The sequence below is a fragment of the Phyllobates terribilis genome, unplaced genomic scaffold (genome assembly GCF_046119375.1).
Source record: "Phyllobates terribilis strain yellow unplaced genomic scaffold, ASM4611937v1 Scaffold_2__4_contigs__length_985480577, whole genome shotgun sequence".
Classification (NCBI taxonomy): domain Eukaryota; kingdom Metazoa; phylum Chordata; class Amphibia; order Anura; family Dendrobatidae; genus Phyllobates; species Phyllobates terribilis.
This window is the reverse complement of record NW_027362762.1, coordinates 193,502,203-193,574,291: the sequence shown is the minus strand read 5'-3', so window position 1 is coordinate 193,574,291 and position 72,089 is coordinate 193,502,203. Positions and strand designations below refer to the sequence as shown.

The 72,089-nt window shown below is 46.9% G+C and overlaps 1 protein-coding gene across 1 annotated transcript; it reads left to right on the top strand.

Annotated features, from left to right (window-relative positions):
• The first annotated feature begins 43,701 nt into the window (after positions 1–43,701).
• UQCC3 (ubiquinol-cytochrome c reductase complex assembly factor 3) lies at positions 43,702–48,581 on the top strand. Its single transcript, XM_073663749.1, has 2 exons — positions 43,702–43,916; positions 48,024–48,581. Exons 1-2 carry the CDS (start codon positions 43,797–43,799, stop codon positions 48,153–48,155), a joined length of 252 nt encoding a protein of 83 aa, XP_073519850.1. The 5' UTR covers positions 43,702–43,796; the 3' UTR covers positions 48,156–48,581.
• Positions 48,582–72,089: the final 23,508 nt, after the last annotated feature.

The following is a 72,089-nucleotide window of genomic DNA, read 5'->3' as shown; positions in this document are numbered from 1 at the left end:
GTCACAACAGTCAGGAGACACTACTGTTTTTCTTTACGGAAAAAACTACCAAAAGCTGAATAATAGAGATTTTTTACCGTGCGATGGCAAAACCACAGTTATTGTTTACTGGGGTATACCACACTTTTTTAAATAGAGATATTTGGGGCTGAACAGTGAGCGACACACTCAAACTGCTTTTTTTTTAGATACCAAAGGCCCAAAACTGGGTAGTACAGCGATTTGACCCGTGGAACTGCGAAACCACACTGGGATGTCGGGCCTACACAAGACTATTTTCAACAGATATATTTTTGTGTCACAACAGTCAGGAGACACTACTGTTTTTCTTTACGGAAAATATACCAAAACCTGAATAATAGAGATTTTTTACCGTGGGATGGCAAAACCACAGTTATTGTTTACTGGGGTATACCACACTTTTTTAAATAGAGATATTTGCGGCTGAACAGTGAGCGACACACTCAAACTGCTTTTTTTTTAGATACCAAAGGCCCAAAACTGGATAGTACAGCGATTTGACCCGTGGAACTGCGAAACCACACTGGGATGTCGGGCCTACACAAGACTATTTTCAACAGATATATTTTTGTGTCACAACAGTCAGGAGACACTACTGTTTTTCTTTACGGAAAAAACTACCAAAAGCTGAATAATAGAGATTTTTTACCGTGGGATGGCAAAACCACAGTTATTGTTTACTGGGGTATACCACACTTTTTTAAATAGAGATATTTGCGGCTGAACAGTGAGCGACACACTCAAACTGCTTTTTTTTTAGATACCAAAGGCCCAACACTGGATAGCACAGTGATTTGACCCGTGGAACTGCGAAACCACACTGGGATGTCGGGCCTACACAAGACTATTTTCAACAGATATATTTTTGTGTCACAACAGTCAGGAGACACTACTGTTTTTCTTTACGGAAAAAACTACCAAAAGCTGAATAATAGAGATTTTTTACCGTGGGATGGCAAAACCACAGTTATTGTTTACTGGGGTATACCACACTTTTTTAAATAGAGATATTTGCGGCTGAACAGTGAGCGACACACTCAAACTGCTTTTTTTTTTAGATACCAAAGGCCCAAAACTGGATAGTACAGCGATTTGACCCGTGGAACTGCGAAACCACACTGGGATGTCGGGCCTACACAAGACTATTTTCAACAGATATATTTTTGTGTTACAACAGTCAGGAGACACTACTGTTTTTCTTTACGGAAAATATACCAAAACCTGAATAATAGAGATTTTTTACCGTGGGATGGCAAAACCACAGTTATTGTTTACTGGGGTATACCACACTTTTTTAAATAGAGATATTTGCGGCTGAACAGTGAGCGACACACTCAAACTGCTTTTTTTTTAGATACCAAAGGCCCAAAACTGGGTAGTACAGCGATTTGACCCGTGGAACTGCGAAACCACACTGGGATGTCGGGCCTACACAAGACTATTTTCAACAGATATACTTTTGTGTCACAACAGTCAGGAGACACTACTGTTTTTCTTTACGGAAAATATACCAAAACCTGAATAATAGAGATTTTTTACCGTGGGATGGTAAAACCACAGTTATTGTTTACTGGGGTATACCACACTTTTTTAAATAGAGATATTTGCGGCTGAACAGTGAGCGACACACTCAAACTGTTTTTTTGTTTTTTTTTTATACAAATGGCCCAAAATGGATAATACAGAGGTTTGAGCCGTGGAAGTGCAAAACAACACTTCGGTTTCTCTAGCCTACACCAGACTATTTTCAACAGTTATATTTGTGTCTGAAAAATCAGAGACACGCTTTTTTTGTGTGCGGGGGACACACCAAAAGGTTAATAAGATGGGTATTTGTACAGTGTGAAGGAGGAAAAAAAAAGGAGGATTTAGATGAAAAAAAAAGGATTTTTCCTGGCCCCCGACACCTGGTGCTAAGTCCAGCAATTTCAGCAACAGGAGCACACAGGACTGTAATGCAGCGTTTGCTGGTATAACCACTGTGTCTCCTATACAGCCTGCCTGCCTGGTATCTGGGATGGATATTAGTCCTGAAAAGGACTGTTTGTTTGTTCTGGCAGCCTTTACAGACCCTACACTAACTATTTTGCAGTTTATATCTCTCCCTAAATCAGCAGCGCTGTACCTACACTGTCTAATCCGGTGCGACTGTGTCCAAGATGGTGGCGCCCGGTTTTAAATACTCGAGGTGACGCTGTGCGGCCAGCCAATCACTGTAATGCCCACAACCAACATGGCTGCAGCATTACAGTGACTGGCTGGCAATCCCTGTATGTTCATTGGCTCTGTAAAGAGCGCCAAACATGCAGGGCGGAGACCCGAGCTCCCGCCTGAGTAACCCGGAAATGCTCGGTGCTCGCCGAACATCCCGAGTAGCGTGATGCTCGGGCGAGTACCGAGCAGTGTCGAGCATGTTCGCTCAACACTAGTAATCACGGATCATAAGAATCTGGTTTACTTGGAGTCGGCGAAACGTCTAACACCTCGTCAGGCAAGGTGGGCATTGTTCTTTATCAGGTTTAACTTTTTTTGTCACATATAGGGCGGGGAACAAAAATATTAAGGCAGATGCCTTATCCCGTTGCTTTCCTGGGGGAGGAGATAAGTGTGAACCGGTACCTATTCTTCAAAAGGGGGTGGTTATGGCGTCTATATGCTCCAATCTAGAAAGAGAGGTTGTTGACGCTCAGGGGGACGCCCCTGCAGTCTGTCCACTTGGTAAACTGTTTGTTCCTGTAAATCTCCGTCTTAGAGTCCTCAGCTAAAATCACGATTCGGTGTTGGCCGAACATCCTGGTAATAAAGCCGCGGATCGGCTTACTCTGCGTTTTTGGTTGCCAGGGGCTCATAAGGATGTCCGAGAGTATGTAGCCGCCTGCAGTGTCTGTGCGCTTTCCAAGGAGCCCTCATACTCGTCTGTCGGGGGCTCTCCAACCATTGGAGATTCCCAGTAGACCCTGGATTCACTTATTGGTCGATTTTATCACGGATCTAAACGTGTCCGTGGGGAATACTGTAAACCTTGTGGTGGTTGATAGGTTCAGTAAAATGTCACTTTTTGTCGCGTTACCAGTAGTGTTGAGCGATACCTTCCGATATCGGGAAATATCGGATCGGATTGGATCGGACCGATACCGAAAAAGTATCGGATATCGCCGATTCCGATACCGGAAACCAATGCAAGTCAATGGGACATAAATATCGGAATTAAAATAAACCCTTTCTTTCCTTGTAGGTTATTTCTACATGAAGGAAAACAACTGAGAATAATGTAGAATGTATTGGGGGAGGTGGGGGAGACAATAAAGGCATAGAGGTTTAGCCCAGTCAAATGGAATAGCAGGAATTACTATTTTTTTATTATGTTCTGAGTTACGGAAATATTAACTATGTTAAGTATTTTTATATTTTGTCAGATATTTATGTTTCACTACTTCCATGCTCTTCACCTTCTTTTTTACTTCTCCCACACTTTCTCCTTCATCATCCTCAGCATCTTTTTCATCCACTTCTTCTTCACCTTCTTCTTCTTCACCTTCTTCGTATTATTCTTTTTTTTACATTCTTCATATTCTACTTCTTCATCTTCTTCATATTCTTCTTCTTCATCATATTCTTATTTGTGACAGGCATTCCTGTAGTTGTTATCTATAAAAGGTTGGACATTACACCTTTCGTTCTGCCCGTCACAAAAGATTTACAACAGGATTTGTCCGCGTTCAGTTTGGCCTGCAGCAGCAGGTCTTTTCCAGGGGCACCACGAGGAGGAACGGACTCACCCCCATACACTGCTTAGTCATCTTCTGCTTATAATTTAGATATTATCTTTTGCTCTGATTTTTAGTCTTATGCTTAATGTTCTTCCGCTTTTTGTTCTGCAGCTTCTTGTATTTCTGCTTCTTGGTTTTCTGTCTCTTGTTCTTCTGTATCTTGGTGCTTGTCTTCTCTTCTTTGTCTTCTTGGTCAACTTCTTCAGGGTCATCTTCTTGGTCTTCTTCGGGGTGGTCTTCAGGGTCGTCGTCTTCGGGGGTCCTCGTCTTCGGGGTCCTCGTCTTCTTCGGGTTGGTCTTCTGGGTCCTCGTCTTCGGGGTCCTCGTCTTCTTCGGGGTGGTCTTCAGGGTCCTCGTCTTCTTCGGGGTGGTCTTCAGGGTCCTCGTCTTCTTCGGGGTGGTCTTCAGGGTCCTCGTCTTCAGGGTCATTGTCTTCGGGGTCCTCGTCTTCTTAGGGTTGGTCTTCAGGGTCCTCGTCTTCAGGGTCCTCGTCAGGGAGATCCAGGGTGATTACCAAGAACCATTTCAAAAAGCTTGAACTTGGAAATGTAGCAGAAGGTACAAGAAAGCTGAGGAACTACCGAGGACCAGCTGACGGTACTGGAACCCGGATGGGTAGCAGAAGGTACAAGAGCCAATGGAACTACCGAGGACCAGCTGATGTTACTGGAACTCGGTTACTAAGCAGGAGGTACCTGTGCCAGAAAGCACTACCAAGGACCAGCAGACGTTGGTGGAACTTGGATACCGAGAAGGAGGCACCTAATCCAAAGGCACTGCCGAGAACCAGCTGACGGTACTGGAACCCGGATGGGTAGCAGAAGGTACCCATGTAAAAAAAAGTTCAAGGCCGCGAGCCGGCCGCAGTTACCAAAACCCACAGTCCTACAGGGGGTGCTTGTCCTATTGGCACTATGGAACCAGCCTTCATTGCCAGATCCCGCAGCCCACATAGGAGTCACCTAAACTGCAGGCACCATAGAGTCGGCTAACCCGACCGCAACACGACAGGACAACGCATTGGAGGCAAAGTGACGTTGACACTACCCGGAAACAGCTGGCGTGCTGGAACCAGGCTGGGCAGGAGGGAGTACCCGTGCCAAAGACACTGCCGAGAACCAGCTGACGGTACTGGAACCCGGATGGGTAGCAGAAGATACAAGAGCAAATGGAACTACCGAGGACCAGCTGACGGTACTGGAACCCGGATGGGTAGCAGAAGGTACAAGAGCCAATGGAACTACCGAGGACCAGCTGATGTTACTGGAACTCGGTTACTAAGCAGGAGGTACCTGTGCCAGAAAGCACTACCAAGGACCAGCAGACGTTGGTGGAACTTGGATACCGAGAAGGAGGCACCTAATCCAAAGGCACTGCCGAGAACCAGCTGACGGTACTGGAACCCGGATGGGTAGCAGAAGGTACCCATGTAAAAAAAAGTTCAAGGCCGCGAGCCGGCCGCAGTTACCAAAACCCACAGTCCTACAGGGGGTGCTTGTCCTATTGGCACTATGGAACCAGCCTTCATTGCCAGATCCCGCAGCCCACATAGGAGTCACCTAAACTGCAGGCACCATAGAGTCGGCTAACCCGACCGCAACACGACAGGACAACGCATTGGAGGCAAAGTGACGTTGACACTACCCGGAAACAGCTGGCGTGCTGGAACCAGGCTGGGCAGGAGGGAGTACCCGTGCCAAAGACACTGCCGAGAACCAGCTGACGGTACTGGAACCCGGATGGGTAACAGAAGATACAAGAGCAAATGGAACTACCGAGGACCAGCTGACGGTACTGGAACCCGGATGGGTAGCAGAAGGTACAAGAGCCAATGGAACTGCCGAGAACCAGCTGGCGGTGCTGGAGCCCAGGGTAAATACTAAAAACAGAGGAGCCAGAGGTGTATTTGGAGGAGGTTTTAAATCCGTAGTACAGTGGATGTGGACAAAGCAGGAGAATTTGCCGGACACACAGCTGGGGATCAGCTGACGTTACTGAACCCCAATAACACTGGAGCAAGCGTTGACTGTGCAGACGGCACTTCTGAGCAGCAACTAGCGGTATTGGAGCCCAGGGTAAATACTAAAAACGGAGGAGCCAGAGGTGTAATTGGAGCAAGTTTTAAATAAGTAGCACAGTGAATATGGACAGAGCAGGAGAAATTGCCGTGAACACAGCAGGGGAACAGCTGACGTTACCGAACCCCAATAACACCGCAGCAAGTGTTGACTGTGCAGACGGCACTTCCGAGCGCCAACTGGCGGTGCTGGAGCCCAGGGATAAGAATGAAAACAGAGGAGCCAGAGGTGTAATTGGAGCAACTTTAAAATGTGTAGTACAGTGGATGTGGACAAAGCAGGAGAAATTGCCGTCCGTACAGCAGGGGAACAGCTGACGTTACCGAACCCCAATAACACGGCAGCAAGTGTTGACTGTGCAGACAGCACTTCCGTGCGCCAACTGGCGGTGCTGGAGCCCAGGGATAAGAATAAAAATAGAGAGGAGCCAGAGGTGTAATTGGAGCAAGTTTTAAATAAGTAGCACAGTGAATATGGACAGAGCAGGAGAAATTGCCGTCCGTACAGCAGGGGAACAGCTGACGTTACCGAACCCCAATAACACGGCAGCAAGTGTTGACTGTGCAGACAGCACTTCCGAGCGCCAACTGGCGGTGCTGGAGCCCAGGGATAAGAATAAAAATAGAGAGGAGCCAGAGGTGTAATTGGAGCAAGTTTTAAATAAGTAGCACAGTGAATATGGACAGAGCAGGAGAAATTGCCGTCCGTACAGCAGGGGAACAGCTGACGTTACCGAACCCCAATAACACGGCAGCAAGTGTTGACTGTGCAGACAGCACTTCCGAGCGCCAACTGGCGGTGCTGGAGCCCAGGGATAAGAATAAAAATAGAGAGGAGCCAGAGGTGTAATTGGAGCAAGTTTTAAATAAGTAGCACAGTGAATATGGACAGAGCAGGAGAAATTGCCGTGAACACAGCAGGGGAACAGCTGACGTTACCGAACCCCAATAACACGGCAGCAAGTGTTGACTGTGCAGACAGCACTTCCGAGCGCCAACTGGCGGTGCTGGAGCCCAGGGATAAGAATAAAAATAGAGAGGAGCCAGAGGTGTAATTGGAGCAAGTTTTAAATAAGTAGCACAGTGAATATGGACAGAGCAGGAGAAATTGCCGTCCGTACAGCAGGGGAACAGCTGACGTTACCGAACCCCAATAACACGGCAGCAAGTGTTGACTGTGCAGACAGCACTTCCGAGCGCCAACTGGCGGTGCTGGAGCCCAGGGATAAGAATAAAAATAGAGAGGAGCCAGAGGTGTAATTGGAGCAAGTTTTAAATAAGTAGCACAGTGAATATGGACAGAGCAGGAGAAATTGCCGTGAACACAGCAGGGGAACAGCTGACGTTACCGAACCCCAATAACACGGCAGCAAGTGTTGACTGTGCAGACAGCACTTCCGAGCGCCAACTGGCGGTGCTGGAGCCCAGGGATAAGAATAAAAATAGAGAGGAGCCAGAGGTGTAATTGGAGCAAGTTTTAAATAAGTAGCACAGTGAATATGGACAGAGCAGGAGAAATTGCCGTGAACACAGCAGGGGAACAGCTGACGTTACCGAACCCCAATAACACGGCAGCAAGTGTTGACTGTGCAGACAGCACTTCCGAGCGCCAACTGGCGGTGCTGGAGCCCAGGGATAAGAATAAAAATAGAGAGGAGCCAGAGGTGTAATTGGAGCAAGTTTTAAATAAGTAGCACAGTGAATATGGACAGAGCAGGAGAAATTGCCGTCCGTACAGCAGGGGAACAGCTGACGTTACCGAACCCCAATAACACGGCAGCAAGTGTTGACTGTGCAGACAGCACTTCCGAGCGCCAACTGGCGGTGCTGGAGCCCAGGGATAAGAATAAAAATAGAGAGGAGCCAGAGGTGTAATTGGAGCAAGTTTTAAATAAGTAGCACAGTGAATATGGACAGAGCAGGAGAAATTGCCGTGAACACAGCAGGGGAACAGCTGACGTTACCGAACCCCAATAACACGGCAGCAAGTGTTGACTGTGCAGACAGCACTTCCGAGCGCCAACTGGCGGTGCTGGAGCCCAGGGATAAGAATAAAAATAGAGAGGAGCCAGAGGTGTAATTGGAGCAAGTTTTAAATAAGTAGCACAGTGAATATGGACAGAGCAGGAGAAATTGCCGTGAACACAGCAGGGGAACAGCTGACGTTACCGAACCCCAATAACACCGCAGCAAGTGTTGACTGTGCAGACGGCACTTCCGAGCGCCAACTGGCGGTGTTGGAGCCCAGGGATAAGAATGAAAACAGAGGAGCCAGAGGTGTAATTGGAGCAACTTTAAAATGTGTAGTACAGTGGATGTGGACAAAGCAGGAGAAATTGCCGTCCGCACAGCAGGGGAACAGCTGACGTTACTGAACCCCAATAACACGGCAGCAAGTGTTGACTGTGCAGATGGCACTTCCGTGCGTCAACTGGCGGTGTTGGAGCCCAGGGTAAATACTAAAAACAGAGGAGCCAGAGGTGTATTTGGAGGAGGTTTTAAATCCGTAGTACAGTGGATGTGGACAAAGCAGGAGAATTTGCCGGACACACAGCTGGGGATCAGCTGACGTTACTGAACCCCAATAACACTGGAGCAAGCGTTGACTGTGCAGACGGCACTTCTGAGCAGCAACTAGCGGTATTGGAGCCCAGGGTAAATACTAAAAACGGAGGAGCCAGAGGTGTAATTGGAGCAAGTTTTAAATAAGTAGCACAGTGAATATGGACAGAGCAGGAGAAATTGCCGTGAACACAGCAGGGGAACAGCTGACGTTACCGAACCCCAATAACACCGCAGCAAATGTTGACTGTGCAGACGGCACTTCCGAGCGCCAACTGGCGGTGTTGGAGCCCAGGGATAAGAATGAAAACAGGGGAGCCAGAGGTGTAATTGGAGCAACTTTAAAATGTGTAGTACAGTGGATGTGGACAAAGCAGGAGAAATTGCCGTCCGCACAGCAGGGGAACAGCTGACGTTACTGAACCCCAATAACACGGCAGCAAGTGTTGACTGTGCAGATGGCACTTCCGTGCGCCAACTGGCGGTGTTGGAGCTCAGGGATAATACTGAAAACACAGGAGCCAGAGGTGTAATTGGAGCAACTTTAAAATCTGTAGTAGTGAGAATGTGGACAGAGCAGGAGAAATTGCCATCCGCACAGCAGGGGAACAGCTGACGTTACTGAACCCCAATAACATGGTAGCAAGTGTTGACTGTGCAGACGGCACTTCCGAGCGCCAACTGGCGGTGTTGGAGCTCAGGGATAATACTGAAAACAGAGGAGCCAGAGGTGTATTTGGAGGAGGTTTTAAATCAGTAGTACAGTGGATGTGGACAGAGCAGGAGAAATTGCCGTCCGCACAGCAGGGGAACAGCTGACGTTACTGAACCCCAATAACACGGCAGCAAGTGTTGACTGTGCAGACGGCACTTCCGAGCGCCAACTGGCGGTGTTGGAGCTCAGGGATAATACTGAAAACAGAGGAGCCAGAGGTGTAATTGGAGCAACTTTAAAATCTGTAGTAGTGAGAATGTGGACAGAGCAGGAGAAATTGCCATCCGCACAGCAGGGGAACAGCTGACGTTACTGAACCCCAATAACATGGTAGCAAGTGTTGACTGTGCAGACGGCACTTCCGAGCGCCAACTGGCGGTGTTGGAGCTCAGGGATAATACTGAAAACAGAGGAGCCAGAGGTGTATTTGGAGGAGGTTTTAAATCAGTAGTACAGTGGATGTGGACAGAGCAGGAGAAATTGCCGTCCGCACAGCAGGGGAACAGCTGACGTTACTGAACCCCAATAACACGGCAGCAAGTGTTGACTGTGCAGACGGCACTTCCGAGCGCCAACTGGCGGTGTTGGAGCTCAGGGATAATACTGAAAACAGAGGAGCCAGAGGTGTAATTGGAGCAACTTTAAAATCTGTAGTAGTGAGAATGTGGACAGAGCAGAAGAAATTGCCGTCCGCACAGCAGGGGAACAGCTGACGTTACTGAACCCCAATAACACGGCAGCAAGTGTTGACTGTGCAGACGGCACTTCCGAGCGCCAACTGGCGGTGTTGGAGCTCAGGGATTACAGTTCAGGTGGTAGAAACATGAACAGAACAGGAGACCTGGATACTGTTGCCAATCAATTATTTATTCTGGAAGAGGACTGGCAAATTCATGAGAGATCCAGGCCTTGTTCATTTTGAGAAAAGTAAGCCGGTCAACGTTATCGGAGGATAGTCGCATGCGACGGTCTGTTAGTACACCACCTGCGGCACTAAAGACGCGTTCCGATAATACACTAGCAGCAGGGCAAGCTAGCACCTCCAGTGCATACTGACTAAGCTCTGGCCATGTATCCAGCTTACAGACCCAAAACTTGAAGGGAGAAGAGCCGTCTGGGAGTACACTAAGAGGGCAAGACATGTAGTCTGTCACCATCTGACGGAAACGTTGCCTCCTGCTGACTGGAGCCGTCTGTGATGGTGTAGACATTTGTGGCGGCGGGGACACAAAACTTTGCCACATTTCGGCCATACTGGTCTTGCCTTGTGCTGAGGCGCTGCTTCTGCTCCCTCTTTGTGCAGAGCTTCCTCCACTGCCTCGACGCACTGAGCTGCTTTGTAAAGCACTAGCAGCACTGCTCTCGGTTGGAATGGAGAACATGATGGAATGCACCAGTGCGTCTTGGTACTCCCGCATTTTACGCTCCCGGTTCAACGGTGTTATGAGGCTTTGTAAGTTGTCCCGGTAGCGAGGATCTAGGAGGGTGGACACCCAATAATCAGCCGTGTTGAGAATGTGGGCGATGCGGCGGTCGTTTCTCAGGCACTGCAGCATGAAATCAACCATGTGCTGCAGACTGCCAACTGGCCAAGAAACGCTGTCCCCTGCTTGAGGCGTGATCTCTGCCTGCTCTGCATCACCCCACCCTCGCTCTAGATACTGACTACTAGAGCATTGTGTACCTCCCTCCTCTGGACAGATGTCTTCCTCATCCATTGACTCCTCCTCATCCTCCTCACAAAGTGTCCCCTGCCTAGGCCTTTGTGAGGAACCACGTTGCGCAGACTGTAGAGAAGCAGATGGCATTTGTGACTCCTCATCCTCCACCTCTTCCAAAACCTCGTCCCTTAGTGCTTGCAGTGTTTTTTCAAGCAGGCAGATAAGGGGGATAGTCATGCTGACTAGTGCATCATCTGCACTCGCCATCCGCGTGGAATAATCGAAGGCACGCAAAACGTGGCAAATGTCCTTCATAGAGGCCCACTCAGTGGTGGTGAAGTGTGAACGGCGCGCACTGCGACTTGTTTGCGCCTGCTGCAGCTGGTACTCCATTACTGCTGCCTGCTGCTCACACAACCTCTCCAACATATGTAACGTTGAATTCCACCTGGTGGGTAGGTCACATATGATGCGATGTTCCGGAAGACATAATCGGCGCTGCAGAGCTGCAATGCGTGATCTTGCATTGCTGGAACGCCGCAAGTGAGCGCACTCTATGCGGACCTTGTGAAGCAGTGCATCAAGATCCAGATAGTCCCTCAAAAAACTCTGCACGACCAAGTTGAGCACATGTGCCAGACATGGGATGTGAGTGAGGTTGCCTAGGCCCAGAGCTGCCACCAGATTTCGGCCATTGTCACACACTACCATGCCTGGCTGGAGATTCGCTGGCACAAACCACACGTCACTCTGCTGCTTGATGGCATTCCAGAGCTCCTGCGCTGTGTGGCTTCGATTCCCCAAAGAAATTAATTTTAATACGGCCTGTTGACGTTTGGCCACGGCTGTGCTCATATCGGTCATCATAACAGGTAACCGTTCACGGGTCGATGTGGAGGTAGACCGTGACGGCTCCTGCAGCGCTGATTCAGAGGAACTGGAGTATGAGGAGGAGTCAATGTGTACAGACTGGATTCCTGCAATCCTTGGAGTTGGCAGAACACGTACAGCGCCACTCTCAAGATCTGTACCCGGCTCCACAACATTTACCCAATGGGCAGTGAGGGAAAGGTATCGTCCCTGTCCATGCTTACTGGTCCACGCATCAGTGGTCAGGTGGACCTTGCTACTGACGGCGTTTTGTAGCGCATGTTTACTTTTTCCCTCCACATGATGTTGCAGGGCAGGGACGGCTTGCCTGCTGAAATAAAAGCGGCTGGGCACGTTGTATTGTGGGACTGCCAATGCCATAAAGTTACGGAATGTGTCAGTCTCCACCAGCCTGAATGATAGCATTTCAAGGGCCAGTAGTTTAGCAATGCCAGCATTCAGAGCCTGTGCTCGGGGGTGGTTTGCCGAGTATGGGCGCCTTTTCTCCCATGCCTGTGCTAACGATGGCTGTAGACTGGCCTGGGAGTGTGAGGATGACTGGGAAAGTGGTGCTGTGGGTGGAATTACACTGTGTCTCTGTACAACAGTGCCAGAGATTCTTCCATGGCGATCCTGTGAGGAAGCCGAACCAGCTGTGTGTGAGCTGGAGGAAGAGGCTACAACACGAGCTGAAGAGGTGGTAGGTGGCGCTGTAGGTTGGCCTAGGTCTTCAGTGTGTTTGTGTAACTCCACCACGTGCTTGGTCCGCACATGTTTCCACATATTTGTGGTATTGAGGTTGCTGACACTTTTCCCTCTTTTCACCTTCTGATTACACAGCTTGCATTTGACAAAGCAAATGTCATCTGCAACTGTGTCAAAAAAGGACCAGGCACTGCAAGTCTTGGGAGCGCCCGCTTTGGATTTTGGAAGAGCCATGCTCCTAATGGGTGCCGAAGTGGAGGCTACAGGCAACCAAGTCTGCCCCCTCCCTCTCCCTCCTTTTTGGGCCGTTCGGGGAATCTCTTCCTCAGAGCTGCTCCCACCACCTTCCTGTCCCTCACGCCATGATGGGTCAAGGACCTCATCATCTACACCACCCTCTTCAAACAACTGCTTCTCCTGGGTAGTCTCGACAGCACAGTACGCACCAGAAAGTGGCACCTGAGTCTCATCATCAGATGCGTACTGAGGTGTGCTGCTGACCATAGGCACTGGCCCACCCGCCTCTTCAGATTCAGAGAGACAAAACGGTTGCGCATCACTGCATACTACCTCTTCTTCAAATTCTCGAATTCTGCTTGGCTGGCCCCCTCTTTCCAAGCCAAGAGATTCAGAGAACAGAAGTAGAGATGGCTCCTGTCCAGGGCTCTCTGACTGCCTGGGCAATTTGGCAGGTGGTGAAGAGACAGATGGGTGCTCTTCAGTGCTCAGGACCTGAGAGGATCTGGAACTAATTGAAGTCGATGCGTTAGCTGCCATCCATCCGACAACGGCTTCAATTTGGTCCTCGCGCAGCAGTGGGGTAAGGCTAGCTCCTACAAAGCTGCGCATAAAGGACTGTTCCCTGGTAAAACTGGGGGATGCTGAGTCACTGGTGCCCGCAGCAGGCACAGAATCCCCACGTCCTCTCCCTGCAGGCACAGAATCCTCACGTCCTCTCCCTGCAGAAACTCCACGCCCACGCCCACGACCACATGCCTTACTCCCTGCCTTCTTCATCTTGGTAGACTGATAAAGATAGGCAGAAAAGTACTAAGGGCTTAGTGTGCTTATTCCTGAACAGCTGCTAACAGGTATAAGAAACACTAATTTTATAAAGTGTGGACTAGACTTTAATATGAGCTAATGTGGCCTATACAACTGTAAAGTGGAGTGTTTGGTGAACTTTATTTAGGTTTTTTTTTGTCACAAAAAGACACTGGATGTGCCTAAAGATGTAATAACGATAGTATCACAAACTTTTTGTAGCTATTACAATGTAGGAAGGTAACCTACAATGCAATAGATGAGGCTGCAAAAAATAGGCTAATACTAATCTGGCTGGGGCTGCAGGGCCCAAGGCTGCAGAAAGGCTCCTCTATCTACTCCTATATAGTGTGTTTGGAATCAATTTAGCTGAATACGGATGGAACCACCACACTAATAGGAGATATCAGGAAAAATTATGAATTGGCAATAAAGGACAATGTATGAGGCAGTGACACACACTGAGTGCACTACAACCAGACGGGGTTGAAGCACACACTACAGGGTGAGCTGCACTCACACACCAGACCTTGCAGACAGCGGTGAACAGTACAGATGCAGAGCACTGTGCACTAGCGCTGCAAGACCAAAAAAATTTCTCTATCTACTCCTATATAGTGTGTTTGGAACCAATTTAGCTGAATACGGATGGAACCACCACACTAATAGGAGATATCAGGAAAAATTATGAATTGGCAAAAAAGGACAATGTATGAGGCAGTGACACACACTGAGTGCACTACAACCAGACGGGGTTGAAGCACACACTACAGGGTGAGCTGCACTCACACACCAGACCTTGCAGACAGCGGTGAACAGTACAGATGCAGAGCACTGTGCACTAGCGCTGCAAGACGGAAAAAAATTTCTCTATCTACTCCTATATAGTGTGTTTGGAACCAATTTAGCTGAATACAGATGGAACCACCACACTAATAGGAGATATCAGGAAAAATTATGAATTGGCAAAAAAGGACAATGTATGAGGCAGTGACACACACTGAGTGCACTATAACCAGACGTGGTTGAAGCACACACTACAGGGTGAGCTGCACTCACACACACAGACCTTGCAGACAGCGGTGAACAGCACAGGGAACTGTGCACTAGCACTGCAAGGCACAGTGATTTAGAAAGTAGCTTGGGTAAAGCAGTATAGAGCAAATAGGTAGCTAAAACTGTCCCTCAGAACAACAGTGTCCTATCCCTAACTGAATTCACAGCAGAGTGAGCTCAAAATGGCGGCGGTGGCTTTTATAGTGCATCATGACATCATTTCAGCAGCCAATCACAGCCATGCCATTAGTTAAGATGCCTACATGCCTAACAGGATGTGCCCACACTTCTTAGGATCCTCATTGGCTGAATAAAATGAAAATGTCTCATTGCATTATGGGAACTTCCGATTCCGGTATACGATATTGCAAAAGTATCGGAATTAAGTATCGGAATTCCGATACCGCGAATATCGGCCGATACCCAATATTTCAGTATCGGAATGCTCAACACTAGTTACCAGCTTTACCGAATGGTAAATCCTTGGCGCAAGTTTTCGTCAGGGAAATAATTAGATTACATGGGATCCCAACCGACATTGTTTCTGATCGGGGGGTGCAGTTTGTCTCCAAGTTTTGGAGGGCATTTTGCACCCGTTTGGGGATCCATTTGTCATTTTCTTCTGTGTTTCACCCGTAGTCTAATGGGCAGACGGAACGGGTTAACCAGAATTTAGAGACGTATCTCAAGTGATTTATGCGGGGGCATTTATGCATATAGCATTTATGCATACTTTATCGAAGTGCCATAATTTAGCAAAGTGCCCTGGCAGTTAGAAAATGGCATTGCTAATATTCATCTTTCTTCTCTTCTTACAGGTATATATTTTTCACTGCTTGTGTGATCTGTCCTGAAAACTGCATTATATCTCCATGCAATGCTCTGCAGCCTATCAATTTCTGGTATATATTTTTCACTGCTTGTGTGATCTGTCCTGAAAACTGCATTATATCTCCATGCAATGCTCTGCAGCCTATCAATTTCTGGTATATATTTTTCACTGCTTGTGTGATCTGTCCTGAAAACTGCATTATATCTCCATGCAATGCTCTGCAGCCTATCAATTTCTGGTATATATTTTTCACTGCTTGTGTGATCTGTCCTGAAAACTGCATTATATCTCCATGCAATGCTCTGCAGCCTATCAATTTCTGGTATATATTTTTCACTGCTTGTGTGATCTGTCCTGAAAACTGCATTATATCTCCATGCAATGCTCTGCAGCCTATCAATTTCTGGTATATATTTTTCACTGCTTGTGTGATCTGTCCTGAAAACTGCATTATATCTCCATGCAATGCTCTGCAGCCTATCAATTTCTGGTATATATTTTTCACTGCTTGTGTGATCTGTCCTGAAAACTGCATTATATCTCCATGCAATGCTCTGCAGCCTATCAATTTCTGGTATATATTTTTTCACTCCTCTAGCTTTTTTATTCCATGATACTTAAAGGTCATCACACTTACTTTAAGAGTTTATGATCCATGCCGAGTTTACTAGTCTGTTTTTTTTTTTTTTTTTCCCCTGCACTTTATGGTCTCCTGTTGTCTTTTAAGCTAGTGATTGATTGTTAATGAGTTAAATCTGTGCAGATCTAAGCAGATACGTCCCTATATATTGAGACTTCGTTAAGGGGCAGCATTTATGCGGGGGCATTTATGCATATAGCATTTATGCATACTTTATCGAAGTGCCATAATTTAGCAAAGTGCCCTGGCAGTTAGAAAATGGCAGTTGGACAGGGCAGGAGACAGGTAAGACATGCAAGACAAACCAACAAACTTGCTTACAGATCATCTTTTTGGCAAACAGTATTCACCATTTGTATCTGTGCCATTTATATTCTGGTTGCTACAATCATCCACATTCACCGTTCTCCCACAAATGCGGCACACTTCATCCATATTAATCCCTCACTCCTCTCTTCTCCTATGTACAGTTGTCATGCTCTCTTCACAATGTTATACCACGCAGATCCATTCATTCCCACCATACAACGCAGGAAACGCTCTCACAAATCACTCAATCATCTGCTCACTCTCTGTATCTTCCTTCTATTAGTCGCAGGTGATATTTCTCCCAACCCAGGACCCTCCAGTAATAATAACACTAACTCTTTCCCTGTTACATTCAGAAACCCTGCTAATCTCATTAATATTCCCTGCATATCTTCTGTCTCATTCAACTGTGCCCTTTGGAATGCACGCTCAGCTTGTAATAAACTCTCTTACATCCATGACTTTTTCCTCTCTAATTCCCTCAACCTTCTGGCTCTCACTGAAACCTGGATCCAGCAGTCGGACACCACCGCCGCTGCAGCTCTCTCCTATGGTGGCCTACATTTCTCTCATACCCCGCGACCTGACAACAGATCAGGTGGAGGTGTTGGTCTGCTTCTTTCAACAAAATGTACTTTTCAGGTTATCCCCCCTGTACCCTCCCTTATCTTCCCGTCCTTTGAGGCCCACACAGTCAGACTCTACCGGCCCTTCTCCCTGCGAGTGGCGGTTGTCTATCGCCCCCCAGGTCCCCCCCGTCAATTCCTGGATCACTTTGCTGCCTGGCTTACAAATTTTCTATCCTGCGACATCCCCACGATAATCATGGGAGACTTTAACATCCCAATTGGCGATCCTCTTTCCCCATCTGCCACGCATCTTTTATCATTAACCTCCTCCTTCGGCCTTTCACAGCTTGCTAATTCTCCTACACATGAGGACGGGAACACATTGGACCTGATCTTCTCCCGGCTTTGCTCGGTACATGACTTTACTAACTCTCCCCTTCCACTCTCTGACCATAATCTTCTTTCATTCTCTGTCAAGAACTGTGACTCTGCTCAAGACACTCCCACCGTCCACACTTATAGAAATTTACGCGCCATTAACACCCAGAAATTTATAAAAAGGTTGCAATCATCATTGGCCCCAATCTCCTCCCTCTCATGTCCCGACTCTGCATTGAAGCATTATAACAAAATAATGCTATGCGCCCTGGATGAAGCCGCACCTCCTACACAAAGAACAATTCGGCATAGACGGCGACAACCCTGGCACACGCCTCAAACACGTCTTCTCCAGAGGTACTCCAGGTGCGCTGAACGGCTGTGGAGAAAATCAAATCTGCCCGAAGATTTCCTCCACTATAAATTTATGCTGAAAACATATAACTCTGCCCTTCACCTCTCCAAACAAACCTACTTTAACAACCTCATCATCTCACTTTCCAATAATCCTAAACGACTCTTTGACACGTTTCATTCTCTCCTCAATCAAACAGCACAGGCCCCGACCACCGACCTCAGCGCTGACGATCTGGCTAACTATTTCAAAGAAAAAATTGACCATATCCGACAGGAAATTTTCTCCCAATCCCCAAATGTTATGCATGCTCCTCCCCGCCACATTGTATCTTGCTCATTTTCTGACTTCGAACCAGTCACGGAAGATGAAGTGATCAGGCTCCTTGCATCTTCTCGCCCTACCACCTGCACCAGCGACCCTATTCCCTCACATCTCCTTCAGTCCCTTGCTCCAGCTGTCACCTCTCACCTAACTAAAATTTTCAACCTTTCCCTCTCATCTGGTATCTTTCCCTCTTCTTTTAAACACGCCAGCATACAACCATTACTTAAAAAACCATCCCTCGACCAGAACTGCACGGCCAACTACAGACCTGTTTCCAATCTTCCCTTTATCTCTAAACTCCTGGAACGCCTGGTCCACTCCCGTCTAATTCGCTATCTCTCAGACAACTCTCTTCTTGACCCTTTACAATCTGGTTTCCGCTCTTTACATTCTACTGAAACTGCCCTCACTAAAGTCTCTAATGATCTACTAACAGCTAAATCTAATGGTCACTACTCCCTGCTGATTCTCCTGGATCTCTCTGCAGCATTCGACACTGTGGATCATCAGCTCCTCCTCACTATGCTCCGCACTATTGGCCTCAAGGACACGGTTCTCTCCTGGTTCTCCTCTTATCTCTCTGACCGCTCCTTCTCTGTGTCTTTTGCCGGCTCCTCCTCCTCCCTACTTCCTCTTACTGTCGGGGTTCCTCAAGGATCAGTCCTAGGCCCCCTTCTTTTCTCCTTATACACCGCTCCTATTGGACAAACAATCAGTAGATTCGGTTTTCAGTACCATCTCTATGCTGATGACACCCAATTATACACCTCTGCTCCGGACATCACCCCTGCATTACTACAAAAGACCAGTGATTGTCTTTCTGCTGTGTCTAACATTATGTCCTCCCTCTACCTAAAACTGAATCTGTCAAAAACTGAACTACTCGTCTTTCCTCCCTCCATTAATCTACCTGTGCCCGATATTGCCATCTCCGTTTGTGGCTCAACCATTACTCCCCAGCTACAAGCCCGCTGTCTTGGGGTCATTTTTGATTCAGATCTTTCTTTCACTCCTCACATCAAATCACTCGCTCGTTCATGTCATCTACACCTCAAAAACATCTCAAGAATCAGGACTTTTCTCACCTTTGACTCGGCAAAAACTCTTACTGTCGCTCTTATTCATTCTCGTCTTGACTATTGCAACGCTCTACTAATCGGTCTCCCTCTTACTAAACTCTCCCCTCTCCAATCCGTCCTGAACGCAGCAGCCAGGATCATATTCCTCGCCAACCGCTACACCGATGCCTCTTCCCTGTGCCAGTCATTGCATTGGTTGCCCATCCAATATAGAGTTTGTTTTAAACTTATCACGCTTACCCACAAAGCGCTCCATGCTTCAGTACCCCCCTACATCTCCTCCCTTGTCTCAGTCTACCACCCTACACGTGCCCTCCGTTCTGCAAATGACTTGAAACTAAAATCCTCCATAATCCGAACTTCCCACTCCCGTCTCCAAGATTTCTCGCGTGCTGCGCCAATTCTCTGGAATGTACTACCCAGGACAGTTCGATTAATTCCCAATACCCACAGTTTCAAGCGAACCCTAAAAACACATTTCTTTAGACTGGCGTATCACCTAAACACACTCTGTCCATCCCAGCTTTCCCCCATATTAAAATCTTCTTCAACTTCGGGTTCAAACCAACCATGCACATAAAAGCCTCTGTCAGGACTGCACACATACTGGCTGGCGACCAGTCCATGTATTATTATTTATCCTATTCAGTATATCAAGGCTGCATTATACAATATATGTACTTTTTACCTTTTGTGTCTCCCCCACTTCCTCATAGACTGTAAGCTCGCGAGCAGGGCCCTCACTCCGTTCGATATGAGATATGCTTATTCTGTATTGTCTGTATAAGTCCCCCCTAAAATTTGTAAAGTGCTGCGGAATATGTTGGCGCTATAAAAATAAACTATTATTATTATTATTATATTATTATTGTGTCTGATGAAAACGAGGAGGACTATTACTGTTACCTATTTACCATTAGTCGAATTCGCTGTAAATAATCGGTGTCAGGAATTGACTGGTAAGTCCCCGTCGTTTTTTGGGACGTATGGGTTACTTTAGTTCCATGGTAATCGCCCTTTGGGACTACCGGAGGAAAAATAGTTTTCATCTTCTATTTCCACCATATGGTGGAGGGGTTACGATTAATTTAAGGAAGATGGGATCCAGATATAAGTGTGTGGCTGATCGGAGACGTTTGTTGGGTCTGGACCTGTGTGTGGGTGACTTGGTGTGGCTGTCCTCTAGGAACATTAAGTTGATGGTTCCGTCTTGGAAGCTTGGTCCCAGGTTTATCGGTCCTTACAAGATCGTAGCCATTGTCAATCCCGTAGCATTTTACCTTGCGTTACCACCTACCTTTAGGATCCAAAATGTTTTTCATCATTCTCTCGTCAAAAAATATGTGGCATCTTCTGTACCATCGTCTCTACCTCCTCCGTCTGTCGCTGTCAATGGAAACTTAGAGTTTCAGATTGCGAAGATCTTGGATTCCCGTCTTATTCGTCGGTCGCTTCAGTACCTGGTACATTGGAGGGGGTACGTTCCCCAGGAGAGGATGTGGGTACCAGCATCAGATGTTCATGCGGCCAGACTGATCCTGGCTTTTCACGTGGCTCACCCCGATAGGCCTGGTCCTGAGGTCTCTCGTAGAAGGGGGGGGTACTGTCACAGGGTTACCGCAACGGGATGGAGCCAGAAGACCGCAGCGTCTGATGGCTCCTACTCTGGCTCCGAGAAGAAGCACTTCTCCTTCATTTTAAAACATGTTTTATTTCTTCTGGCAGAACAGGGGTTAAACGGGCATGTTGGAAATACATGTGCTCACAAATGAGCTCGGTTAGGCACTCCTTTTCCCTTTATAATCTGGGCTCTGATACTATTCCTTATCATCAGAGTTAGCATTTGCTGCATGGCTAACGGAGGGAGAGGAGTTCAAATGAAAAGGAGAGTTGGAGGAATTATTAGTGACTGTTGTTCAGTTTGTTTAAGCGGTAATTCCTTATCCTTCTCCATTTTGGTTTATCCCCCTACCTTCACACCCTGGTGCTTTCCTCTGTTATATGTGAGTGAATATTTCATGTGCCTGGCATTTTCTGTTAATCCCTGTCTGTGTAGCCTTGTTTGTCGGGTTGGTGTACTACTGTGCACAGTAGCGCCCCCTTCGCTGGGTGGGGGAGGAGAACAGACGGAGGGCTAACTCAGAAGTTAGGGCAAGGGCGGAGGCCCCGGCATCCTCACCTTCAGAAGTATCCCGGGGAATACGGCGAGCTAGGGCGCCCCCTAGTCTTAGGGACAGTATAGGAGCCCCTGTTCCCTGGTCACTCTACAGCTGTGTCGTGACAGTCATTTTCGCATAGCTAAGCTACAAACTTGGAAACATCAGTAGTTAAAATCTATTTCATTAGTTGCGATTACAGTGCACTAGGGAAACCAACACATTTCAAATTTAATCGCGGCTGGAGCAAGACTAAGAGCGTTATTACGTTGGAAATGCTTTGGTTTTCTTTGTGCACTATATCATCATGTTTTAATTGCAAGTAATATATAATGGATATAAATATCAAAGTTTCCAAATTTGAAGCTGGGCTATCTGTGGTTTTAGTCATACATAAATTGGAAGTAGCAATTTGAAAGTTCAATATCGACCCTTTAATGGGCCTTGTGACATGACTTAAGTCCCCCCCCCCCATACACATGAAAGTCTAGTGTGTATGGGCATCCCGGAAAATTGATGGTTGGGGGAAATATCAATCAGGCATGTCTAATTAAGGACTGCCAATCATATTGTCTCCCAGAGATAAGTCATCACAACCCATGTCCAGTAGCAGCTTTCTCATAGAGACCTCAGGAGCATTTGGGCAAATGAGAACCTTGCAAGCAGGGTCCTCACTCATCCTGCAACTGTTGAACTGTGTTACTTTGTGATGTCTTTATTGTTTGTACAGGCTTAATTGTAAAGTGTGGCAGAATTTGATGGCGCTATATAAGTAAAATTGTTATTATTAGTGCTCCTGGGTATGGGAGAGGCCAAACGATGTGTATGGTGCCCCTTAGGATAAGAAGTGAAACCAGGAACTCTATTTGCATGAGTGGAGAAATGCTCTAGAGCACTAGATGCTAACAGTATAGCAACAAGATAGTGGTTTAGTGACCCAAAACCTAACCAGAGGCTCCATTTATAAGAGCCTTAGGCTATGTGCCCACGATGCAGATTTGAAGCAGAAGTTTCCTGAGCATTTTTTCCTCTCCCTGGCAGAAAAAACGCATGCTGATTTTACATGCGTTTTTACATGCGTTTATGCATGCGTTTTTTCAATCGGTTTTCCAAGCGATTTTGAGCATCACTCAAATGCATTTGGAAAAGGGCTTGACAATATAAGTTGATCACACAACTGGCATGGATTTATATTATGTGACCAACTTATGAGGAGAGTTCTGCTTTCAAATGGTGCATCTATACCAAAGAAAAGAATTAAAAAATAAAAAGAAAGAAAAAACCTTATACTCACTCTCCGGCGGCCCCTGGTCTCCTCCCGGCGGCAATCCTCTCTCCGCAGCGGTCAGGTGATGGTCGTGTGACCATCAGCTGATTAAATGATGTCACCGAAGGTCCTGGCAGTACACCGCGGGCCGCCAAGGAGAGAGGATGGAAGCCAGGAGGAGACCGGGGGCTGCCGGAGAGGTGAGTATGAATATTTTTTTTTATTTTATATTCTTTTTTAACTTGCGGGTACGATGGTACCTGGGTCGGATGAGAGTCTCCTCTTCTGCAGACCCGGGTACCATCTGCGCATTGAACTCCATAAAGTCCGCATGTATAAATCTATACATGCAGATTTTATGGGGTTAAATGCAAGTCAATGGGCGCGATTTTGCTGCGAAATCACACCCAAATTGGTTGTGCTGCGGATTTTTCCGCAATGATAATCCGCAGCGGAAGTTATCATTGGGAAACATGGCAGACATCTTAACAAGCGATTTTAATGCGTTTTCGCGGCGGAAATGCCGCCACGGAAACGCATTAAATCCGCATTGTTGGCACATAGCCTTAGGCTATGTTCACATGTCTAGTAATCGTCAGTTAGAGCGTATACAGCAGCAATCTGTTAACAAAAAAGTTATGCAGACATAACTGTTTTGTTCAGCTAAAAAAAAAGAGATTTCAACTGGATCTGTTTTTTTTTAACATTGAAGTCTATGGAAAACTGATTCATTAAATAGCCATCCGTTTTTTTTTTTATTTGAAAAGGATCCGTTTTTTTCTTACTGTGTCAGTTTCAATTGGAATAGAACAGAAGGCGATTTAACTGATCAGTTTTCCTTGCACTTCAATGTTAGAAAAACAGATCCAGTTGAAATCAGTTTTTTTGGATGGACAAAAAAGTTGTGTCTGCACAACTTATTTGTTAACGGATTGCTGCTGGATCCCTTCTACCTGATTATTACTGGACATGTGAATGTAGCTTTACTTAGATGCTGCATATTATTTGGTCATTATATATTGCCATTATTTTGCTTGTGCATGGCAGAATTATCTTGATACCATAGGATGACATGGTAGCATTAGTCCAAATGGTCATGGTAAAATTTGGTCTATGTGCTCGTCCACATAATGGACGGATGCAGGAGCTGCCTATTATTTATATGACTAGTCTAATCTGAAAATTGGACCAGGGCCAGGTTAGTGCATGCTGTGATTTTTTTCCACCTATATCTAGCACAATGGTCAATGTGTGGTCTGTTGCACACGGACAGAGAAAAATCCCTTAAACTATGTTCACATGAACATATTTTTGGTCCACGTACTAAGTGGAGAATGAATTGCACATGGACCCATTGTTAGTTATGTGCACTAACATGAGCTATTTTCCACATAGATTTCAGGTCCTTGTGGAAATAATCGCAACCTGTTCTAGGCTGGTCCAATTTATGAACCAGACCGCATGTGAATGCAACCAACTCCTGAAAACATCCCCAATGTGGATGAAATCGGTCATGTTTCCTATAGCTGCATTTGTAGTTGCAACAATCACCAAGGATCCATTTACACTGCAAGATGATAGTGAATGAGCGTAACTAGGAATGTTCTATTCACAATTATCTTGCAATGCAAACAGGCTACCAGTTACCGATGAATGAGGAAAATGCTCTTTCATTGGCTGAAATTATATATGTGCTGCACAAAAGATCATCATCTGTCACGCAAGGTGTGTGAAAGACTAAGTGCAACACAAAGGGAAGAGGGGAAGGGAGCCCAGACACTAGGGAAAGAAGGGAGTGGAGACCTCCTAGGTTGATCTGCAATCATTCTTTCTCCCCCTACCGACCCTATATTGGTTCCTCACCAATTGCCGCACAGGAACCTAAACCATGTATTTCCCTAGAGCTTGGCCCTGGGTAGAGAAGGTGGGGGGTGAGCGCTAGTCGATCCCCACTGACAACTAAAGACATCAAGGGGAAACAAACACGGGGGAAGTAGCTTAGCTTGAGTCGGCTTCAGAGAGATGGCACACAAGTCCTCTTAGCACCAGAGAGGAAGTAAGAACTGAACTTGCTCCAAGCCTTCACAAGGGGTCATGTGAATATCACTGGCACCTCTGTGTAGCAACCAGGAAGTATTTAAACACCCAAGCCTGATAGTCAATTAGAGCTGAAGGGAGGTAGCCGCTGGGTCCTAGCGTAAGACAGCTAAGATGATGTCTGTTATGCCAAACGAAGGGATCTCCTGCAACCAACTACAGGGCAACCGTCTGTCACATCTGACACATTCTTGGTAGCGCATCGTTCTGTGTAATTAGGGTTCACACTGCTGAGAACAATGGCGGCAGTCTTTCTACTACTGATAGTTTGGTGCGCATCTGAAGCAGGGTCAGCTGTGTAAACAGGAGGTTAAATGACCACCGATCAATAAATGTGCACCATTTGGCGTTCGTTCAATGCCACAAGTTGGGTGATGTAAATTTTACAATGCATGAAACTTTCCAACCAATTGTGGTTATGTGTAAACTACAGCAAAGCTGTTCAATTCATGGAAAATAAAATACTGGACTGTTGGTGTGATTGGACATACAACTGTTGTCCATGCGCAATCCTACAGACAGGATGGAAAATAATCTACTTATGTAGATTGTATTGTAATCTATAAACCAATATATTCAGCACTCCACTAATTAACAAGTGCTAGACTGATGATCACAATACACCAGTGCACACATCCAGTTGTTGTTGTGGAGCTGGGGGTTGGGAGACATTGAGATTTGCTGATTCTCAAAGAGCAGTAAAGCAGCTTGTGGTGGGATTATCCATTATCTTCTCAAAGGAAGGCTCTGCAGAGGGGGAGGGTCAGTCTGGGACAAACATGGTTACACAAGCAGAGACCAGTATTTCTGAATTATCGCTCATCAGATATAAGAACCAGGTGATAAGTACATCTGGCTACCATAAACGCAAACATTTGTATTATTAAAATGCTGCAGTCATCTTGCGTTTTTGGCCGGCCACTGCTTCTTAGAGTGCCTGCAGGCAAGCGTATGAAAAATCTTCTGAGTTTCATCCAGAAAACTCTGACAATTTGTTTCTAATTTTCATGAGATTTCCATCCATATGACATCTGTGTCCATTTTTTACGTCAGTGTGCTATCCGTGTGCGGTCCGTTTTCATACAACATTGAAGCATGTACATGATCACATACAGTTTCGTAGTTTCTAACAGAAAATATCTGTAAAAATCGGATGGCAATCTGATGTTCCGTGTGGGATCTGATTTTTTACTTTCACCCATAGACTTGAATAGGTGAGTTTCATCCGAGATTCGGATGAAAGTAGTGCATGCTGGGATTTTTTTTCTCAGAAAGTTGAACAGTATGACCGAGAAGAAAATGGTTCATCTGAACAGCACTAACATGGGCCAGTGTTCTGTCTCTGTGCTGCCTGATCAAAAATCGCACAGCACATGTCCGATTTATACACTCGTCTGCACGCACCCTAAAGGGTGCTTTTTTGTATAGGTTAATATACCCATCAATGCCCTCAACATTTATAAAACTGTATATGTCAAAATTTGTTCTTCCAGAGGAAATCCAGAACCTCAACTTTTAGGCCACGTGCACACATTGAGAGTTTGGTGAGTTTTTTTTACGTAAGTAGCTATATGCCAAACCAAGAGTGGAACAATCAGAGGAAAAGTATAATAGAAACACGTCACCACTTGTATTTTTCACCCACTCCTGGTTTTGGCTTACAAATACTGATGTAAAATACCGACCAAATACTGAACGTGGGCAAGTGGCCTAAGGAATAGGAGGAGGAATTGTGCTTATAGACTTACAGATCTATACATAGTAATGTATATGAACATAAAGAGAATTGATTCCAATCTTCCAAGATTATTAGTGAAGTCACATGTTTAAATGTAGCAAGCTGCAATAAATATATCATAGAATCATAGAATGGTAGAGTTGGAAGGGACCTCCTGGGTCATCTGGTCTAACCCCCTGCTCAAAGCAGGATTCACTAGATCATCTCAGACAGATGTCTGTCCAGCCTCTGTTTGAAGACGTCCATTGAAGGGGAACTCACCACCTCTCGTGGCAGCCTGTTCCACTCATTAATCACCCTAACTGTCAAAAAGTTTTTTCTAATATCTAATCTGTGTCTCCTCCCATTTAGTTTCATCCCATTGCTTCTAGTCTTTCCTTGTGCAAATGAGAATAAAGATGATCCTTCTACAATGTGACAGCCCTTGACATATTTGTAGACAGCTATTAAGTCTCCTCTCAGTCTTCTTTTTTGCAAGCTAAACATTCCCAAATCCTGCAACCGTTCCTCATAGGACATGGTTTGCAGACCAGTCACCATTCTGGTCGCTCTTCTCTGAACTTGCTCCAGTTTGTCGATGTCTTTTTTAAAATGTGGTGCCCAAAACTGTACACAGTATTCCAGATGAGGTCTGACCAAAGAGGAGTAAAGACCGATAATGACTTCACGTGATCTAGACTGTATGCTTCTGTTAATACATCCCAGAATTGTATTTGCCTTTTTTGCTGCTGCATCACACTGTTGACTCATGTTCAGTCTATGATCTATTAGTATACCTAAGTCTTTTTCACATGTACTGTTGCTTAGCTCTATTCCTCCCATTCTGTATATGCTTTTTTCATTTTTATTGCCCAGATGTAGTACTTTGCATTTTTCCCTGTTAAAAACCATTCTGTTGGTTGCTGCCCACTGCTCCAGTTTATTTAGGTCTTTTTGAATCCTCTCTCTCTCTTCTCTAGTATTAGCTATCCCTCCTAGCTTTGTGTCATCAGCAAATTTAATCAGTTTACCCTCAATTCCTTCATCTAAATCATTGATAAAGATGTTGAACAATACAGGTCCCAGGACGGAGCCCTGTGGTACCCCACTTGAGACATTCATCCAGCTGGATGTGAAGCCATTTACAACCACCCTTTGAGTCCGATCACTAAGCCAGTTATGAATCCACCTAACAGTTGCCTGGTCCATTGCATACTTGGTCATTTTTTCAATAAGGATGATGTGAGATACTTTGTCAAATGCTTTGCTGAAGTCAAGATATACTATATCTACAGCATTTCCCTGATCCACCCAGTCAGTGATTCTGTCATAGAAGGAAATTAAGTTAGTCTGACATGACTTGTTAGTTACAAACCCATGCTGACTCTGGTTAATCACATAGCATAGTCACCTTGAGAGGCGTAGCAATAGGAGTGCAGAGCTGGAAATTGCACTTGGGTCTGGTGGATACAAAGGTCCCAAAAGTCCTTTGCAACATAATAATTATTCAAAAATAAACAGGGAGATAACACCTCCCCATAACAGAGATAAATGGTAATTAGTATAGTGTAGATCACTCAGTGCACATCGTTTGCTTTGGTCTGCCTGTGTAAATAGGCAGTCGAAGGACCGCTGATCGGTAAAAATTCACTGATCAGCGGTTGTATCGTGCCGCCAGGCGTTCTATGTAGGGGAATGTTCACTGCGCACTATAGGATAAGGTCAGACAGCACATCCCTGGCATTCTACTCCCCGTGACAATTTTTATTAAGATTCCACTAATCAAAACGTCAAATATCGTATTGTCACGTTTAAGGTACTAATTTTCATGAATGAATGCACCTGCTGTACCTTAGTAAATAAAACTTCATCACCACTACTTTACCGTCTGACTGTGCAGTGAACATTTCTATTTTGATTAATTGGGAAGAATCGCGTGTGCACTCCGAATATATTCTATTAGGCATTCTATGTAAAAGGACCCCTTAGAGTGTAAACGAAATTAACCATAAGAAGAGGTAGATCATTTTGGAAAAAAGGGTATCGGCAAACAGTATATAAAACATTTAAAAAAAAAAAAAGGAAACACATGGTCCTAAGCCCACAAAAGAAAGGACAAAATATGTAAAACACGTCATCTTTATTAAATTTCATAGAAAAGTTTTTAGAAAGCCACAAAGAAAAATGGAGTCATACTACAGGAGGACAGGATAATTACAGATGATATAGTTCAAGATGGTTAAAGAGTTAATAACAATCATATACAGTGTATATATATTGCATATCTATATATCTACAGTACAGACCAAAAGTTTGGACACACCTTCTCATTTTAAGATTTTTCTATATTTTCATGACTATGAAAATTGTATATTCACACTGAAGACATAAAAACTATGATTTAACATATGTGGAATTATGTACTTAACAAAAAAGTGTGAAACAACTGAAAATATGTCTTATATTCTAGGTTCTTCAAAGTAGCCACCTTTTGCTTTGATGACTGCTTTGCACACTCTTGGTATTCTCTTGATGAGCTTCAAGAGGTAGTCACCGGAAATGGTTTTCACTTCACAGGTGTGCCCTGTCAAGTTTAATAAGTGGGATTTCTTGCCTTATAAATGGGGTTGGGACCATCAGTTGTGTTGTGCAGAAGTCTGGTGGATACACAGCTGATAGTCCTACTGAATAGACTGTTAGAATTTGTATTTTGGCAAGAAAAAAGCAGCTAAGTAAAGAAAAACGAGTGGCCATCATTACTTTAAGAAATGAAGGTCAGTCAGTGCAAAAAATTGGGCAAACTTTGAAAGTGTCCCCAAGTGCAGTTGCAAAAACCATCAAGCGCTACAAAGAAACTGGCTCACATGAGGACCGCCCCAGGAAAGGAAGACCAAGAGTCACCTCTGCTTCTGAGGAGAAGTTTATCCGAGTCACCAGCCTCAGAAATCGCAGGTTAACAGCAGCTCAGATTAGAGACCAGGTCAATGCCACACAGAGTTCTAGCAGCAGACACATCTCTTCAACAACTGTTAAGAGGAGACTTTGTGCAGCAGGCCTAAATGGTAAAATAGCTGCTAGGAAACCACTGCTAAGAACAGGCAACAAGCAGGAGAGACTTGTTTGGGCTAAAGAACACAAGGAATGGACATTAGACCAGTGGAAATCTGTGGTTTGGTTTGATGAGTACAAATTTGAGATCTTTGGTTCCAACCACCATGTCTTTGTGCGACGCAGAAAAGGTGAACGGATGGACTCTACATGTCTGGTTCCCACCGTGAAGCATGGAGGAGGAGGTGTGATGGTGTGGGGGTGCTTTGCTGGTGACACTGTTGGGGATGTATTCAAAATTGAAGGCATACAGAACCAGCATGGCTACCATAGCATCTTGCAGCGGCATGCTATTCCATCCGGTTTGCGTTTAGTTGGACCATCATTTATTTTTCAACAGGACAATGACCCCAAACACACCTCCAGGCTGTGTAAGGGCTATTTGACCAAGAAGGAGAGTGATGGGGTGCTACGCCAGATGACCTGGCCTCCACAGTCACCAGACCTGAACCAAATTGAGATGGTTTGGGGTGAGCCGCACGGCAGAGTGAAGGCAAAAGGGCCAACAAGTGCTAAGCATCTCTGGGAACTCCTTCAAGATTGTTGGAAGACCATTTCCGATGACTACCTCTTGAAGCTCATCAAGAGAATGCCAAGAGTGTGCAAAGCAGTCATCAAAGCAAAAGGTGGCTACTTTGAAGAACCTAGAATATAAGACATATTTTCAGTTGTTTCACACTTTTTTTGTTAAGTATATAATTCCACATGTGTTAATTCATAGTTTTGATGCCTTCAGTGTGAATGTACAATTTTCATAGTCATGAAAATACATAAAAATCTTTAAATGAGGTGTGTCCAAACTTTTGGTCTGTACTGTATATACACACATACAGCTGGTTAAATAAGTATTGAACACGTCACCAATTTTCTATGTAAATATATTTCTAAAGGTGTTATTGACATAAAATTCTCACCAGATGTCAGTAACAACCTATTCAATCCACACAGGCAAATAAATAATACCTTAGATGTCTGTAGATTAACTTATGTGTAATATGAGAAATGACACAGGGAAAAGTATTGAACACGCTTACTAAAATTTAATATTTTGTACAAAGGCCGTTGTTGGTGATGACAGCTTCAAGACGCCTCCTGTATGGAGAAACTAGTCACATTCATTGCTCCGGTGTGATTTTGGCCCATTCTTCCACAAAAAGACTCCTCAAATCCTGAAGGTCCCGTGGCCTCCTTCTATGAACACTGAGCTTTGGTTCCTTCCATAAATTTACTATTGGATTCAGGTCAGGTGACTGGCTGGGCCATTCTAGCAGCTTTATTTTCTTTTTCTGAAACCAATTGAAAGTTTCCTTGGCTGTGTGTTTGTGATTATTGTCTTGCTAACACGCCCACCCTCACTTCATCTTCATCATCCTGGTACTTCGTAGATGGCAGCAGATTTTTTTCAAGAAGGTCTCATTTGTGCATTTATCGTTCCTTCAATTATATGAAGTTTGCCAGTGCTGTATGCTGAATGTTCCCACCTTGTAGCATCGGCGTCTCTGCCTTCTTTCAGGCAGAGACACCGTCCCTCTCACCTCCTCGCTCCCCGCTCTCCTCAGCTTGCTGTCGGCTCGCGCGGCCCTGTAGCTTCGGCGTCTCTGCCTCCTGCCGGGCAGAGACGCCGTCCCTCTCACCACGCTCCCCGCTCTCCTTCTCAGCCTGCTGTCTGCGCGCGCAGTCTCCCGGGCACTGTGCTTAGGGCGCGCGCGCCCCCCCCCCTTAAGGGGGCCACGCGCGCCGTCCTAAGGAGTCCCCGGCCAATAGCCGAGGGTCCTCCCATATATAGGGCACCTCCTCCAAAATGGAGGTGCCCGAGCAAAGTTGTTGCACAGTTTCTGATCTCTGCTTCAGCCCTCAGGTCCCGCTGCTAGCCTGACTCCTCGTCCTGCCTGCCAGCCTGTTATCTGCCTGTTACCTGCCGAGCCTGCCAGCCTGCTCACCTGGAGCGCTCACCTGTTACCTGCCCTGTCTGCCAGTCCGCTCACCTGGGAGCATCCGCCTGTTACCTGCCCTGTCTGTCTGTCCGCTCACCTGGGAGCATCCGTCTGTTGCCTGCAGTGTCCGTCAGCCCGCTCACCTGGGAGCGCTCACCTGTTACCTGCTGTGTCTGTCATACCGCTCACCTGGGAGCACCCGCCTGTTACCTGCTGTGTCCGTCAGCCCGCTCACCTGGGAGCGCCCACCTGTTACCTGCCTGTTACCTGCCTTGTCGGTCTGCCCGCTCACCTGGGAGCGCCCGCCTGTTTCCTGCCAGCCTGCCTGGAGGCTCTGCCGTCACTTGCTGTGACCACCTGCCTGGTAAACCTAAAGACTACTACCTGCTCTGCTGTCACGTACCGTGACCACCTGTCAGCTACCAGGGACTTCGGCCTGCTTGCCGTGTCCATTCGTCATACCGGTCAGTCCCTGCCATCTGACCCGTGGGAGCCACCTGCTCTCTTACAAGGTCGTCCCCAGAGTAGCACCTGGTCCCTCGGCCTGGATCCTCCCTGGTCACGGTGTCGTTTGCTGCCGTCCGACCAGGGTCGGTTCGGGTTGATACTTAGTCACGCCCCTCTGGGTTCCTCCTTGCACCTCGACACAGAGGTTCCACCACCCGGACCCGTAACAGTTTGCTCGGGCCATGGAACCCGGTGGCACCCAAGCTCCCTCGCTCTCTGACCTATACCACGAAGTCTCCCGTCAGAGGTCCCAACAGGAATCCATCCTGAACCACCTGCGGAGTGTCAACTCCCGCCTGGACACACTGACTGCTCCACCAGTAACCACCGCTAGTCGCACGACTCGCACTCCGGCAGCGACGCTGCCCACCAATACCATGGCATCCTGCCCCGGACCCCGGCTTTCTGCACCTCCTCGTTTCGGAGGCGACCCCGCTTTAGCTCGGGGCTTCATAAACCAGTGCACCCTGCACTTTGAACTCTTGCCTCATCAGTTTATCTCCGACCGGGCCAAAGTGGCATTCATCATGTCCCATCTCACTGGAGAGGCACTGGCATGGCTTAAACCCCTGTGGGAGAAAGGGGACCCCCTGGTGTCCGACCTGTCGTCTTTCCTCACTGCTTTCCGGAGAGTCTTCGATGAAAAGGGACGTAAGACCTCATCAGCTTCCTCTCTGCTACGTCTCCGCCAAGGGAGTCTCACCGTGGGCCAATATGCCATACGGTTCCGCACCCTCGCTTCTGAGCTTGCCTGGGATAACGAGGCCCTGGTGTCCGTCTTCTGGGAGGGCCTTTCCGGTCGGATTAAAGATGAGCTCGCCGGTCGGGACATTCCTACCACCCTGGATGACCTGGTGTCGCTGGCTACCTGGATTGACATCTGGTTTCAAGAGAACACCAAAGAGACCACCCGTGAGAGAAGGTTTCCCCGCCTTGCTCCTACTTTCCAGAGACCTGTCTCCTCTTCTGTCACTCCCCGGGCGCACTCACCCGAGCCCATGCAGATCGACCAGACCAAGATGGTCAAATCTCGCCAAGAGTCACGCCGAGCCGAGGGGAGCTGCTTCTATTGTGGCAGTAAGGAGCACCTGATCCGTTCCTGCCCGGAGAGGCTGGGAAACTCCAGTGTCTAGGACCGCTCGGAGAGGTCGCCCTAGACAAAAGTAAGCCCTGTCCATCCCTGACTTTGTCTGTCTCTATCTCCTGGGGAGGTAACCGTCACTTTGAACTCGCCCACCTGGATTCTGGAGCCGCTGAAAACCTCATTTCCCAGTCCCTGGTTGAGAAATACCGAATTCCCACCAAGTCTCTGGCTGAACCATTGTCAGTCGCCTCCGTGGATGGAAGACTCCTTCCGGTGACCATCCTGCTCGTCACGGAACCCATAACCCTGCAGGTGAGAATGCTGCACTCTGAGGTAATCTCCTTCCATGTGCTACCCGGACTCTCCCACTCCCTATTGCTAGGCCTACCTTGGTTCCAGACACATGAACCCGTGTAGAACTGGCAATCCGGTGAAGTACTCCGGTGGGGGCCGGCCTGCCATAAGACCTGCCTGGTTCAGAGGTTTGTCCGGTTCATCCACCACCTACCCCAGCTAATTTACCCGGTCTTCCGGCTCCTTACTGGCCCTATGCTGACGTCTTCGGTAAAAAGGAAGCAGAGACATTGCCAACTCATAGGCCATATGGTTGCCCGATCGACCTAGTACCTGGCGCCACTCCACCCCGTGGGCGTATTTATCCGTTGTCTGCGGCTGAAACCCGGGCCATGTCTGAGTACATAGAGGAGAATCTGGCTAGGCGATTCATCCGGAAGTCTACTTCGCCGACTGGAGCCGGTTTCTTCTTTGTCAAAAAAAAGGATGGCTCGCTACGGCCCTGTATTGACTATAGAGGACTCAATCAGATCACGGTTAAAAATAAATACCCCCTGCCGCTCATCTCCGAGTTATTTGATCGCCTTAAAGGCGCCAGGATCTTTTCCAAGCTGGATCTACGTGGAGCGTATAACCTGGTCCGTATCCGTCAAGGAGACTAGTGGAAAACGGCATTTAATACCCGGGACGGACACTATGAGTACCGTGTGATGCCCTTCGGCCTCTGCAATGCTCCCACCGTCTTCCAAGAACTAGTCAAAGACATCTTCCGTGACCTTCTTTACTCCTGCGTGGTGGTATACCTGGACATCTTGGTCTTCTCTCCGGAACTTCCCACACACCGGAGGGATGTTCGTCAGGTCCTGCTTAGGCTCAGGCAGAACCACCTCTATGCTAAATACGAGAAGTGCCTTTTTGAGCAGACCTCTCTTCCATTCCTGGGCTATGTTATCTCCCAGACAGGCTTGCGTATGGATCCCGAGAAGCTCTCTGCTGTCCTAAAGTGGCCCCGTCCGGAGGGGTTGAATGCGATACAGCGATTCCTGGGCTTCGTTAATTACTATCGTCTCTTCATTCCACACTTCTCGTCTCGGACTGCTCCCATATCTGCGCTCACCCGTAAGGGAGCAAATCCCAAGGTATGGCCACCCGAAGCTGAGGAGGCCTTCCTTTCCCTGAAGCAAGCCTTCTCCTCTGCCCCTGTGCTGCACCGTCCGGACTGCAACAAACAGTTCGACCTGGAGGTTGATGCTTCCTCCTCTGGAGCCGAAGCGGTGCTCACCCAAAAGTCTTCATCCGGGAGAATGGTAACCTGCGGCTTTTTCTCCAAAATCTTCTCCTCCTCTAAGCGCAATTACTCCATAGGAGACCAAGAATTGCTAGCCGTCAAATTGGCGCAGGAGGAGTGGCGCTATCTGCTTGAAGGGGCTCTATACCCGGTGATCATCTACACAGATCACAAAAATCTGGCATATCTCCAAAATGCCCAGAGACTTAATCCACGTCAGGCCCTGTGGTCTTTGTTTTTTGCCCGCTTCGATTTCATCCTTCATTTCCGCCCGGCGGACAAGAATGTCAAAGCTGATGCCTTGTCCCGATCCTTCTTGTCCTCCGATCAAGAGGAGGAGCCTATGCACATTATCGACCCCTCCAAGGTGATGAATGTGGCCCCCTTGGATTTGACTCGTCTTCCATCCGGCAAGACGTTCGTAGCGGTTCCTGACCGTGAGAAGGTTCTTCGCTGGGGTCATTCTTCTAAACTAGCTGGCCATGCCGGCCAAAAGAAGACCTTCCAGCTCATTTCCCGGCATTACTGGTGGTCTACCCTGCGTAAGGATGTGGTAGACTTCGTCTCTGCCTGTTCATCTTGTGGCGGCAACAAAGTTCCCAGACACTTACAAGCCGGTCATCTCCTGCCACTTCCCATACCTGTTGCCCCGTGGCAACACATCGCTATGGACTTCATTACTGATCTCCCTGTTTCTGCCGGGTGTACTGTCATTTGGGTGGTCGCGGACCGCTTTTCTAAAATGGCCCACTTCATTCCCCTGCCTGGTCTCCCATCTGCACCTGAGCTGGCTAAGGACTTTATCCGCCATATCTTCTGTCTCCATGGCCTACCCCTCCACATCGTGTCGGATCGAGGGGTTCAGTTCACCTCACGCTTCTGGAGAGCCACATGTAAACTGCTGGATGTCACCCTGGATTTCTCCTCTGCTTACCACCCTCAGTCCAATGGTCAAGTGGAGCGGATCAATCAGATCCTTACCAGCTACCTCCGGCACTTTGTTAATGCCCACCATTCTAATTGGGTGGACCTCCTTCCTTGGGCCGAATTCTCTTATAATAACCACGAGAGCGAATCCTCCAAGTCCCCGTTCTTTATTGTCTATGGCCAACACCCCCGGATTCCCTTTCCCGTCTCTGCTTCTGTGGACAAACCTGCCGCGGAGTCTCTTGTCAGCGAGTTTTCTACCATTTGGGAGAGGAGAGTACTAGGTCCGCACTTCTTCAGTCCTCCGAGCGGATGAAGAGATATGCTGATAAGAGACGTCTGGATCTGCCTCAATTCCATCCGGGAGACAAGGTTTGGCTCTCCTCCAAACACGTGCGGCTCAAGATACCCTCCTACAAGTTAGGTTCTCGCTTCATCGGCCCTTTCGAAATCCTCAAGCTAATTAATCCAGTGGCCTACAAGTTAAAACTCCCGGCCACCTTACGGATTCCCAACTCCTTCCACGTATCTCTCCTCAAACCCTTTGTCTTTAACTCTTTTTCCAACAATGCAGGTACTTCCCCTGCTCCGGTTTCCGCTGAGGAAGTCTTTGAGGTAGAGTATTCTGGCCACTAAGAGGGTAAGAGGGAGAACTTTTTTTCTGGTGGATTGGAAGGGGTTTGGCCCTGAGGAGAGAACTTGGGAACCCAGGGAGAACATCCACGCCCCGCTTCTCCTTGAAAAATTCCTTTCTGGCCTAAAAAAGGGGGGGCGTAATTGGGGGGGTACTGTAGCATCGGCGTCTCTGCCTTCTTCCAGGCAGAGACGCCGTCCTTCTCACCTCCTCGCTCCCCTTCCCAGCCTGCTGTCGGCGCGCACGGCCCTGTAGCTTCGGCGTCTCTGCCTCCTGCCGGGCAGAGACGCAATCCCTCTCACCACGCTCCTCTTCTCAGCCTGCTGTCTGTGCGCGCAGTCCCCCGGGCACTGTGCTTAGGGCGCGCGCACGCTCCCCCCCCTCTTAAAGGGGCCGCGCGCGCCATCCTAAGGAGTCCCCGGCCAATAGCCGAGGGTCCTCCCATATATAGGGCACCTCCTCCAAAATGGAGGTGCCCGAGCAAAGTTGTTGCACAGTTTCTGATCTCTGCTTCAGCCCTCAGGTCCCGCTGCTAGCCTGACTACTCGTACTGTCTGCCAGCCTGTTATCTGCCCGTTACCTGCTGACCTGGAGCGCTCACCTGTTACCTGCCCTGTCTGCCAGTCCGCTCACCTGGGAGCATCCGCCTGTTACCTGCCCTGTCTGTCCGCTCACCTGGGAGCATCCGTCTGTTACATGCAGAGTCCGTCAGCCCGCTCACCTGGGAGCGCTCACCTGTTACCTGCTGTGTCTGTCATACCGCTCACCTGGGAGCACCCGTCTGTTACCTGCTGTGTCCGTCAGCCCGCTCACCTGGGAGCGCCCACCTGTTACCTGCCTTGTCGGTCTGCCCGCTCACCTGGGAGCGCCCGCCTGTTTCCTGCCAGCCTGCCTGGAGGCTCTGCCGTCACTTGCTGTGACCACCTGCCTGGTAAACCTAAAGACTACTACCTGCTCTGCTGTCACGTACCGTGACCACCTGTCAGCTACCAGAGACTTCTGCCTGATTGCCGTGTCCATCTGTCATACCGGTCAGTCCCTGCCATCTGACCCGTGGGAGCCACCTGCTCTCTTACAAGGTCGTCCCCAGAGTAGCACCTGGTCCCTCGGCCCGGATCCTCCCTGGTCACGGTGTCGTTTGCTGCCGTCCGACCAGGGTCGGTTCGGGTTGATACTTAGTCACGCCCCTCTGGGTTCCTCCTTGCACCTCGGCACAGAGGTTCCACCACCCGGACCCGTAACACACCTCCAAACTTCACTGTTGGTATGGTGTTTTTGGGGTTGATGTGCACTGCCTTTTGGCCACCAAACATGATGTGTATTATGGCATCCAAAGAGTTCTATTTTGGTCTCATGTGACCAGACTATATTCTCCCAGTATTTCACAGGCTCAAGTAAATGTTGTTGAGCAAACTTTAAATGCCCTTGAACATGCTCTTTGTTCAGCAATGGAGTCTTATGTGGTGAGTGTGTATATAGGCCATAGAGTTTGAGTGCATTACTTATAGTCGTCTTAGAAACAATTGTACCTGCTGATTCCAGGTATTTCTGTAGCTCTCCACAGGTGGTCCTTGACTCTTGGACAACTCTTCTGATAGTTCTTTTCAATTTTTCCAAAATCTTGCGAGGAGCACCTGGCCGTGGCCGGTTTACGGTGAAATAATGTTTTTCCAACTTCCGGATTATGGCTATAACAGTGATCACTGGAACCTTCAGTAGTTTAGAAATTCTTCTGTAAACAGTGCCATCAGTATGTTTTGCAACAATAAGGTTGCAAAGGTCTTGAAACAGCTCATTGCTTTTACACAATATGAGATGTTTCTTGTGTGGCTTCTTGGTAATGAGACACCTTTATGTAGGCCAGTGTTTCCCAAATCCTGTCCTCACGGACCCCAATGCATCGTGTTTTCTGGATCTCCTTAGTATTGCACAGGTGAGAGAACCTGTGGCAGTTTCTGATGCCTTAATAATAATTCTATCATCTGGGCAATACTAAGGAAATCCTGAAAACATGACGTGTGGGAGGCCGTGAGGACTAGAGTTTGGGAAACACTGATGTAGGCCATCAGTTGAACCAGATAATATTTTTCACTAAGTGCCAGGATTACTTTCTAATTACTGATAGCTTTCAGCTGGTGCATGACTTTCCATGGCTTTTTGCACCTCTCTTTCATGTGTTCAATATTTTTTTTCCTTATGTCATTTATCTTTATTAGACAGAACATAATTTATGGACATCTATGGTTTGATCTCATGCTTGCGAGTGTTGATTGCATGGGTTGTTACCGACACCTGGTGGGAATTTCATGTCAATAGCACCTTTAGAAATATATTTACTTAGAAAATTTGTTTAACACTTATTTCACCCACTGAATGTATGGATATATATACACTGCTCAAAAAAATAAAGGGAACACTCAAATAACACATCCTAGATCTGAATGAATGAATGAAATATTCTCATTGAATACTTTGTTCTGTACAAAGTTGAATGTGCTGACAACAAAATCACACACGAATCATCAATGGAAATCAAATTTATTAACCAATGGAGACCTGGATTTGGAGTCACCCCCAAAATTAAAGTGGAAAAACACTCTACAGGCTGATCCAACTTTGATGTAATGTCCTTAAAACAAGTCAAAATGAGGTTCAGTATTGTGTGTGGCCTCCACGTGCCTGTATGACCTCCCTACAATGCCTGGGCATGCTCCTGATGAGGTTGCGGATGGTCTCCTGTGGGATGTCCTCCCAGACCTTTTCTAAAGCATCCGCCAACTCCTGGACAGTCTGTGGTGCAACGTGACGTTGGTGGATGGAGAGAGACATGTTGTCCCAGATGTGCTCAATTGGATTCAGGTCTGGGGAACGGGCGGGCCAGTCCATAGCTTGAATGCCTTCATCTTGCAGGAACTGCTGACACACTACAGCCACATGAGGTCTGACATTGTCCTGCATTAGGAGGATCCCAGGGCCAACCGCACCAGCATATGGTCTCACAAGAGGTCTGAGGATTTCACCTCGGTACCTAATGGCAGTCAGGCTACCTCTGTCGAGCACATGGAGGACTGTGCGGCCCTCGAAAGAAATGCCACCCCACACCATTACTGATCCACTGCCAAACCGGTCATGCTGAAGGATGTTGCAGGCAGATCGCTCTCCACGGAGTCTCCAGACTCTGTCACATGTGCCCAGTGTGAACCTGCTTTCATCTGTGAAGAGCACAGGGTGCCAGTGGCGACTTTGCCAATCCGGGTGTTCTGTGGCATTTCTTTGGAGGGCCGCACAGCCCTCCATGTGCTCGACAGAGGTAGCCTGACTGCCATTAGGTACCGTGGTGAGATCCTCAGACCCCTTGTGAGACCATATGCTGGTGCGGTTGGCCCTGGGTTCCTCCTAATGCAGGACAATGTCAGACCTCATGTGGCTGGAGTGTGTCAGCAGTTCCTGCAAGATGAAGGCATTGAAGCTATGGACTGGCCCGCCCGTTCCCCACACCTGAATCCGATTGAGCACATCTGGGACATCATGTCTCGCTCCATCCACCAACGTCACGTTGCACCAGACTGTCCAGGAATTGGCGGATGCTTTAGACAAGGTCTGGGAGGAGATCCCACAGGAGACCATCCGCAACATCATCAGGAGCATGCCCAGGCGTTGTAGGAAGGTCATACAGGCACATGGAGGCCACACACAATACTGAGCCTCATTTTGACTTGTTTTAAGGACATTACATCAAAGTTGGATCAGCCTGTAGTGTGTTTTTCCATTTTAATTTTGGGGGTGACTCCAAATCCAGGCCGCCATTGTTTAATAAATTTGATTTCCATTGATGATTTTTGTGTGATTTTGTTGTCAGCACATTCAACTTTGTACAGAACAAAGTATTCAATGAGAATATTTCATTCATTCAGATCTAGGATGTGTTATTTGAGTGTTCCCTTTATTTTTTTGAGCAGTGTATATATATATATATATATATATACACACATACATATACAGTACAGACCAAAAGTTTGGACACACCTTCTCATTTAAAGATTTTTGTGTATTTTCTTGACTATGAAAATTGTACATTCACACTGAAAGCATCAAAACTATGAATTAACACATGTGGAATTATATACTTAACAAAAAAGTGTGAAACAACTGAAAATATGTCTTATATTCTAGGTTGTTCAAAGTAGCCACCTTTTGCTTTGATGACTGCTTTGCACACTCTTGGCATTCTCTTGATGAGCTTCAAGAGGTAGTCACCGGACTATAAATGTTTATTTCTTTGTTTGTATATGAGATTATACTGAGTATCATTTATTATTTTATAGTTCTGAGGAAGGCCATAATCGGCCGAAATATCTGTTTTGTTAACAAGTGGATATCTTGTATTAATAAATGTCATTTCTGCATTAATTTTTTGGAGTGCCAAATTTATCATTATATCGGAGTGGATTCCTATTTGAGCACCCTACTAGTGTGTGCCGCGGAGAATCTTTCTTTTATGTAAAAGTATTATGAAAAGAATATACACACTGGGTATACACTTAGATCATAAACCGGCGATTTGTGCAATAGTAGGAATAATTAAGGAAGACATAGTTAAATTTAAAAAATATAGGAGGAAAAGAAAATGCAATGCAAGGAGTTCATATGTTCTCCATGTGTTTGCACAGGTTTCCTCCCACACTCCAAAGACATACTGATAGGGAGTTTAGATTGTGAGCCCCAATGGGGACAGTGACCGAAAAGATATCCAAAGAAACAACATATAGTATAAAATACCTACCAAATAGCACAGGGCAGTCAAAAAAAGACCATATGGGAGATGAGATCCCTACATGTATGATTGGACATGCCTTGTTTGTAAAATGTATCATTTTGTATTATAATCTGCTAAAATATTGCAAAATTTGCATACAAATGTAAAACATATCACTCCAGGGGGATTGGAGTAGATTTTAGATTTTAAAATGTTGCAATTGATTAATATGCCAAAAACATCTTAAAAACCCCAAATCACGACTGAGGCTGAGTTCACACGATGCGTATTTCATGCGTTTCCGCGGCGTTTTTGCAGTTGCGTAAACGCCGCGGAAACGCATGAAAAACGCATGGTAGAAGGGAAGCAATGTTCCCCAATGGAAATCCGCATGTGCTGTGCCCATGATGCGGATTTTCCACAGCGTGAACGCTGCGGTCAAAAATCCGCAGCATGTCAATTAATTTTGCGGAAACGCGGCGATTTCGCCGCCATTGACTTGCATTAGAACGCGCCAATTCTGCAAGACTGCATCTGTACTTGCGCTATTGGCGCGTTCTAATATGCGGATGGTACCCGAGTGTGGAGGAGAGGAGAGTCTCATCCACACCCAGGTACCATTAAAAAAGCTGTAAAAAAAGAATAAAATAAAAAATAAATGTATTCTTACCTTCTGTCGGCCCGCACAGCGCTCCCGCTTGGTTCCCGGCACTTGCAGTGAGTTGTAGGACCTGCGCTGACGTCAGAGTCATGTGATGGGTCACGTGACGCTGACGTCGGCAGGTCTTTCAATTCAAAGTTGCCGGCAGCCGGGAACTTTGTAAAGCAGGACAGCGCGGGCCATCGGAGGTAAGTATATACACTCTCTCGGGTCACACTATATAAATCCATGCTGTTTGCATGGATTTATATAGTGTGACCTAGTTGTCAAGCACTTTCCAAGTGATGCTAAAATCGCCTGGAAAGCGCTTGTCAATCTGCATGCGGAAACGCATGTGAATCTGCATGTGGATCCACATGTATTCTGCAGGAAAAACGCATGCACAATCTGCATGCGTTTTTTCTGCCAGGGAGATGCAGAAATGATGCAGAAATTTTCTGCTTCATTTCTGCATCGTGTGCACATACCCTGACTGTGCTATCCAGGAAAGTAGCCAAGGCGCAGAACTTCCAGTGAGGCTATGTGCACACGATGCAGAAATGAAGCAGAAAATTTCTGCATCATTTCTGCATCTCCCTGGCAGAAAAAACGCATGCAGATTGTGCATGCGTTTTTCCTGCAGAATACATGCGGATCCACATGCAGATTCACATGCGTTTCCGCATGCAGATTGACAAGCGCTTTCCAGGCGATTTTAGCATCACTTGGAAAGTGCTTGACAACTAGGTCACACTGTATAAATCCATGCAAACAGCATGGATTTATATAGTGTGACCCGAGAGAGTGTATATACTTACCTCCGATGGCCCGCGCTGTCCTGCTCACTCCGTTCTCCCGGCTGCCGGCAACTTTGAATTGAAAGACCTGCCGACGTCAGCGTCACGTGACCCGTCACATGACTCTGACGTCACCGCAGGTCCTACAACTCACTGCAAGTGCCGGGAAGCAAGCAGGAGCGGTGCGCGGGCCGACAGATGGTAAGTATATATATATTTTTTATTTTATTCTTGTTTTTACAGCTTTTTTAATGGTACCTGGGTGTGGAGGAGAGTCTCCTTTCCTCCACACCCGGGTACCATCCGCACATTAGAACGCGCCAATAACGCAAGTACAAATGTAGTCTTGCGGAATTGGCGCGTTCTAATGCAAGTCAATGGCGGCGAAAACACCGCGTTTCCGCAAAATTAAATGACATGCTGAGGATTTTTGAGCGCGTTTACGCTGCGGAAAAATCCGCATCATGGGCACAGCACATGCGGATTTCCATTGGGGAACATTGCTTCCCTTCTACCATGCGTTTTTCATGCGTTTCCGCGGCGTTTACGCAACTGCAAAAACACCGCGGAAACGCATGAAATACGCATCGTGTGAACTCAGCCTAGTCTATACTATTCTGTTTCTCCATTAGTAAATTCCCCTTTCTGACACATTTGTGCAGATGATACATAATGTGGCCATCACAGATCTATTCACACAATGAATTTGTGGAGTGCTGATAAATTACCATGGCAACCAGGGCCCCAGTAACATCCCTAAGGTCTGTCATGGGTGTCCGAAAGGAGTCGTATTCTTATTGTTTACAAGTAACGGACCATAAAAAGAAACCTTTACTATATACGTAATTATATACTATAATTAATAATTCTGGAATCATCACAATGGTGACACCACTGGATCAAGGTATTATTTACACTATAAGGCACATGGCATAAAATATGATGGTGGAATTAATTTTTTTCCATATCACCCCCCCCCCCCCCAAAAAAAAAATTAATAAAAGTCAATCAAAAATTGCTGTTTATCCACAAGGCTGGGGTTACATGGTGACTCTGGCCACACATCGCTCTGCGCTGCTGTTACACATGGACACATTGTGGTCAGTGACTATGGCCAGGCACAACAGCCCCACTGGTGGCCACCTCCTTGTAGCAACACCTGCGGTCACCATGTGTAACAGCAGCACAGAGGATTGCTGGCAGCCAGGCCTGTGTCGTGCCTGCAGTCGCCGTGTAGCCACAGCCTAATGGGGCCATTGATAACAACCTCTCATTGTACAGAACAACAAGACTGCTGAGACATAATGACGGCCGGCACCTAATGGGTTACATGGGGCTGAGCCCTGTGTGTACCGAAGTGTCCTCTCTCGGTAACACAAACTGAGGCCCGGTCAGTGTCAGTCACAGCCCGGAGCAAACTGCAGGTCGTTACTTTCTGCATCCGTCTGTCCAGGAAGTCCCGCCCCTCACAGTGCACACGTGACACCTCATACGGCCACTGTGAGACTTAGTCCCGCCCCTCCTCGTCCGGTCAGCTGACCTCTGTTAGGCTCCTCCTCTATGTGCTAATGCTGTGACTTGGGTGTGGTTTCGGGATTAACGTCTTGCCGGTCACGTGTTATGTCGGTCGCGTACAAGCTGGTGGTGGGCTCCCTGGCGATCGCCGGCTGCACAGGGTTCGGCTGCTTACTGTGGTCCTTTATGGCTCCGAAGCAGGAGGAGTTACTAGAAATGCGGAGGGTAAGGAGCCGCAACCTACAGACCAGACCGAGAAGAGACCACCATACACTCCAAGAGCGGGTGCAAATATATCCTATTCTGAGGTCACAGGAGCCCAAACAGTAAGGGAGGTGGCCTGCAGATAGCAAGGAACCAGTAATGTCCCGGCTGTGTGTAACCATTGTGATCTGCACTGGCAACACATCACTGCTGCCTGGGTCTCCACAGCGCAAGGCCAGAATTGTCTCGATGCAGCAGGTCAGCATCTGCACTCATTAGGAGAGACCCCTCTGTCACGTGAGACCACCCCCCCCTCTGTCACGTGAGACCACCCCCCCCTCTGTCACGTGAGACCACCCCCCCCTCTGTCACGTGAGACCACCCCCCCTCTGTCACGTGAAACCACCCCCCCCCTCTGTCACGTGAGACCACCCCTCCTCTGTCACGTGAGACCACCCCTCCTCTGTCACGTGAGACCACCCCTCCTCTGTCACGTGAGACCACCCCTCCTCTGTCACGTGAGACCACCCCTCCCTCTGTCACGTGTGACCACCCCCCTCCCTCTGTCACGTGTGACCACCCCCCTCCCTCTGTCACGTGTGACCACCCCCCTCCCTCTGTCACGTGTGACCACCCCCCTCCCTCTGTCACGTGTGACCACCCCCCTCCCTCTGTCACGTGTGACCACTCCCCTCCCTCTGTCACGTGTGACCACTCCCCTCCCTCTGTCACGTGTGACCACCCCCCTCCCTCTGTCACGTGTGACCACCCCCCTCCCTCTGTCACGTGTGACCACCCCCCTCCCTCTGTCACGTGTGACCACCCCCCTCCCTCTGTCACGTGAGACCACCCCCCTCCCTCTGTCACGTGAGACCACCCCCCTCCCTCTGTCACGTGAGACCACCCCCGTCCTCAGACGGCCTAATGTGAGCATATACCTGAGGATTGTGGGGGTAATGACAAACCGATCTGGGTTATTCACCACCAGAATCTGGACACAGGGATAATCAGTGTTGGGCCATGTTCACACAAGTGTATTTCACAGTATGTGTATGGACCGCTATAGCCGGACCGACAGTCTCACATCACATGTGAAGTGAAGCTGTGAGTTCTGGTTGGGAGACCTGCCGTCTCCGGGCATTGTGTGCCATGTTCAGATCCTGAAGTTGGCCCTTGTGAACCCAGCGTTACTTTTGTACATCAGTGTTCGGTCAATGACAGTTTTCACCAGGGCTGTGGAGTCGGTAAGACAAACCTCCGACTCCTTAATTTCCATGACTCCGACTCCACGACTCCCTCATACATGGCTCATGTTTAAGTGATGAATTTACCGCAGCACAGATTCATCTCAGCTAAAAGTCTAGACCCTTAGATCAGGAATAGGACAGACATTTATAGGACATTTCATAACTTTCCCAAATTCTTCTGAAGAAATATTCCCCACAAACTGCATTGAACTACTGTACTCAATGTATTATATATTTTAGGAGTCAGGAGTTGGTCCATTTTACTCGGACTCCACAGCCCTGGTTTTCACCATCCGTTTCATAAATTTTTCTTGTATGCAAAAAAACAAACTGCTGGAGGTTTCACAATCTTCTTCTATCGGTCAGTAAGAAACTGCCAGCTGTAGGACGCAACCAGTGTGCTGTCAGTTTTTCAGACCCATTGACTTGTTTGGAGGACCTTTTTTTTTTTGGGTTAACACAAGAGGCTCACTTAGTTTTTGCATTTGTGCCTGTTTTTTGTGTAACTGTTGGTGTTTTGCGCCTTTTTTTTTTAAGTCTATTTTATGTGTTCGCCTGTTTTTGTTGTTTTTTAGCTCACCGCTGTGGGCGAGGCTTAAGTTTCCAGATGTTTTCGCCTGATTCATCATTCGCAACTTTTCAATTTTTTTTTTTAAAAATAACATTTTTGATTTGGTGCACATGATTCATGAATTTTGCCCACTATTGATGGATTTGATGCAAAAAAATCCCCACCAGTGAATACCAAAATATTAAAAAAAGAAAAGTCACTTAAACTTCAAATGATGATCAAGCACTCAGATCACAAATAAAACCAGATGTATGAACAGCCCCATAGACTATAATTGGTACAAGTCGTATGCATGAAAAATGGACGTCTGAAGGAGGCCTAAATAGGTTGTCTCACTAACAAAAATAAGTATTCCCTATTCTTCCCAGCGCTGGTGCCCTGTGCTGCTTCAATTACTGTGTTATGGCTATGGCGATGATAACACAACACTGGAGCTGCAGAGAAGAGCCGGTGTTGGCCCAAAAGTGGCTGATTATTAAAGTTGTGCTCAAAAGTTTACGTACCCAGGCATAATTTTCCTTTTTTGGCTTTGTTTCAGAGAATATGAATGATAACAAAAAAACTTTTTCTCTCTCCACTCATGGTTATTGGTTGGGTGAAGCCATTTATTGTCAAACTACTGTGTTTTCTCTTTTTAAATCTTAATGACAACCAAAAACATCCAAATGACCCTGATCAAAAGTTCACATACCCTGGTGATTTTGGCCTGATAACATGCACAGAATTTGTCACAAAAGGGTTTGAATGGCTACTAAAGGTAACATCCTCACCTGTGACCTGTTTGCTTGTAATCAGTGTGTGTGCATAAAAGCTGAGTGAGTTTCTGGGATCCAGCCAAACTCTTGCATCTTTCATCCAGCCACTGACGTTTCTGGATTGTGAGTCCTGGGGAAAGTAAAAGAATTGTCAACGGATGTACGGGAAAAGGTAGTTGAACTGTATAACACAGGAAAGGGATACAAAAAATATCCAAGGAACTGATAATGACAGTCAGCAGCGTTCAAACTGTGATTAACAAATGGAAAATCAGGGGCTCTGTAAAAACCAAACCACGGTCAGGTAGACCAACAAAAGTTTCGGCCACAACTGCCAAGAAAATTGTTTGGGATGCAAAGAAAAACCCACAAATAACAACAGCTGAAATTCAGGACTCTCTGAGAACTAGCGGTGTGGCTGTTTCAAGATGCACAATAAGGAGACACTTGAAGAAAAATGGGCTGCATGGTTGAGTCGCCAGAAGACAGCCATTACTGCGCAAATGCCACAAAGTATCTTGCCTACAATACGCCAAACAGCACAGAGACAAGCCTCAAAACTTCTGGAGCAAGGTAATTTGGAGTGATGAGACCAAAATTGAACTTTTTGGTCACAACCATAAACGTTACACTTGGAGAGAGGTCAACAAGGCCTATGATGATAGGAACACCATTCCTACTGTAAAGCGTCGAGGTGGATTGCTGATTTTTTGGGGATGTGTGAGTTACAAAGGCACCGGAAACTTGGTAAAAGTTGAAGGAAAGATGAATGCAGCACGTTATCAGCAAATACTGGAGGCAAATTTGAACTCATCAGCCCGGAAGCTGCACATGGGACATACTTGGACGTTCCAACATGACAACGATCCAAAACACAAGGTCAAGTCGACCTGTCATTGGCTACAGCAGAACAAAGTGAAGGTTCTGGAGTGGCCATCTCAGTCTCCTGACCTCAATATCATTGAGCCACTCTGGGGAGATCTCAAGCACGCAGTTCATGCTAGACAGCCCATGAATTTACAGGAACTGGAGGCTTTTTGCCAAGAATCATGGGCAACTTTACCATCTGAGAAAATAAAGAACCTCATCCACAACTACCACAAAAGACTTCAAGCTGTCATTGATGTTCGAGGAGGCAATACACTGTATTAAGAACTGGGGCATGTGAACTCTTGATCAGGGTCATTTGGATGTTTTTGGTTGCCATCAAGATTGAAAAAGAGAAAACACAGTAGTTTGACAATAAATGGCTTCACCCAACCAATAACCATTAATGGAGAAAAAGTTTTTTTGTTGTCATTCATATTCTCTGAAACAAGGCCAAGAGAGTAAAAATTCTCCCTGGGTATGTAAACTTTTGAGCACAACTGTATCTCTATTTTTTTGACTGTTGTCTGTATGGAGACAAATGAGGTGGGAAGAAACAACTTGTGCAGCTAGAATATTGCAGGTGGGATAGCATGGTATCTGCATTTACAGGAGTGCTACTATTTAAGCTACTGTGACGTCACAAATCTTGATTTTAAATTTTAACCTCATGGTATTAATGTTACAGAAGGCAACAAAGGAAAACCCAGCTATGATGGCGGAACTTCGTAGGCAAAACGAGATGGTGCTTAAAGTCCTTAAAGAAGCTGCAGAGACCAATGTGAACGTCGCCAGCAAACCTCAGTGGAACTCAAGATGATAGATTTCTGGCAAATACTACCTCTGCATTGCTGAGTTATGCGCCTTCAGGATTGTGTACGACTTCTGAGCTCCTTATTCCTGGGGTTTCAATTTGTCTATTGGGATTTCAGAAATCATACTGTAAACTAAGAGGCAATCCCAGTACTACACTGCCCCGTTCATGAGCCTGGCACTAAACAAGAAAATCCATGAAACGCCCTGTAAAGGTTTCAACTACTCGATATGGAGAGCTCCTTCCAGAAGTATAGAAGAGTGAGCAATCTCCAGTTTCCGGGAGCTCTTGGCATCCACTATTTTAACCATATCTGGTATCTTGGTGGATTTATTTTGCCATTGATGTTTGATTCACATCAGAAGCACTTTTTGATGCTGTCAAGAAGTGTACTATAGTATAATTTATGTAATAAAATGTACACAAACTAGGCACACGTTTGAGATTTCACTTTCTTATGGCATAATCTTTATTGTACAGAGAACTAGACAAGCCTGCCTACCTGTATGGCCGGAGCTGTGGGCGCCACTCACCTAGACTCCCTGATGATCATTTTTCAGTCCCATCACTTTCTAAGCAGTGTCCTCAGGATGTCGATATTTTATTTTTTATTTTTTTTTTATAATGAGAAGAAAAAAATACTCAATATATGCATAAAGACTAGGCATACATGAGGCTGTTGAGTTGGGGTCAGGAGACCTGATGACAAGTCTGTACATCATGGTGTGTACATGGACTGTTTCACGGATGTCTTAATTTGGCATTAAACTGTGATAATTAGTCATGCGCCCATCAGCATTCTCCGACCTTCATAGGATGGCCTGTGTGTGTGTGGGATTTCAAGCTCCCACTCAATCAATGACAGCTGATCTGTTGCTAAAAGTATGTGTCTTTTATAATTACTTGATTGCCCTTTGTCATGCCCTCCTGTCCTTCCACTCACTCCACTACATACAATCTATTACTGTCTTCCTAAAGGAATGTGCTGTTCCTACACAACAAAGGAAAAATAATCAGCGTAAAGGTCCATTTATATGGATCGACTGGTGGCACAATATGACCTTCAATCGGTAAACTCTTGGATTGGTAGTAGTTAAAAATCCTGCTTCCTCAGGGAGACTAAAGTAAATGAAGCACACTGAGCAATCTATACCAGATTACTAGGTACAAGTTAAATACCGTGGTTTTTGGCAGTACGAGACCTGTTTACACTGGATGATGCACCGCCGTAAATGTTGATGTATTGCACTGCTGAAAAAGTAATTTAACTCAATGAACAACCTTTTTGTTTCTCGGGTTTTCGGCAGCCTGTTCATACAGCAATATTATTGTGAAATTCTTTACAATGCTCATTCATGTAGCTCTGGCGTCCCTGCACACTCCCCTCCTACCCCGGCAGGGACGCTGACTTTACTCACTGCCATGGCTCCCCTCCCGCACTTCCTTCTCCTCCTCTTCCGGCTGCTGCCCTGGGTCTGCACACTGCTTGCAGATTCCCGGGTACTTTGCTTAGGGTGCGCATGCTCTCACTCTTAAAGGGGACAGCGCACGCCATCCTAAAGTGTCCCCAGCAAATAGCTGGGAGACATTTATTATTTAAGGCACTGCCACCTGATGGGAGGTGCCTGAGCAACGTTGTTAGTTTGTCCTCTGCTCGCTTGCTAGTTCTCAGGTCCCCAGTTTGTTAGTACCCGCTAGTGTCTGCCTGTACCAGCTTGTTCTTGCTTTGTTCCTGCCTGTCCTTGCTTGTTACTTCCAGTGTACCTGCCTGCATCATCCGTGCCATCTGTATACCAGCCGTACCCTCCTGCCTGTGCCCATTTGTATGCCAGCTGTACTTGCCTGTGCCAACCTGTATACCAGCCATACCTGCCTGTCTACCAGCCGTACCTGCCTACCAGTGCTAGACTGTATATAAGCTGACCCAGCCTTCACCTGCTAGTGCCTGCCTGTACCAGCTGAACTTTCCCTACTTGGCCGTTCCAGCTTCCTGTCCATTGTGGGTCAGCTGCCGTGCATCTGGGGTCAGTCCTGGTGTAGTGCCTAGTTATGGCCCTCCAGGCTCTCCTCTGATAGGGGCACAGTGGTTGCACGACTTCCGTTCCAATTCACTATTACCTTGCAGTGTAAATGCCCCTTTTAGTCCATGTTTGCCTTACAAAGAACTATCTAAATGGTGTTTATTCAACACTTCAAATTATTTCCCAAGTATGGCAGTATCCAGACATCTAATGAGCAGAGTGAGTGTAGACAGATAAATAATTATCAAACAAGACTGACTTAAGTTATTGTCAAACCATCAAATCAAAACCATTCACACTGTTTATCCTTACCAGCTGGCTTTTCTGGTTAGTAACATAGTCTTCCTTCAACCTTAAAAACTAAGTCCATCTAGTTCAACCCATAGCCTAACATGTTGATCTAGAGGAAGGCAAAAAAAAAACATGTGGCAAACACTAAGCTCCACATTGAGGAAAAAAATTCCTTCCTGACTCCACATACGGCAATCAGACTAGTTCCCTGGATCAACACCCTATCAAGGAATCTAGTATATATAACCTGTAATATTATACTTTTCAAGAAAGGCATCCAGGCCCTTCTTAAGTTTTATTAGTGAATCACTCATTACAACATCATGCGAAAGAGAGTTCCGTAGTCTCACTGCTCTTACAGTAAAGAATCCCCGTCTGTGATTGATTAAACCTTCTTTCCTCCAGACGTAGAAAATGCCCCCTTGTCCCCGTCTCAGGCCTCAGAGTAAAAAGATCAGTAGAAAGGTCTTTGTACTGTCCCCTCATATACTTGTACATTGTAATAAGATCACTCCTAAGCCTTCGTTTTTCCAAAGTAAATAACCCCAAGTGTAATAACCTGTCTTGGTATTGCAGACCCCCCAGTCCTCTAATAACCTTTGCTGCTCTTCTCTGCACCCGCTCTAGTTCAGCTATGTCTTTCTTATACACTGGAGGCCCGAACTGTACACAGTATTCGAAGTGTGGTCGCACTAGTGACTTGTATAGAGGTAAAATTATGTTCTCATGAGCATCTATGCCTCTTTTAATGCATCCCATTATTTTATTTGCCTTTGCAGCAGCTGCCTGACACGAAACGTGAGCTTGTCGTCCACCAATACACCCAGGTCTTTTTCAGTGACAGTTTTACCCAGTGTTTTACAATTAAGCATATAATTATACATTTTATTTCCTCTGCCCAAGTGCATTACCTTACATTTATCCCCATTAAAGCTCATTTGCCATTTATCTGCCCAAGCTTCTAGTTTACATAGATCCTCCTGTAATATAAAATTGTCCTCCTCTGTATTGATTACCCTGCAGAGTTTCGTGTCATCTGTAAATATTGAAATACTACTCTGTATGCCCCCTACAAGGTCATTAATAAATATGTTAAAAAGAAGGGGGCCCAATACTGACCCCTGTGGTACCCCACTGTTAACTGAGACCCAGTCTGAGTGTGTTCCATTAATAACCACCCTTTGTTTCCTATCATTGAGCTAGTTCTTAACCCACATACAGTACAGACCAAAAGTTTGGACACACCTTCTCATTTAAAGATTTTTCTGTATTTTCATGACTATGAAAATTGTACATTCACACTGAAGGCATCAAGACTATGAATTAACACATGTGGAATTATATACTTAACAAAAAAGTGTGAAACAACTGAAAATATGTCTTATATTCTAGGTTCTTCAAAGTAGCCACCTTTTGCTTTGATGACTGCTTTGCACACTCTTGGCATTCTCTTGATGAGCTTCAAGAGGTAGTCACCAGAAATGTTTTTCACTTCACAGGTGTGCCCTGTCAGGTTTAATAAGTGGGATTTCTTGCCTTATAAATGGGGTTGGGAACATCAGTTGTGTTGTGCAGAAGTCAGGTGGATACAAAGCTGATAGTCCAACTGAATAGACTGTTAGAATTTGTATTATGGCAACAAAAAAGCAGCTAAGTAAAGAAAAACGAGTGGCCATCATTACTTTAAGAAATGAAGGTCAGTCAGTCCGAAAAATTGGGCAAACTTTGAAAGTGTCCCCAAGTGCAGTTGCAAAAACCATCAAGCGCTACAAAGAAACTGGCTCATATGAGGACCGCCCCAGGAAAGGAAGACCAAGAGTCACCTCTGCTTCTGAGGAGAAGTTTATCCGAGTCACCAGCCTCAGAAATCGCAGGTTAACAGCAGCTCAGATTAGAGACCAGGTCAATGCCACACAGAGTTCTAGCAGCAGACACACCTCTACAACCACTGTTAAGAGGAGACTTTGTGCAGCAGGCCTTCATGGTAAAATAGCTGCTAGGAAACCACTGCTAAGGGCTGGCAACAAGCAGAAGAGACTTGTTTGGGCTAAAGAACACAAGGAATGGACATTAGACCAGTGGAAATCTGTGCTTTGGTCTGATGAGTCCAAATTTGAGATCTTTGTTTCCAACCACCGTGTCTTTGTGCGATGCAGAAAAGGTGAACGGATGGACTCTACATGCCTGGTTCCTTCCGTGAAGCATGGAGGAGGAGGTGTGATGGTGTGGGGGTGCTTTGCTGGTGACACTGTTGGGGATTTATTCAAAAGTGAAGGCATACTGAACCAGCATGGCTACCACAGCATCTTGCAGCGGCATGCTATTCCATCCGGTTTGCGTTTAGTTGGACCATCATTTATTTTGCAACAGGACAATGACCCCAAACACACCTCCAGGCTGTGTAAGGGCTATTTGACCAAGAAGGAGAGTGATGGGGTGCTACGCCAGATGACCTGGCCTCCACAGTCACCAGACCTGAACCCAATCGAGATGGTTTGGGGTGAGCTGGACCGCAGAGTGAAGGCAAAAGGGCCAACAAGTGCTAAGCATCTCTGGGAACTCCTTCAAGATTGTTGGAAGACCATTTCCGGTGACTACCTCTTGAAGCTCATCAAGAGAATGCCAAGAGTGTGCAAAGCAGTCATCAAAGTAAAAGGTGGCTACGTTGAAGAACCTAGAATATAAGACATATTTTCAGCTGTTTCACACTTTTTTGTTAAGTATATAATTCCACATGTGTTAATTCATAGTTTTGATGCCTTCAGTGTGAATGTGCAATTTTCAAAGTCATGAAACTACAGAAAAATCTTTAAATGAGAAGGTGTGTCCAAACTTTTGGTCTGTACTGTATATATATTTTTTCTTATCCCCGTTGTTCTCATTTTATGTATCAACCTTTTGTGTGGAACCGTATCAAAAGCTTTGGAAAAGTCCATATATACAACATCCACTGCATTTCCTTGGTCCAGTCCGGAACTTGCCTCCTCATAAAAGCTGATCAGATTAGTCTGACAGGAACGGTCCCTTGTAAACCCATTGTTAGAACCCTCCTGTTCCTGTTTTCCATCTTGTGTTTTGCGGTCACGTGACCATCTGCCTTTATATTCCAGCTCCGCCCTTTTGGCTTTGCTGGACTTCAGTGTTGTTTGACTGTTTTGCTAGCCAGGTGCTTCTGTGCCTATCTCTGTCAGTTTGCTTGGTCCTTCTGGGACCTCTAGTACCTTTTTGTCAGTTTATCTTTTTGTATTCTGCAACAACCTTCTCTGTTCAGGAGGTGTCCCATTTTTGTTCCAGTCCTTAGTTCTTTTAGGGACCCCTTCCTTTATGCTATAGGTCTTCATTCAGCCTAGCCGAGGACTAAGGCGGGTCTGTTCGCAAGGAACAGGCAGCCCACTACATCGTAGGGATTCAGCTTAGTCTTACTGTAGGGATAGCTTTCCCCTTTCTTTCCTTAGTACATGTTGCAGATCATAACACCCATGTTGATATTGGGTCATAAGGTTATTCTTCTTCAGATACTCTAGTATAGCATCTCTTAGGAAACCCTCCAGGATTTTACCCACAGTAGAGGTTAAGCTTACTGGCCTATAATTTCCAAGTTCGGTTTTTGTCCCCTTTTTGAATATTGGCACCACATTTGCTATACGCCAGTCCTGTGGTACAGACCCTGTTATTATGGAATCTTTAAAGATTAAATATAATGGTCTATCTATGACGTTACTTAATTCCTGCAGTACTCGCGGGTGTATCCCATCCGGGCCCGGGGATTTGTTAACTTTAGTGATTTTTAGACGCCGCCGTACTTCCTGCTGGGTTAAGCTAGTGACATTTAATGGAGAATTTTTGTTATCACTGATCATGTTTTCTGTCATGGGATTTTTTTTTTTTTTTTTGTGTAAATACTGTTAAAACAAAAAAAAAAAAAATCATTTAGCATATTGGCTTTTTCCTCATCCTCATCCACCATTTCACCCAGACTATTTTTAAGGGGGCCAACACTATATTTTTTTAGTTTTTTATTATTTATGTAGTTAAAGAATATTTTGGGATTCTTTTTACTTTCTCTGGTAATGAGTCTCTCTGTCTCAATCTTTGCTGCCTTGATTAGGTTTTACAGAATTTATTTAATTTTCTGTATTTATTTAATGCCTCGTCACTACCTACTTGCTTTAGTTCTCTAAATGCTTTCTTTTTGTCACTTATTGCACCCCTTACAGCTCTATTTAGTCATAGTGGTTTCCTCCTATTTCTAGTATGTTTATTCCCATAGGGTATATATTGTGCACAGGTCATATTCAGGATGCTAATAAATGTCTCCCATTTGCTTTGTGTAGTTTTATGTCTCAGGATATCGTCCCAGTTTATTGCACTAAGATCATCTCTCAACCGTTGGAAATTTGCCTTCCTGAAGTTTAGTGTCCTTGTAATCCCTCTACTACACATCTTAATAAAGGATACATGAAAACGTATTATTTTGTCATCACTATTACCCAAGTGACCCCCCCCAACTCGTATATTTGATATGCGGTCTGGCCTGTTGGTTAATATTAGGTCTAGCAGTGCCCCCCTTCTTGTTGGGTCCTGAACCAGTTGTGAAAGGTAATTGTCTCTCATAGTTGTCAAAAAACTATTACCTTTGCTTGAACTACAGGTTTCTTTTCCCCAATGTATTTCAGGGTAGTTGAAGTCCCCCATAATAATGACTTTTCCTTGAGTCTCTGCTTCATCTATTTGCTTTATGAGGATATTCTCCGCTGCTTCCATTATTTTTGGAGACTTAAAACAAACCCTTATCAGTAATTTATTATTTTTTCCCCCTCCCCTTATCTCCACCCACAGGGACTCTACATTTTCATTAGATTCACATATATTCTCATGCAAGATGGGTTTTAAGGATGATATTACATATAAACACACATCCCCCCTCACTTGTTTGTACGGTCATTTCTGAACAGACTAGCCCTGTAAATTAACTGCCCAGTCATGGCTCTCGCCCAGCCACGTCTCAGATATCCCCACCATGTCATAATTATTTTCCAACACAATTAATTCTGATTCCTCCATTTTGTTGGTGAGGCTTCTGGCATTAGTGTCAACAGATCCTATATTATTCCAAGACTATACTTTTTTTTAAAGTGCTTCGAGTGACAAAATGTTCAGCATTGTCGACCTTATACAAATAGCTGAATCTGGCTTAATCAGTGGCCAAAAATGTATAGCCAGCTACATTTCTCACTCTCCCATTCAAATTTATGCAATCAGTAGTGGCCAATAAGCAATATAAGTGGCTGGTGTGTTCGGGCCTCGTATATAGTGTAGGGTTTGGTATTCACTCAGCTGTATTTTTGGTAGGCACAGGAAGCGGTTTCATAAAAATGTTCAGGCAGGTTTATTCAGACTTCATAAACCACTCAGCATAAGCAATCAAAAAGACAGCCTTTTCCGGCACACAGTAAAAACAGAAAATAAACAGTCCATACAATATGGCGGGTTAGCCCGCTCTCAGGTCAATGTCCTTCAGCAAATCACAGAGGAGGTCTCCACACCTCCAACCACAGACACTGAATGAGACACTCGGTCCCCATTTTATTTACTAAACCATTCCCCGGTGTGGGAATATGTGAGCCGCCATTCCCACCCATCTCTTATGACTGCTTGCAAAATCGGTCCTTCCCATTATTGTGGAGCCTCCTGAAACAGACTAAGGGACCTTTTTAAACACTTGGGAAGGTTTTGCAGGTGTTTTTGTTAATTATTGTATTTTACTGATATAATGACTTTTGTGTTTTCATTGGCTGTAAGCCATAATCATCAACATTAACAGAAATAAACACTTGAAATAGATCACTCTGCAGGTAATGACTCTATATTATAGATGAGCTTCACTTTTTGTATTGAAGAACTGAAATAAATTAACTTGCTTAATGAATCAGTCCCAGCTGGATAATTCCTTTAAGGAATTTTAAAAACTGAATCTGAATTCTTCAGTGATGGGAAAACGAATGTCAAACTAGATTACATGGTGTATAGACTTTGTTTAACTTGTATATGCCAAATTAAATAGGAGCAGTAGAAATTTTTCAACCTACACGGAAAGATTTCCTGCGATGAGTTTTACCAGTATAGTTGTCATTAGTGTTTGTAGATGCACATTTCGTCCTCAGCGCTCTGCTTCTAGGCATAAAGACAAGTATCGCTCTAGGAACTGGAATTTGCACACTCCCAGCTATAAATGGCATAAAGTGAAGAGACAACCTTCTTCAAGGTCATTGGATATGACAGTCTTGCCAGGTTTTGTAGAGCAAAGGGCAGGCAGGGTGTGATTCCACTACCAGTTGCTATATCTATAAATTATATACACTGCTCAAAAAAAATAAAGGGAACACTCAAATAACACATCCTAGATCGGTTTGAAGAAATATTCTCATTGAATACTTTGTTCTGTACAAAGTTGAATGTGCTGACAACAAAATCACACACAAATCATCAATGGAAATCAAATTTATTAACCAATGGAGGCCTGGATTTGGAGTCACCCCCAAAATTAAAGTGGAAAAACACACTACAGGCTGATCCAACTTTGATGTAATGTCCTTACAACAAGTCAAAATGAGGCTCAGTATTGTGTGTGGCCTCCACGTGCCTGTATGACCTCCCTACAACTCCTGGGCATGCTCCTGATGAGGTTGCGGATGGTCTCCTGTGGGATCTCCTCCCAGACCTGGACTAAAGCATCTGCCAACTCCTGGACAGTCTGTGGTGCAACGTGACGTTGGTGGATGGAGCGAGACATGATGTCCCACATGTGCTCAATCGGATTCAGGTCTGGGGAATGGGCGGGCCAGTCCATAGCTTCAATGCCTTCATCTTGCAGGAACTGCTGACACACTCCAGCCACATGAGTAGAGATGAGCGTTGTTCTACTCGAACTGTTCGCCAATCTCAAATTCGAGCTGTTTTGGGCGGTGTTCGAGCCGTTCGGCGAACACGAACAATTTGAGAAAAATTCGGCTGTTCGAGGTTATGTTCGATAACTGTTCGTGCACCAAAATCATAACTGGATTTTTTCTCAGTAATGATGAAAATTAATGTTAATGCGCAGTTTGAGTGTACAGCGGGGTGGGGGGAGGGGCAGGGGATGGATCTCTGCAGGAACAATGAAGATCTCCATTTTTTTTTCTCTTTCCCGCATTTGCAGTGGGGAGGTGCAATCTGTCAGCCTATCAGCAGCGCACACACGGAGCGAAGTGCTTTTTTTCACACAAGCAAGGGCATGTGTCATTGGCAGTGTATGTCACATGTCCTTGCCCTATAAGACCAAGCCATTTTCCCCGTCGCCACCATTTTCTCACTGCTGCAGCTGCGTGTTAGACGGCACCGCTGTTGCTGTGTGTGCTATACCTTGTTAATTTCAAGCCAATTTTCGCACAAATCTACAGATAGCTTGGGAGTAGGGAATAGTTGTGATTGCAGTCCTTTTAAGGACTAGGTTACAGCATTTCCTACGACTTTTATCAGGCAGGTCTGTGCTCTTAAATAGATAGATTGTGGGAGTAAAGACTAATTGTAATTGGAGTCCTTTTCAGGACTAGGTTACATCAGTTCCTATCAGTTTTTGCCAGGCAGGTCTGTGCCAGTGCTGTGCAAGTTTTTTTCACAGCATTTGGCTGAATCTAGCAAAGCTAATCCTTTTTGGCCTATTGCAGAGTGTGTAAGTTGACGCGCCCCTGGGCCTGTGTCGCGCTGCGTTGCGCACGCGGGAGCTTACCCGGAGCCGGATCTCTTGAGGGTTGTAGTCTCGTGGCGGTGATCCGGTCCGTGCCCAGGGAGTCAGACTAAGTGGCGCTGTATCAGCGGTAGATGATGGACGACTACGCCACCCGTTGAATGCAGCTATGGAGCTGCCGCTGCAGGGCAGACCGCTGAGGCCGGTGGAAGGATGGTGCAGCGTGGATGGTATAACCCCCAACGGGAGGGGTATGGCCTCAGGGCAGCCGACGTGGATGATGGGGGTAGCAGGAACCACTCAGAGACGATGCGGTGTAGTTCAGGGTCTTTACTGGTGACAAAGATAGACCCTCCCGGAGTACTGGCTAGCGGTCGGGGCCTGGTCAGTCCTTGAGCAGATGGGATCTCCCCTGGCCAGGCGGAGTTGTAGGCCTCCCAAACTAACTGTACTCTTCTGGCTACCTTGCTAGAGGCGGGTATAAGTAGCCCACGTCCCTGAGTGTACCGTGTGGTGCTCACCCGTATGGCCGGTGACTCGGGGCCTTCTAGTAGCTTCCGCTCCACGACGGCGGTGCTGGTCCCATGCGTGTGACCGTGCCTTCGGGTTTCTTGGCCAGAGGACCTGAAATCCCCTGCCTGACGGATTCTGCTGCTGGGTAGGAGTTAGTCCCCACAGCCTCGGACTCCGGGTCCGGTGATAACTTCTCAGTCAGGGCGAGCTCTGCAGCTGCCAGCCCCTGACTCCTTGTAGCACTGCTCCCACAGAGCTCCTGTTGTTTCTTCCCATAGCTGCTTCTCTTCTCTGTCTCTACTTCTGGCATGGCCCAGGAGCTGGGCCCAGCCGGAGCCACAGCTCCCTGTCAGCCCTCCTGGCTGCACTCTCCCTCTCAACTCTCTAACCCTGCCTCAGCCCCAGGTTTATACAGGGGAAGTTCTTCCCCTCCCAGGACTGGGCAGGAGGTGTGGCATGCATAGGATTCCTGACCAAGAGACCTCCCACCTGCTCTCAGACATAACATTGTTGTTACTGTGGAAACCAGACCCCTGGGGTGCCACATTCCCCCCTAGTGAAATTTAGTACTCCGGGACTAAACATATTTTTAGAAAAACATAACAAGGTATAAACAATAATAATACAATAAGAAAAACACATAAAGATGGTTACGGCGTGTCCGCAACCGGGTGCAGTCTTTGAAGAAAAGCAAGGTGTCCATTTCACCAAAACAGGGAGACGTAACCAGGTAGGGGTCTGTCCTGCCCCGAGTCCTTAACAGTCTTTTAGTCCATTCCTGGGTTACGCTCCAACCAATTGTACAAGGATTCCCGGTAAATCCACCAAGGACTCCTAAAAATAACTAGAAACACATAATTATTTACAGGATATGGCCGCTCTCAGTCCTCGGCCAGTGGGGATAAGGAATGGCTGCTCACAGTCCTCAGCCTGGTTTAAGATAGGGGCACATGGGGAACAATTCACTAATCCCAACGGGGACCATATTTTAATTAGCAGCAGTCCTTGTACCCTTACGGGTAACTATTTACAGCTCTTTATTCACGCTACTTCCCTTCAGTAGCTATGTCCTCTTTGTGCTCCCTCCTGAGGGTAGTCCTCAGACCCGTCCGGGTCCTCTTGGCTTTCCTCGTATTGGTAGTACTGCAGCTCCTCCTCGGTTAGCTGGGTTAGTATCTCTGCGACAGTCCTCCTCCCAGGTGGCCAGGACTTTACCTCTCTTTGGGCTGCCCCGGTTAATTGGGCCACCAGGATGCTCACTTTTTGCTCCCCTGTGAGGGGATACACCTGGAAGAGGCTATCCAGCTTTTCTCTAAAGTCATGCAGGGTATGTGACTCCCCTGAGTACTGGGGTAGCCAGGCTGCCCCCGGGATATAGGGCATGGTGAAAGGCATGACCGCAACAGCGGTGGCGCTGGCGGGGGTTGAAGCGGTGAAGCTCTCCTCCGTATCCGGCATCCTTCTCCCCCCTAGTGAACCGTGGCCTACCTTGCGATGATCCTCTTCCGTAGGCCGCGGCTCCGCAGTGGATCGTCAGGGTTGAGGACCTTCCGTCGCGCTCCTGTGACGTCGGCGTCTGCTGGGCTCCTTCCAGGACCTTACGCAACGTCCGGACGTGAGGCGGGGCTTCAGTTCTCGCGCGCTTTCGGAGTCCACGCCCCTCTTCTTCCCGCGCGGCGTCCTCAAGATGGCGTCCAATGGCGGGAAAACTCCACGTATGGCGGGAAGAAGGCTGAAGATGGCGCCGGATGGCGGGAAAACTCCACCGATGGCGGGAAGGAAGCGGAAGATGGCGCCGGATGGCGGGAATCTTCACCACAGGTAAGTTTGAACAGTCTTTTTCAGGCACGCAGTACCCGGTGGTTGCGGGCACAAAATCCTGCCGACTACGCCAAAAGTTGACGCGCCCCTGGGCCTGTGTCGCGCTGCGTTGCGCACGCGGGAGCTTACCCGGAGCCGGATCTCTTGAGGGTTGTAGTCTCGTGGCGGTGATCCGGTCCGTGCCCAGGGAGTCAGACTAAGTGGCGCTGTATCAGCGGTAGATGATGGACGACTACGCCACCCGTTGAATGCAGCTATGGAGCTGCCTCTGCAGGGCAGACCGCTGAGGCCGGTGGAAGGATGGTGCAGCGTGGATGGTATAACCCCCAACGGGAGGGGTATGGCCTCAGGGCAGCCGACGTGGATGATGGGGGTAGCAGGAACCACTCAGAGACGATGCGGTGTAGTTCAGGGTCTTTACTGGTGACAAAGATAGACCCTCCCGGAGTACTGGCTAGCGGTCGGGGCCTGGTCAGTCCTTGAGCAGATGGGATCTCCCCTGGCCAGGCGGAGTTGTAGGCCTCCCAAACTAACTGTACTCTTCTGGCTACCTTGCTAGAGGCGGGTATAAGTAGCCCACGTCCCTGAGTGTACCGTGTGGTGCTCACCCGTATGGCCGGTGACTCGGGGCCTTCTAGTAGCTTCCGCTCCACGACGGCGGTGCTGGTCCCATGCGTGTGACCGTGCCTTCGGGTTTCTTGGCCAGAGGACCTGAAATCCCCTGCCTGACGGATTCTGCTGCTGGGTAGGAGTTAGTCCCCCACAGCCTCGGACTCCGGGTCCAGTGATAACTTCTCAGTCAGGGCGAGCTCTGCAGCTGCCAGCCCCTGACTCCTTGTAGCACTGCTCCCACAGAGCTCCTGTTGTTTCTTCCCATAGCTGCTTCTCTTCTCTGTCTCTACTTCTGGCATGGCCCAGGAGCTGGGCCCAGCCGGAGCCACAGCTCCCTGTCAGCCCTCCTGGCTGCACTCTCCCTCTCAACTCTCTAACCCTGCCTCAGCCCCAGGTTTATACAGGGGAAGTTCTTCCCCTCCCAGGACTGGGCAGGAGGTGTGGCATGCATAGGATTCCTGACCAAGAGACCTCCCACCTGCTCTCAGACATAACATTGTTGTTACTGTGGAAACCAGACCCCTGGGGTGCCACATTAGTCAGTGGAGTAGCCTATCTGTGTTGCAAGATATACCACCTGTGTATAGAATACCAATTTTTTTACTGCACCTAGTGAAGTAAAATCTTTTGGGCATAGCATCATTCTATTAGTCCATCTATACTGACCTCCATCAGGTTGCAAATTGAATATAATTTTTTTCTGCATCTAGCTCTGAAAAAAAATAGGGCTTCTAGCTGTGTGTGGGACGTGTTGTATTAGTCCATCTATACTGACCTCCATCAGGTTGCAAACTGAATATATTTTTTTCTGCATCTACCTCTGAAAAAATATTGGGCTTCTAGCTGTGTGGGACTTGTTCTATTAATCCATCTATACAGACCTCCATCAGGTTGCAAACTGAATATATTTTTTTCTGCATCTACCTCTGAAAAAATATTGGGCTTCTAGCTGTGTGTGGGACTTGTTGTATTAGTCCATCTATACTGACCTCCATCAGGTTGCAAACTGAATATATTTTTTTCTGCATCTACCTCTGAAAAAATATTGGGCTTCTAGCTGTGTGTGGGACTTGTTCTATTACTCCATCTATACTGACCTCCATCAGGTTGCAAACTGAATATATTTTTTTCTGCATCTACCTCTGAAAAAATATTGGGCTTCTAGCTGTGTGTGGGACTTGTTGTATTAGTCCATCTATACTGACCTCCATCAGGTTGCAAATTAAAAATAATTTTTATCTGCATCTACAGTACCTCTGAAAAAATATTTGGGCTTCTAGCTGTGTGTGGGACTTGTTCTATTAGTCCATCTATACTGACCTCCATCAGGTTGCAAATTGAATATAATTTTTATCTGCATCTAGCTCTGAAAAAATATTTGGCCTTCTAGCAGTGTGTGGGACTTTCTCTATTAGTCCATCTATACTGACCTCCATCAGGTTGCAAATTAAAAATAATTTTTATCTGCATCTATTTCTGAAAAAATATTTGGCCTTCTAGCAGTGTGTGGGACTTTCTCTATTAGTCCATCTATACTGACCTCCATCAGGTTGCAAATTAAAAATAATTTTTATCTGCATCTACCTCTGAAAAAATATTTGGGCTTCTAGCTGTGTGTGGGACTTGTTCTATTAATCCATCTATACAGACCTCCATCAGGTTGCAAACTGAATATAATTTTTTTCTGCATCTAGCTCTGAAAAAATATTTGGCCTTCTAGCAGTGTGTGGGACTTGTTCTATTAGTCCACCTATACTGACCTCCATCAGGTTGCAAATTCAAAATAATTTTTTGTCTGCATCTAGCTCTGAAAAAATATTTGGCCTTCTAGCAGTGTGTGGGACTTTCTCTATTAGTCCATCTATACTGACCTCCATCAGGTTGCAAACTGAATATATTTTTTTTCTGCATCTACCTCTGAAAAAATATTGGGCTTGTAGCTGTGTGTGGGACTTGTTCTATTAATCCATCTATACAGACCTCCATCAGGTTGCAAACTGAATAAAAAATTTATCTGCATCTACCTCTGAAAAAATATTTGGGCTTCTAGCTGTGTGTGGGACTTGTTCTATTAGTCCATCTATACTGACCTCCATCAGTTTGCAAATTGAATATAATTTTTTTCTGCATCTAACCCAGCCAATAGTTTTGGCCTAATACCACAGTTTGGCCACTCAGCTCTGCTCGGTTCCCATCCATTGTTTTTTTGTGCAAACAACTCCAGAGTTGTGAATTAGTTAACCACCAAAATGAGTGGAAAAAGGCCTGCTGCTGGTGGAAAGAGGAATAGGCGTGTTGGGAAGGGGAAAAAAGGTTGTGTCCGTGGGGTAGGTGTTAAAGCAACAGTAACATCTGCAGAAGAAAGACCATCTTCCAGCCAAACTAAAATGTCTACTTCTTTTAGCGGACAATGTGATAAGATCCCTTTCTTACGGCCACGCCAATCGCTACAAATTCCAGATGAGGCACAAAAACAGCAGGTGCTTCAACGGATATCAAGTGCTCCTTTAAGTGGGCTCTCCTCCACATCAACTTCAACATCACAAATACTCCAGTCCTCAAAGGTGTCACCCCAATCGCACTTGCTTCCTCACAGCTCCCAAATCTCCAACTGCCCGTCTGAGTATGAGGTAGAACAGATGGTTGAGTCTGCAGAGCTGTTTACTCATACTATAGCCTGGGAATCAGAAGTCGACTCCAGCGCTTCTGTGAATCCAGACGAGGAAATGATCTGCACTGATTCCCAGAATCTTTATGAGTCGGATCCAGGACCAGACGCAGAAGGTTCTGACCATAATGTAGACCCTCATTCCCAAACTGTAACTCCTGTTGGTGGAGACAATGAGGAAGACGATGATAAGACTCAAATACCTGATTGGAGCGACAACTTTAGTTTTTTGTCAGGGCAGGAACAGGTTGGCTCTGAGGACGACGGGTGTGATAACGCACAGGGTGATGATGATGAGGTTGGAGATCCCACTTACTGTCAACCCACAGTCAGCCAAGAGATGAGGTCAGCAGAGGAGGTGGAGGAAGATGCTAGTGACGACGAGGTCAGGTTGCGCCTTCCTGGACAGAGACGTAGTACTGGAAGCACGTCAACAACTGCATCCTCAAACACATCTCTGCCTCTCACCACAAGTCGTGGTGGCTCTTCAGGTCGCATGGGTGCTAAGCCTTGCATAGCCTGGGCATTTTTTCAGATCGATAAAGATGACCCAACTCGTGTTATCTGTAACATTTGTCAGCAAAAGCTAAGTAGAGGCCAAAAAATACATAGTTTGAGTACTTCATGCATGAACCGGCACATGGACATGAAGCATAAGTTGCAGTGGGAAGCTCAGTGTGCTACAATGCGGCCTAGCCGGCCGGGCCAACCACCGTCTGCCATATCTTGTGCATCCGCGGCCTCTTCATCCTCTGTGACTGGGGGGACAGCAGTCACACCTGTTTTGGGGCGCAGACCTGCCACCTCTTTACCCGCAACAGCCAGCGTGATTGGCAGGTCATCATTTTCTTTGGAGGTGGTAACACCAGCTGGTGTTGAGCGCTGTCCGACATCGATAGCACCACCTTTGGATCAAGGCAACCTAACATGTCCGCCTGCATCTTCCTCACAGACCGGCAGTTTGCCGGGGACACCCTTATCAACCCCGTCTAAGCACAATAGCCAGCCCTCGGTCCCTCAGATGTGGACAAGTAAAAGACCATTTCCTCCTAGCCATGAGAAAGCTAAGAGGTTGAATTTCACCATCTGCAAGCTCTTGGCTACAGAAATGCTGCCTTTCCGCCTGGTGGACACAGAGGATTTTCGAGACCTTATGTACATCGCAGTGCCCCAGTACCAGATGCCCAGTCGGCACTACTTCTCAAAGAAAGGTGTGCCTGCGCTCCACCAGCATGTCGCACACAACATCACCGCTTCTTTGAGAAACTCTGTGTGTGACAGGGTGCATTTCACCACAGACACTTGGACGAGTAGGCATGGACAGGGGCGTTACATGTCGCTGACTGGGCACTGGGTAACTATGGTGACAGCAGGACAAGGGGCTGCTGTCCAAGTCTTGCCGTCCCCACGAGTTGTGCGTCAATCCTCTTTATGTCAAAGTTCCTCCACTGCTTCTGCCTCCTCAACCTCCTCTCGGTCTTCCACCTGCACCCAAAGCCTGTCTGGTCATGCCACAAGCTTTCTAACTGCGCAGAAGGGATCCTGCACACCTCCTTACTATGCTGGCAGTAGGGCTCAACGTCATCAGGCGGTTTTTACATTGAAATGTCTGAGGAGTTGTGGTCAGCTCTGGAGAACCAATTTCATGAATGGTTGTCTCCACTGGACCCGAAACCAGGGAAGGCCGTGTGCGACAATGCTGCAAACCTGGGTGCGGCCCTTCGCCGGGGCAATGTCACACACGTGCCTTGTATGGCTCACGTGTTGAACCTGGTTGTCCAGCAATTTTTAGCCCACTATCCCAGACTAGATGGCCTTCTGCAGAGGGCACGGTCGCTGTGTGCTCACTTCCGCCGTTCGCATCCCGCAGCTCAGCGACTTACATCTCTACAGAAGTCGTTGGGCCTGCCACTTCACCGGCTAAAATGCGATGTGCCTACACGGTGGAATTCAACTCTGCACATGTTGCAGCGACTGTGGCAGCACCGACAAGCCCTGGTGCAATACGTTCTGACGTATAGCCTGGGCCAACGAGATCCAGAGGTGGGGCAAATCACGCTGGAGGAGTGGTCTCAGATCAGGGACCTATGCACCCTTCTGCACAGTTTTGAAATGGCGACGAAGATGTTTAGTGCTGACGATGCCATTATCAGCATGACTATTCCGGTGATTTACATGCTGGAGCACATGTTAAACAGAATTCGGAGTCAGGTGGTGGCACAAGAGGAGGTGGAGGAAGTAGAGGAGGAGGAGTTGTATGCGGAAGGGCTAACATCTGCAAGGTCCAGACGGTCGGCAGCACCAAGGCGGCAGGCATGTGAGGGTGGGGGAGATGGTTTTACCAGGGCGCATGGTAGCAGCCAAACTAGTGAGGAAGGTGCAGGAGCCCAGGAAGAAGTGGAGGACGAACTGATGGAAGACTCATCAGATGAGGGAGACCTTGATCACATTTCTGTTGTGCGAGGTTGGGGAGAGAGGACAGAGGAAGGGAGCATGATTGTTACCTCGCCACCAACACAACAGGGACTTGGTGCTCCTGGATGCGCAACACACATGAGTGCCTTCTTGCTGCACTACCTGCAACATGACCCTCGAATTGTGAGAATTAGAAATAATCCTGACTACTGGGTTGCCACACTGTTAGATCCCCGGTACAAAAGTAAATTTGCAGAAATTATTCCTGCCATAGAAAGGGATGCACGCATGCAGGAGTATCAGCAGAGACTGTTGCAGAATCTTACATGTGCTTTTCCACAAAATACCAGTGGTGCACGTAGTGAATCTCACAGTTCCAACTTGCCAACCGTGGGACCGTCAAGTGTTCAGCACTCAAACCGTAACAGAACCACAGTATCTGCTGGTAACATCAATTTTGCGGAATCATTTCACCACTTTTTTAGCCCATCCTTTGCAAGGCCACAGGAGACAAGAAGTCTGACACATAGTCAACGCCTAGAGACGATGGTACAGGAGTATCTCCAAGTAAACATTGAAGCCATGACTGTGTCACTGGACCCTTGCTCTTTTTGGGCTTCCAATCTGGATAAATGGCCGGAGCTAGCCACTTACGCCTTGGAGATCTTGTCATGCCCCGCAGCCAGCGTTCTGTCTGAACGTGTGTTCAGCGCTGCTGGTGGTGTGCTGACAGATAACCGCACGCGGCTCTCCACTGATAATGTAGACAGACTCACGTTCATAAAGATGAACAAATCATTGATCCGAAACGACTTTGCTACCCCTGTGTCATCCTGGGGAGAGTAAAAGCTTGATGATTGGTTAAAATCACCCTACCAACCGTTTTAAGCTTTCAAATTACTAATCATGTTTATCTGTATCTTGGCTGGAAAATAATTTGGGCTTTGTAGCAGTGTGCAGCACTGATTCTATTAGGCCATCTATAATAAGCTCCACCAGATTTAAAATTACTAATCATGTTTATCTGTATCTTGACTGGAAAATAATTTGGGCTTTGTACTAAAGCTTCACCAGATTTAAAATTAATAATAATTTTTAGCTGCACCTAGCCCGGAAAATAATTTTGGGGCTCCGAGATGCGCAAGACACATAAGTGCCTTCTTGCTGCACTACCTGGAGCATGACCCTCATATTGTCAGAATTCGAAGTAATCATGACTACTGGGTTGCCACACTCTTAGATCCCCCAAACTTTTCGATCAACCTTTTCATTTTAATAAAGACCAAAAAAATGGTCATTTTTGAAATTATAAGCATTAGCAGGTTGTTAGAAACTGAAATCAAACAGTTTTCAACTCAAAACTTTATTCTAGGTGATGTTACATTTTCACATAGGACCCCTTGTTCGAAAGGAGCTTCTGACCTCTCTCGTCCATTGAATTTGTCAGGTTTTGGATGGTTTCTGCTTCAATTGTTTTGCATGAGGACAGAATACCCTCCCAGAGCTGTTGCTTAGATGTGAACTGCCTCCCGCCATCATAGACACTCCTTTTAATGATGCTCCAAAGGTTCTGAATGGGGTAGAGGTCAGGGGAGCATGGGGGTCACACCATAAGTTTGTCCCCTTTTATGCCCATATCAGCCAGAGATGCAGATGTTTTATGTGCAGCATGAGATGGTGCATTATCATGCAAAAAAATGATCTTGCTGTGAAATACACGGTTCTTCTTCTTGAACCATGGCAGGAAGTGCTGTTTGAGAAAATCCACATACATTATGGAGTTCATCTTTAGCGCCTTCAGGGATCCTAAAGGGGCCGACAATCTCTCTCCCCATGATTCCAGCCCAAAACATTACTCCACCTCCTCCTTGTTGGCGCTGTAGCCGTGTTTGCGTGGGGTGTCCATCAACCAGCCATCCTCCACTCCATCCATCTGGACCATCGAGCGCTGCACGGCACTCATCCGTGAACAAAACAGTTTTGAAATCAGTCTTCATGTAATGTTTGGCCCACTGGAGCCGTTTCTGCTTGTGTGAAGTGGATAGAGGAGGTCGACAGGATGGCGTATGCACAGCTGCAAACCTCTGAAGGACCCTGCATCTTGTTGTTCGGGGGACGTTGGAGGCACCAGCAGTTTCAAAAACTTGTCTGCTGCTATGACAAGGCTTTTTTGCCGCTACTCTTTCAACCTGACGTAATTGCCTGTAGGAAAGAGTCCTCAATTTGCCCTTATCAGCACGCACACGTGTGTACTGTGAATCAGCTACATACTTCTTGATTGCCAAGACACTTCATCCTGATCATCGCACAATGTTGATTGTAGTCATGCCTTGACCTAAACACTCCACAATTTGTTGCTTCTCAGCAGCCGACACATCCTTTTTCTTTCCCATTTTGGCAGAAAATGTAGGCTGCTTAATAATGTGAGACAGCCTTCTTAAGTAGTCTTGCCTTTCATTGGACACACCTGCCAAACTAATTAGCACAGGTGTCTGCAATTGCTTACAGTGATATAAAGAGCCCTGACACACATCACCATCAATGAGTTTAACTGACAAACAAACAAATTCTTCCCTTATCACTCCTAAACACTTTTTGCATAATAATTTGGAACACAGTGTACATGTGCTTTTCCACAAAACACCAGTGGTTCACGTAGTGAATCTTACAGTTCTAACTTGCCAACCGTGGTCTGTATGGAGTTGTTCAATAAAGGGCCCAAAATTAAGATAACATAGATGGGAGAAGTCTCTATGAATAGGAATTCCTAAGTATTTGATACCCTGTGAGGGCCAGGCAAAGGGAAAGTTGGACTGGATGGAATCCTATATGGATTTGGGGAGGGAGACATCGAGAGCCTCAGACTTCGCTGCATTGATTTTAAAATTTGACCATGTAACAAAGTGATCTATTTCAGCCATAACAGCATGGATGGATATATGTGATTGAGTGATATATACTAGGACATCATCAGCAAATAGAGAGCACTTGTACTCGGTGCCTCCCACCTCAATCCACCTAATATTGGGGTTATGGCGAATTGATGAGAGCAGGTGCTCCGTCACTAGGATGTATAAGAGAGGGGACAGAGAACATCCCTGCCTTGTCCCATTGGTGATTGTGAAAGGTGATGAAAATGTTCTGACGCGCCCCCTGGGCCTTGGGACACCCGGAGCCGGACCCTTTTTGGTGGATGCTGGTGGTTGTAGTCTCCGTGGCGGCGACCCGGTTCCGTGGCTCAGGGCGGTCAAACCAGTGGCGGAACTATTTATGTGGTTTTGATGTTTAAATGTCCGACTACGCCACCCGTGGATTGCGGTCAGAGTGAACCGCCGCTCCAGGGCAGACCGCTGAGGCTGGTATTGTGGGTGCAGCAGAGCGTAGCATAACTCCCCACGGGAGGAGTATAGCCTCAGGGCAGTGTATGCGGAGGATGGGGGTGATGGTGCAGGGCAGCAGCAGTAACGACATGGAGTCAGTGATGCAGTCCAGGGCCTTTACTCACAGTTCTTATTATCCAGACCACGTCTGCAGGTAACGGCTGCCCACGTCGTACTGTGCTCACCAGGTGAGGGGCTCAGACAACTCCCAGATAACTTTGGAGCGCTTCACAGGACCCCCTTTGTGTGTCCTTTGTCTGGCCTTTCTTACCAACCCTTCTGTCCGGCTGCCTCGGGCCTCCTCTTGGTAAACTTGGCGCCAGTTTCCCTGACCCTATGTGGTGCCTTCCTAGCGGGTGTAGCGAGGGGCTGCGCCACATAAAATGTCACAGCCTCCGGTTTCTAGCTGAGGGTCGTTTCCTGCCTCCACTAGTTTCGGGGACCGGTCTCCCCCTTTGGCCTGACCCCTCCACGCAGGTGGATTCGGGTGTGCGGTGGCGACTCGCCCGTCCGCACCCCTGGGATCCCTTCGTTCCTCGTTCCTGGAGCCTTCTCCGCTCCTCTTCCTTCCTTCTCCCTCTTCCAGGCCTGGGCCTCTGTTACTAGGCCTGCCTCCAGAGCAGAGCTCATGCAGAGCCCCTGCTCCCTGCCACTTCTGCTCAGACTTCTCTGCACTGAACTAAGATGGTGCCCACCTTTTATACTCCCTTCTCAATGCACCCAGGAACTGCTTCCTCCCTGCTCCTGCACTACAGGGTTCCCCTTCCTCAGTGTTCCCTCCCCCCACTCCAGCCAGGGACAGGGACTGTCGTGCCCATCTCAGGGGCATATTGGTCGCCCTGCCCCACGGCAATGTGGTGTAATGCATGCAGGTGTCGGGTCCTGATCCACACTACATCCTTACCTGAGAGTGAGATATCACACCTCTGGGTGACGTGTAATACCTCTGTAGCAACCGAGCCCTCAGGGTGCTACAGTTCCATTTATCTTCAGCCTAGGTGACGTATTGCGATACAGGGCCGTGATTTTGGCTATAAAAGGGTCCCCTAGACCCCTACCCCAAGCTTTTTAAGAGAATCATATATGGCGTGCCAGGAGACTCTATGGAATGCTTTCTCAGCATCCAACGAGAGTATCTAATTACAAATTTTTAACTGCATCTAGCCCAGGAAATACTTTGTGCCTAGTAGCAGTGTCTGCTAGTCAGCGGATTATCCCGGCTGTTAAGCAAGCTACACCACCTGTAGTTTGGACACTTAATTTTTTCAAAGGAAATGCTTCGGGACCACGGGATACTCAGTGAAGAGCATCAGGAGGCACCCCAAGGCATAGGGGCTGGGACTGGCAGTAGGATGCCTTGCGGTGGACAGCCGAGCTCGATCCTTATAAAAGCTTTTTAACTGCAGCAGCTTTAGTGGACGCTACTGGAGCTGGAATTACGCGGCTGCTGGCATGAGACTTGCCCTCCAATAGATCCTTGTAAATGGATTTAAAGTGTATTCATTCAAATTAGAGAGACAATTTAAATTAAAAAGCTTAGAGCTGCCTCCACCACAGGGGGGCTCGCTCGACCCACCAGCGGACAGGCACCAGTATTGGGAGAGGGGGGCTGGCCGTCAGGGTTCACCGCGTCTCTGGCACAAACCCGGCGACGCGGAGGTGGCACGGGCAGGAGCGGACTGAACGTGTCGGCTTCTCACTTTTTGGATTTTAGAAGGGCATGACATGCCTATATCTTTGTCTCCCCCTCCTTTTACTCCTCCACCTCTTTTCTTTTCGCATGACTATATGTACTTGCCACTTTTCCATGTGTTAGTTGTGTCTTCTGAGCAGTTTGTCAGCTTTTGGACACCTTTGAAGGTGTTTTCTATGTGTTTCTATGTGTTTTTGTTTGCCTGCCATTGGTTTTAACGGTGTTCGAAGGTGTTCGACGAACAGTTCGACGAACAGTTCGGCGAACACACGGGTGTTCGACGAACCGAACTCGAACACTACGGGGGTGGCTCAACACTACACATGAGGTCTGGCATTATCCTGCATTAGGATGAACCCAGGGCCAACCGCACCAGCATATGGTCTCACAAGGGGTCTGAGGATCTCATCTCGGTACCTAATGACAGTCAGGCTACCTCTGGCGAGCACATGGAGGGCTGTGCGGCCGTCCAAAGAAATGCCACGCCACACCATTACTGACCCACTGCAAACCGGTCATGCCGAAGGATGTTGCAGGCAGCGGATCGCTCTCCACGGCATCTCCAGACTCTGTCACATGTGCTCAGTGTGAACCTGCTTTGATCTGTGAAGAGCACAGGGCGCCAGTGGCGACTTTGTCAATCCTGGTATTCTGTGCCAAATGCCAAGCATCCTGCATGGTGTTGGGCTGTGAGCACAACCCCCATCTGTGGATGTCGGGCCCTCATAGCACCCTCATGGAGTCGGTTTCTAACCGTTTGTGCAGACACATGCACATTTGTGGCCTGCTGGAGGTCATTT

Bases quoted from the DNA above. Each gene is read 5' to 3' on its own strand.
- UQCC3 (XM_073663749.1), top strand. From the start codon at position 43,797: ATGTCGGTCGCGTACAAGCTGGTGGTGGGCTCCCTGGCGATCGCCGGC. The intron at 43,917-48,023 runs GTAAGGAGCCGC...TTAATGTTACAG, and splicing joins AGTTACTAGAAATGCGGAGG to AAGGCAACAAAGGAAAACCC.